Source organism: Neodiprion fabricii, chromosome 3, assembly GCF_021155785.1.
Source record: "Neodiprion fabricii isolate iyNeoFabr1 chromosome 3, iyNeoFabr1.1, whole genome shotgun sequence".
Classification (NCBI taxonomy): domain Eukaryota; kingdom Metazoa; phylum Arthropoda; class Insecta; order Hymenoptera; family Diprionidae; genus Neodiprion; species Neodiprion fabricii.
In genome coordinates this window covers 30,794,178-30,866,266 of record NC_060241.1, presented here as the reverse complement: position 1 = coordinate 30,866,266, position 72,089 = coordinate 30,794,178, and the positions used below count along the sequence as shown (strand labels likewise).

At 42.1% G+C, this 72,089-nt stretch overlaps 1 protein-coding gene and 1 non-coding gene across 2 annotated transcripts; one reads left to right on the top strand and one right to left on the bottom strand.

Annotated features, from left to right (window-relative positions):
* Positions 1 to 32,018: 32,018 nt before the first annotated feature.
* Positions 32,019 to 32,102, bottom strand: Trnal-cag. The gene has a single exon. It is a non-coding gene; the product is annotated as a tRNA-Leu (tRNA).
* An 11,540-nt stretch (positions 32,103 to 43,642) lies between these two features.
* On the top strand, positions 43,643 to 69,605 carry LOC124178306 (nose resistant to fluoxetine protein 6-like). The gene is made up of 12 exons (XM_046561542.1): positions 43,643 to 44,108; positions 47,827 to 48,029; positions 48,779 to 48,987; positions 64,813 to 65,075; positions 65,555 to 65,725; positions 66,409 to 66,502; positions 66,607 to 66,726; positions 66,794 to 66,959; positions 67,933 to 68,108; positions 68,197 to 68,326; positions 68,405 to 68,722; positions 69,350 to 69,605. Exons 1-12 carry the CDS (start codon positions 43,643 to 43,645, stop codon positions 69,473 to 69,475), a joined length of 2,442 nt encoding a protein of 813 aa, XP_046417498.1. The 3' UTR covers positions 69,476 to 69,605.
* The last annotated feature ends 2,484 nt before the right edge of the window (positions 69,606 to 72,089 follow it).

Here is a 72,089-nt window from a genome sequence, read left to right as displayed (position 1 = left end):
CTCTTGATGAACCGAATTCGAGACTGTTGCGGTGAAACGGGCGCTGCCTTCGTTAACGCGACGTACAGTCCACTCGACTGTCAACGGTTTTTCTTCACACCGCGCTTGGTCAGTCACCGAAGATCCTCGGACGACGTGCAAGAATTGATTGCACGTGCATTACACGCACGTCTCCCAATGTCACGTACCTACTGCCGGGACTTGCGGACAAGGAAACGTTGCGTCCCTCGACCGACGGAAGTGGTGAGAATTAGAATCAATTCTTTGAGATCGTACGGAATTCCTTTATCACTCCGCAACTTGCGATTTTAATCTTCTCGCCAATTGTAAGGCCCTTAGGATCGCGGCAGCTCGTTACTAAAGGGAATTCCATTATTTTTATGGTCAACGAGTTCGAGCATTCTCCCACGGCGATTGGATCGTCTCTTTGCAGGAGGAAACCCTGTTTAAAGAACAATTACAGCACCCCTCGTGCGATGAATCCGGAAACAATTACACCTTGCTTACTTGTGTAACCCAGAAACTTCTTCCAGCAATTCAAATCCTCCGGTATTTCGTTTCACTCTGCATCGTATGATATTTCTCAAGATCTCCGTACTAACAATCAGGCTTTCTAACTGTGGTCTTCGGTCGGGTCCGAGCCAAGAAATATTGGGCAATGATTATGCGCAGAATTTTTGAAACAGACTATGATAGGGAGCAAATGTCATTGTTTCCAATTTCTTTCAAAGCATTGTCGAGTCTTTCTTTCGCCTGACGAGGATTCCACCGCGTTCGCAATGCTATTCCTGCACCTAGGCGCAGCGTGGAAACTACGATACTATAATTCAGTCTTGGTGTTATTGCGTACCTGCAGAGTTCCCTGCTCCTCCCGCTGGATCTCGTCCTTCTGCGCTTCTTCCACCCAGCGTATAATCACTATATTTTAGTTCGTCAGTTAGGTCTTCGCGGCAGTACAGCGTAGCTCTCGGCTAAGCTCCAAGATGCATTGCCATCTCCTTCGAGGTTCACGGTCGGTCAAGGACTCGTTCCTCGAGGTTCTCCCCGCGCTTCCTCCGCGTCCTATGAAAGCTCGATTCAACATTCATTCCATTTCCCGCTCATATTCTCGTTCCTCGTTCCACGTCTTCGCTTCTTTTCTTCTCGCCGATTATCCCGAATATGATCTAAAATAACATCGTCTCACAACGAAAACCAATCGATTTTTCACCCCGTGAAATTGTGTGGCCATGGATGGCGGATAAGTGTAGGGTCCATGGAACAGGGTATCAACTTTAGATTCACCGAAGGGAAATACGGATGTCCACGTGTCCATGCATATCAGAAGTAATGGCATGCCACGTTTCGTTGTGACCATTGGAAGCATTCAGTGGTGTTTCAGCAATTATAAAGTAGAAATGCTACGGCCTTATTCGATTGACGCGAAAATTATCAGCCAACATAAATTTACACGCATCACTGCGGCGATAAATGGTTTACTGTTATTATTTTGTATCAACTATAAGAAAATGAGATTTTTCGCAGTAACGTAAGTAAATAACTGAGGTAATACGGGTACAATGGCATAAAGCAGAAGAATAACGGGAACTTAATGATAAAGAGCAGAAGTAGCAAAGTACATGATACGAAATACGAGATATAAGCCGGGTCTGAGAGAACACATGTACCTACTCAATCCAATGGGCAGGGATAAAAAAAAAAACATGTATCACTTTTTGTACGAAGATCCGACCGCCCGCAGCCATAATTTACTAATACATAATAAATCCACCCTTGAATAGGTACATAACTTCTGAAAATTTGATATCGAAACGAATCTTCCCTGCAGGAGGGTTCGTTAAATCTGCAGTAATTACAGAGCGATTAGTTGTTGAAGTATAAATCACGTTACCGAAACACAAACCGAGATTATCAGTTTGTATACAGTGTTTATGAGATATGCGGTATTTTCGTTATTTGAATTTTTGCTTCTTTCGCAATGCTCTTTCTTCCTATCCCTCTTCGTCGGAATGTTCAACGACTGCGTTTAGATTCGCGAAATTCGATGCGAACATGTGAACATACCGATGCATCCACCTCGAATCGTACGGATCCGTAATTTTACGGCTAACCCCGTGGACCGGCCTGCGTCATTCTAGAAGCGGAGGCGCCTGTCGTCCATTCCTAGGAAAACCATTAAGCTTCGTTTTATGTACATCGTAGCCCAGAACACCGGGTGAAAATCGCTCGACATAGACACGCGATTACAGGTATTCGTCGTTGCATGGAGGTCGGTTGTTGGATTTTACGATCGAAAACGTACACGCCTCACGGTACGCACCGAGAGAGAATTGCACAGCAGATGTTTTACCTCAATTGTGGCACTAGTTTTTCCATTTTTTTTTTTTTTTTTTCCTATCAGCTCCAATAGCCAATGTTACACAGGAATTCCAATCGATTCGTACAGGTCACCGTTTTCTAAGGTACCAAGTGCACCGTCGTGACTAACGGGAATCCCCGATAACTTTTAAAAAAGAATTGATCGGAGCGGATTCGTCAGATCAGGAAGAAAATAAAATGGTTGTTGTGTAAAATGGGAGAACAATAAGAACCCTCGGACGTGTTTGCGGAATGTTTCTTTTTTTTTCTTCTTCTTGTTCGTCTTCACTGCAACCGGGAAGAGAATTCTTGCCGCGGTGGTATTGGTATAAATCCCGGTGAAAAACGTTGATCTTGTAATAGTTTTTGCGCGTAGCTGAGTCTCCGCGGAGAGAAATCTAAGCAGAAAGAAAAATAACAAATAAAAAATAAATGACGATGATCTCACCCGGATAAAGCGTTCCTTCCTAAATTTTACAAAATTCCTCATAACGCGCCGACTTGTCGTTACACGTACGTGCCGGCGTGTTTGCGGAAGAGTTGATTTCACGCACGCAGCTGGCTGGGACGAGGATAATTGGCTAACGTCCTACGCACCACGAGATGCAAAGTATCTCTACCCACCGTCCGTGTAATCAGGTACACGGTACGTCGAAGATGTCGAAGGAGTGAAGCCTCGCCCTGACCGTGAGAGCGGACGACGAGTCAACTTCGCGGCGTCTGCGAGTCTTCCGGGCTCGAGGACGTATCCGATCCAACGAGCTTCGGTTTGCTCCGGGAATGAATTACTCTCACTAACGCGTGTATAATCTCTACGGAGCGTCGGTCGCCCCGAGTTATCTTCTGAAATCCATTTCCGGTGCCAACATGGAGCCGGGATATTATACGCACCGGGGTACGGTTGCGAATTTGCATCGTCAGTATGAACGATGAGGGTTTCATAGAGTGTTTTCTCTTCATTGGGAACACACGCCGAACGGTTGTCCGCAATGCGGGCGCTTTGGCACACTCCGATATTCATGCTCAGGTCAACATTGTAGGTACGCGGATAACGTTTCTCGTCTAGTGAGTCACGGCGATACTTCCGTGGATCGGACCCCGTTTTCGTCATTCTCATCGGCTGAATTGCGAGGTTCGGATGCCTTGGGATGTAAAAAATATAGAGAGAAAAGAGAGAAAACGAAGCACGGACAAGTGGTATGCTCGCCGAAGCTTGCTAAAAGAAAGGATTGAGAAAAAAAAAAGAAAAATGTAACGGTTCCGGAGGATCAGGGCCGTCGATCAATGCGGTTCGACAAATAACTGGCTCTCCCGGGATAAATCCAGGCTCAAGAAACGGCGGGATAATCCTAGCTTGTCACGCAGTTCTCTTGTACGTTGACTAAGTTGCACGGTGTCAAAGGTCGGCTTCGGCTCTTCGCCTCGTGCGGACGTACTGCCGATAGATAAAACGTAAAACCAAAAAGATAATGATAGCTGAATAATATCCGGTGGTTGTTGCGAGCGGCGATGGAATAGCTGCCTGCACGTTTCTTACTGTCGGCGGACGATCGTTTGATTAGCTATCATTATCACGGTGCGACGGAAAAATAGAGAACCGGTTAATTGCGACGATTCTACGAGGTGTCGAGACCATTTGACGGCTGAATTTACACTTCACGAGATGCGAGACTTCGAGTCACTTCGAGTCACTTCGTGGGCCGAAAGAATCCTCGGGGTATTCCAATGAATTCGCACGGCTTCGAGTGAATTCAAATGGACTCGCGTAATTTCAACTGACTTTCCACCAAGCGCAGATCTTATATCCGACTTCAAGCATGGTTGACTCCTCTCGGTTGCATCGTCCGTAATTGTATCTGTCATTCTTACCTCAATCCGACAGTGAGTAATTGAAAAATATTAGAGACTGTAGCACTATCCGACCAATGGCCGATTGTCGTTTCCAATTAGGCTCGATGAATTTGCGGATCGAGTCTTATATTACAGCCCTCGTGTACAGACACTCTGCTGCGTATAATGTATCCTTGACAAATTGTTACGCTGAGTTGTCGGTCTATCATTTGAAACCTCTAGTCTCGGTATGATGGAGCCCAGACTTCTCGCCACGTTCATTGTCATCTGCTCCGAACCATGCTGCGATTCAAGTATGACCGTAATAAGCCTCCCCCCACAGGAATGCGGAAGTCCCAGCACCCAGAGTGGAAGTAGAGCCTTGAAATCGTCCCTCCAGATTGCGCAAGCAACCGATGGTCCACGTGTTCTGAAAAGGGTGACTTGGTCAACGTAAGGAGTCGAATTCGAATGCGAATTCCACCGAGGTTGTGCGATTGCAGTTGATTTCTGAAGGCCGGAACGACATCATAACCGGTTCGCGTAATACGCCGAGCATTTTCTCAGATTGGATGACATAACTGTAACCCAAGGGGACGACGACTTCTAGTTTCTGGTTTGCGTCACGCCTTCGTGCAGCTACCTAGGCGCGCATCCTTTATTCCCCTCTTCCTTCGGCGCAGGCCTCTGCATCTTCTCTTCTCCCGCAGTCCACTCTCCACTCTGTTGCAGTCTCTTTTTGCCTTTTAACCTCCATCGATTACTTCGTACAAATTAGTGGAGGTAGGTTTTGAGTCAGGTTCTCTATCCAATCATGCTCCGCAGGGCGAATAATTCATTCGCTTTGATGAGATTCCGCGAGACTTCGGGGGAGAAAATTCGCGAGTAACTCGTAATTCTTTCATGTCTAATCTCGGAGCTACTTCTTGTAAAGAAACTCTCAAGGCTTATTTGGCTTGACAATTCGTTCCACGGTCATACCCGGTTAGCATCCCAGCAAATAACTGCAGGCATAAAGATGCAAGATTCTCACCGGGAATTACGAAAGACAGGTGAAGGTGACGCAAGTACCGAACAAGATTCCAGTTCACATAAAATGGACGTAAATATATTGAATTAGTTAAGAGCAAAAGCTTTTGCGCAATCCAACTTTACAGCGGCAGTTTTACCGTAAAGCACTTTTCTTTTACGCTTCGTATATAGGAACCGGAGAACCGAGTATCGGAGTACATAAACATTTTTACGGCATAATTTTTTCAGTACGTTATTCTTGATAGTCGATTGGGAACGATGAAAAAAGTTAAAGAGTAAATTTTTCTGCTTAAAGTAACTGGATCGAAAAAAAACTTTCAAGAGTTCACATCTGTATAATTTTTCATATCCTCTCCGCGAAATATTAGTTATTTTTATTAAACTGTATAATTGAGACGCGGAACGGTAAAAAATTATACCTCTGCGAATACTGAATATTTGTCAATAATTTTTATGCTGTAAAACCGAATAAAGAACTCTCAGCCTTATAATTCGACAAGTTTGTTTTGCGATGGTCGATCGTAAAAAGATTCGCGATATCTTTATGGAAGTTGACTGCATCCAGCACCTTCTTGAATTATCTCGGCCGCAATCTGCTCCCTTTCACAAACACAGCTGCAACCTTCCAGGGTGTAACATCCGTGCAACTATGCTTGTCTACGGACCAATCAAGCGCAGCTAGTAAAGAGATGGATTCGTAAGGGTCTACGACCTCTTTCTTGGAAGTTGTAGGTTTTCCGGCACTGCAGGAGTGCCTCGAGCTGGTCGCGTCCTGAGTAAAGGTATCGTTTCAGTTTTTTCCATACGAAGGATGTTGACTCTGTAAAATTGCATGATGTATCCATGTACACAAACGAGGCGCTGTCCATGTATATGCAACATTCGCAGGCGTGCCGGCAGTGGTGAGCCTTTATTGCAGACATAAATCGCGCCCAAGATAAGCCTCAACATAGCAGGTATTATTGCCTACCATTTCTCCTGTCGATGACACGCGCCTTTCTAATTACTTCAAGCACATCCATATCGTCGTATTTTCGAGTCAATCTTTCATTTGTTTATTTATTTATTCATTGATCAGAGAAAACCTAACAGGTGAACCCAAAGAGGGCAACAGTATCTAATTGTAAGGCTTCGCACCAAGGCAAAATTAGACCTAGGCTTATAGGTACTTGAAGGGTGGCGCAGTCGACGGGACCGCGGATAACGCAGAAGTTCTTCGTTGCAGTTGCAGTTGCAGGCAATCATCTGACTTTCGCAGAATTATGGCATTTAATGTATACACTCCGCGGGGTTCTGCTCAACGATACATCAACCGTGACGAAAGAACAATCTTCATCACGTGATGAAGGTAATGAACTGTGCAGGTCTAGAAGCTTCGTGAGGCGATGGCTCTCTAGGGTGTGTACCCTTTCTATATAGATATAGATATACATGTATATGTATATATACCGTATGTATATATTGTATACCACTCGCAGGAAGGTATCCGAGTATAAACCCACTTTTTACGAGACTCCCGACACTCCGTTTGTTCCCTGGATTGTTCTTCTAACCTGTGGGTGCAGCTGCTAATCACCCGTGGAATTTACAGGATCAATTCTTTGTTCTCGTTGGGTTGCGACGCTTGGTCTTGAAGCACGTCCAACGTTACGTGATAAAATCAGAGTTATTTTTTCTTGATCTTTGATCCGTGGATGAAAACCGTAGTGCTTATGGTCACGTACAGCGGCTAGATGCTGAAAGAACTATATTCGATCCCCGATGCAACAGATGAAAATTAACGAAATGTTTTTCAGAAACAAGAAATTCAGAAATCCGTCAGTCAAGTTACGCTTCGCTCGTGGAACCGTGCCAAGGTCATCGCTTCAACTTCCGAAGATTCATCCGGTGATCTAGAAGAATTATTCTTTAATTCGTCTCGCGAAACGGACAACCCATACAATGGAAAACAAGATAAAGAAAAACCATGTGCGTAACCTAAATATTCCTCGTATCGTAGAATCGTGTGTAATATGTAATTAGTAAAGTACAGCAAAAAACGGTACTGTAATTGCAATTAAAGCGACGCGGAAGCAGAAGCAGAAGCAGAATCAGCGAGTGGACACCGGTCACGCTTCATGCCAATTTAACTCGTGTCCGCCTGCAGTCCGTGCGTCGGTTTGTCCATCGCGGTTACATTTCCACCCAGGGCCTCGCTCATTCCCGCAGGATCACGACGCGTGGGTCGTCAACGTGGACTAAGTACACGCGAAAGCTTTTTCAGCATAACGGCGAAGGGTGTGCTGTGTCAGCTACAATGCGTGGACGGCGTTAGTGCAGCATGCATCATGCGGCAGGCGCACGCGAAACGGAAGGGTGGCATTATAAAAACACTGGGAACCATCGAGTGGATCGAAGTGCGAGCGAACCGGAAGGAGAAACGTCCAGTGCAAGTTGAACTTGGCGGAATTGCTACTTCGAGTAACGACATAATTCTCAATTGTCATTTCATTGCCATGTGGCAGAACGAGTTGTGTTGCAAGAAAAGTTTCACCTCGCTTGGCAGAACGTCCCTGGCGCTCTTTTTGTATGTATATCGGTACATCGTAAAAGATTTCATGAAAATCGAGATAGACGGGAAAATAATTGGAAAATACGAAAAAATTTATTGGATCGTGTCTGGAAACAAGGTCATAGACGCGGTAATAAAGGTCACGTGAAACATCTGAAGCTGGCACTTGTGGATTTATCGTCATACATTATTTATTTTTCAGGAATTTTATCCAGTAATGAAACTCCGTATATGCGCTTCGGTTATATTTTGCTATTATTCGCTCGTGCTATAAAATTTCTATTCATACGGACCGCTGTAAGCTCTGGTATTGAGACAAAATTTCGTGTTCACGTAATAGTACGTAGCAACGAGCACGATGTGGTGGGCAATGGTATAAAGTAACAATAATCGAACAAGCCAAATATAATTTTACGCATAGTAAATTCGTTCCGTAATTTTTATCGTCATCTTCAAAATGATCGGTTATGCATAACCGTCTTACGCGTGATTAAAATCAGTTTCTGTTCACCCTAATTGGTTACAATAAAATTTCGATCAGGATGACGAAAGTAAAAACTGTCTATCAACGAACGCACGTTTACCGTTTCACGTCTTCATCAAAGCTAACTATTAAGATGGCTTGTGGCAATCGCGATGGGCTCGCGAAGGTCCGTCCGATGTAATAATCTACAACGTCTTCATTTGTCCCGGTCCATGACCGGAGTCAAGGTCCGACTAATCTCGCCGTCATCGGAGTGCTTGGATCGTCCGATTATACTCAAAGATCGATCCTAAAATAACAGCTCGATGATTCGACCGGTCGATTTACCGTGTGAAACGATCCATGCGATCAAGGGTATGGGCGTTCGTTTATTACCCGGTAAGACACGGCCGATCCCTTTTACCGCGAAGCATCATCGACCCTCCTCTGCACACGGTATAAACTTGTTACAATCTGTTTACATCGTTCGCCGCGTATGTACGGAGACTACGTAATACGCCAGAATCGAAGGATCGTTTTATTTGCTGTTTAGGCACTTACCCAAGTTTCCGCCCCCGGTTAGGACTCGGGGGAACTCGAGAGACCGGCTTTGACGAAGTACGTGCGCCAGTTTGTCCAGGATTATATACGCCAGGTAGACGTCGCTTTATGGTTAGTTAGTTTCGTTCAAGCTCAATACCGTTGAATGGATAACGAAGAGTAGCTACCCACACACGCGAGGGGATCGAAACAAAAGAGCCCCGGCATATCGGGGAGTCTGAGCTAATCAACTTCGCATTATTAGATGTTAATTGCCTCGCCGTTCCTCCAAGGATAATAGATACGTAAGGTAGATGCACCGCGGTTGTTTCAGCGCTTTGTATCCAACTGCATCACTCGAGGCTTTACTCTTGAGAACATTCTACCCTTCTTTTGTGAGACTTGGTGCCACGCATGCGTGGGCGCGGGTAGCTATTGTCCGTACAATTGTACCGGTAACGTTGATAATTTGAATTTCGCGCCAATAGTTTTCCGCGTCGTTACCTCGTGCATTGCTCGAAGAAGCGATACAGAATTTTCACACACTCGTGCGAGTACGAAAGAGAATACAAGGCTTCCGCATAAATTACACGATGATCAACCGGCGGTGCAGGTAATTTATTAATAATGAATTAGATTAACCGTGCGAGAGCGCAAACCGCTCGCCGGCTGCAAAATGCATGGCTGATGAATCGACTTAGTCAAAGTTACACGCCATACGTTTTACCTCGGCAATATGGAATACAAGTTACGTGCCGAGGTGCAGCTTTAACCTCATGACGGGGGTTCTGTTCACGACGCAACTTCTTCCTTCGTATCCAGATAAGTTTCTAGCGCTCGTTCTAGTCTATAAGAGGCTGGCTCGAACCGGTCGGATATTCTTGCGGCGATCTTCCTCCAATTGCCCTAGCTGATACTTGGAAGCCCCCTCAAGTTTATTATACGCAATAACATATCGCAAGGGAGTCCGTATACCTACACGCGGAAACTACTCGCGTAAATTTATATACCAACCAACGTTCTCGCCGCTGCGCAGAGATGCCGATACTCGATTATTATTCTTCACGCTCTAACGGTTCGCGGCTGTCGAGTCGCCGCGATCTAAGCGAGATTTTCGAAATTACCTATTCCGTACTCGTTTATCGAAACAACGGCGAAAGTATTCAGACGCGGTTGACGAGACGACGGAAGCCGCGGTAAAAAGAAAATATTCAACATTTTTTACAGGCTCCTCAACGTTGTTTGCTTCGCTAAATCGTACACTTAGTTTGTTCACATGGTGTTGAAAAAAAACAATCCGGTTTTACAAATAATTGTTTTGGGTTGCGTAAAGAGTCGTAGAAAAATTTTCAGCCTTATTATAAAAGCATTCGATGTGTACTTACGTTGCTATGCAAGAACAGTTGTAAACGGTCTACCTTCGGAATTTCATATTGTATAACCGTACCCTGTTTGCGCAGCTATTTCAGTGGCTGTTTCATATTCGAAATCGGTGAACACCGACTTTGAATGCTTCGCTTCGGCAAGATCATGCCAAGAACTCTTGGCTAATCAACATTCCAATTGGTCTCTATGACTTTCGATTTCAGGTCAGAGTTCGAAACGAAAGCCTACAGGCAAGGTTGCCTGGGTTCATTAGCATCCACCGTTGTTGACTTGGATGCTCTGTAAATACCGCAGCCGGTGTTATATTTCGATCAAACATCACTGGCGGTATCGAAATGTACCAGTAAACACGATTATCCGTGATTTGGTATTACGCAAATACGGTAATTCATTGATTTTGTAAAATGCAACGATTTTCAGTGATTTATGCGAAGAAAGATGATCTTTCCAGCATCGTGCCCACTCACAAGTACAGTTTTTTGGTACCAAGATCTGTTGCATCAATTCACCGCAATGGACAACGGTAAATGAGGAAAGCGCAGCTTATTCCCTGGCAATGACACAGTTGTCAAGTTTCGCAGGTTCACCCAGTCCATGCACGCTTGCCAGTGTCTAAGCGACGGTCGTAAAACAGCGTTCTTACGGAATAAGAGCAGACTAGCGAGCAATGTTACGAGAGTAGACGCGTGCGTAGAGGGATACACTTCCATGCATGGTTTTTAACTGTATTTTTCACATTATCCGACCGGGTTTCTGCAGTGTAATACACGCCCCGGAAGAGTGAATAAAAAGATTAGAAAATGAAAAGGTTGACGACCACGCATCTAGCGGAAGATGTCTGCACTTAACGATATCATACGGGATAAAAGTAGTTCCCACGGGATTAAAGAATGCTTGAAACATTCCGATACCTTGGTAGGCACATACAGCGTGTATTTATGCGGGGTTCAGAAGCTAACGAGAGAGCCACGCGGTGTTATGCTTGTAATTTGAATCATTATGCAACACTGAAGTAATGAGCTTACCGAGCCGTTTCTCGAAAACCTGCACCGTGCGAGGGCCATTCGACCAATACGCAAATATATTTCTCTCGATTTTCGTTTTTTCAACAATATTACCCGACGAGTTTCATTGAGACGTTTGCAAAAGTCCTCCCTAAAATCACGCCGTCAAATTTTTGCTCGTTAAGGGAAACGAGATGACGGTAACCCTCGCCTCGTGAACCCGCACGTAACAAGACCTCAGGGTATACGATGCCTCGGCATCAAGCGAGAGCGCCGTGCGAGCTACTCGTCACACGGAAAATGTGGCCACCTCTTGCGGTGGTAAACTTAACCGAAAGAGGAAGCTTACAATTAGTTGGAAGTTCACGGGAGTTGAAAATCGCGGTTGGAGTGTCGAGATCCACGTGGTCCACGCCCACCTGCACACAGACACAGCAACAAACACTCTCTCTCTCTCGCCCTCTCTCTCTCTGTCTCTATCACCCGCATAGGAATGAACGAAAAAGGGATTCGAAACGTTTTGCACGACTGCATGGGGGCAATTTGCGAAAACGATTTACCACAGAATAACCCGGGAACCGGTATACGACCGATAAAAAGACAATACCGCATTGCGAATCGTAAACTCCTCGGCTCCATTAGTCACAATCACGCGATCTCCACTGCAGGTTTACCATTATGCTATGAATAGGGTGAAATACTAGACGCTGCTGTGCCGAGAAATATTATCCCAAAGAATCTTGTGCGCAGCTATCTCGCAGCTAACTATTCGCATACCGAGTCCTCTTTTCGCATACTTGGTGAGCGGGTGTGGCAGGTAAGTGGACGCAACGGCCTTCGCTGCTCTTGTAACACACATGTTTCCACGAACGTTTTCTTCTTCCTCAAAATAACCGTCAGCGATGTCAAAAGAAGACGTGGATTTTAAATTTTGTATTTGCCTAAAGCTTTACGACTCCATCGGTACGCCTACACCCTACTCTAGTGAGGAAGCGTTGAGGAGTCCAAAAGCTGGTCGAGGATTTTCAATCCGACCCTCACCTTGCCCGTTCGAAACATTAATTATTCACAGGGAATTTCCCGCCACGGGGATGATGATTAATATTCAACTGCACCGTTGCTCGTTGGAGCAGAATCATAAATACTGAGACTATAAAGCTCGCTGTGTGCCTTGATACAAGGATCGACATTTTTGATGTCCGCAGGCCGGGTTACATATTACCTCCTTATATATGAATAAGCGCGGAGTTAGCATCCGAGTTGAATTATGCAACCTCAGAGCCTAGAGCGCATACTGCACGCTTCGGGTCTACCACTGCTGGTATTTACTACTGACTCTCAAGAATCTAGATACGGACCCAGGCCACTGTTATGTTCACGCGCGGCTCGGGTGTACAGTTATGGATAAGTTATTGTATAAGGTGGATCATTAGCGGATACATAAACAAGGTGCGTTACCTTATAAAGCGGTTAATCGTGCGCGGATCGTGTGCCGGCTCCGGCGGCATCCGCACTCCAAACGGGCTGCAATAAGCATCCGCGCTGGCAAAGTCGCATCAGCCTGCATCTTTCGGCCTTCGTCTTTGTGCATGCTTGAATTGGTCCGATTCCTCGTACCTTAAAATTGTGAAAAAAATGAAAGGCGGTCAAGTCGAGCGGTAGGTAATATTTAAAACCACGAATGACAAAATGGTCAAATTTGGCGTAGCTACAAGAGGTATTCGTTCAACCGCAAATCACTTTTTGCGATCAGTCACGAATCGCGATGGCGTGAGCAGTGTCACGGTTTGCAATTCGGGCTGATCTGGTACAGAGACCGGCGTAGTAAATCTGGAACAACGCCAAGTAAATGAGATGCAATAACAGAGTAATCATGAATAAAATCGAACGGCAAGAAACGAATATACCGTGTATACATCTAAATGCTTATGTAGATCACTCGATTGCTGTACAGTTAGATTGATACGACCGCAGCCTTGCTTAGCGGGGTGCGTCTTATGCCTGCGTAACAAGGTCGCGTCTAGGGATATTTACGAGACGTGATTATAATTGCGTGCGAGAAAAAGTGCAAAGCAATAAATAATAATTAGCTTGTTTATGCAGGGGTAATAATTTCTGATAACGATCAAAATCTATGTCACCCAAGTGTTTATACACGAAATATACATACCTGTAGATACACTGTTTACTTTTTATTAATTCTTCGTAGTTGAGCAGCGTATCGGTACCGTTAAAGATCCAGGAGAAGAGTTTCATTACCAATGACAATTAGGCGCATTAAATTACCGTATGAATGTTCGTCATGCAGCTGTATAAATCGCTGTAGGCATGCGGCTCCTTATTGCCAGCGTATAGTGTAATATAAGAGCCGGCCGAAAACGGTATTTAAAATGCGCTCACACGTGTACACGAATGCGCGTACGTACGCGAGAACACAACGCAACGACTCCATAATACGTTCCGCTTCCCTATTTCCATCCTTGCGAGTTGTATCCACGCCGTTGTGCCACTGTGTAATTACGAGATTCTTAATCGCGGGTTACGTCCGTTAAAATCACATGCAACGCCGGGATGACCCGGTCTCCTTTTTCCCGCTTTGGCGAGGACAACTTCTCTGCCCACGTATGCCACGGTATACGGACATCCAAACGCCACACGCGTGCATCATTCCGCACATTTACATACCGCGTGACACCGGCACGAGGAAACGCCGCTTCGCGCCGACTTGTACGCGACTGTAACGTCATCAGGCCGGAGCATCGAAGCGTCGGTACCCTGACCTGTGCCTTCCAAAGCCACTTCGTTACCAGTCCCGTAACCCAAAGGCCTACAAGCGACGCTTGGGCACCTTATTCAGAAATGGTCAAAGGGGTCGAGCATGCTGGAACACGTCCTATCGATTGGACCAACGCTTTTAGCAATAATTTATCGATAGCGGTGCCGTGCAGGGCCGGGATAAAAATAGACGAAGAAGCGAGGGACTCCGTAGTAACGAAGTATTCTACATCCGAAAGTGCAGAACTCGACGACCGTCTCCTTCTTATTTTTCTCCTTTTTTCTTTCTCCGTTGACAAATCGTGCACGCGTCCCGATTCATTACAGCGGAAGCTGAATTATAGAACCTCGGCATCGAAACGGTTTCCGTATCGATTTGCAGATTATTAATCGGGGAGTACGTAATTCGAATTTGCCTATTTGTTCCGGGGCTCTGCAAGCCGGCGTGTGCTCGTGCTCTCCGGTCAAGTTGAATCGAAGAGGCTTGAGCGCGTTATTGGAACCTTGTATCGCGTTAAAATATCGTCCGTTCTACGCTGCTGTCAATTATTGAGATTTACGGCGTACTCCGTCCTATTTGCGAATCTATCTTCACCGTTCGGGTTCATCCACCCGCGATAATAACTGCACGATCGCATGAAGGACCTAAACTACGATCAAGCGTCGACGGAACTGCACACTCTTGCCCGAGGGTCAAAGGTGCGGAATTCGTTCACCATTACAGGCGCGCCGATCTTTCTTGGTGAACAACATTAGCCTAACCGGAGTCGTGGGTTGAACGAAGTCCCAGCTGACTAGGGAGGCGAGAAATTAGCGCTTTTCGTTCGAGGAGAATAATTTCAGTCCCAATATAACTGCACGCGTTAATGTTTTCCACGCTGTACCTAAACGTAGAATCCTCCGCGATAGCGGGCACCGTAGCTTATCCTAGTCGTTTAATGAGTTTGCGTGCAACGGTCGGGTAATTACCAGTTTGTAGACATCGCGATGGCGTAACCATCAAGCCACTTATAAACAAGACACCGGCTTTTTTCCGCGCCGTACGAAAAAGGAAGTCGGAGAAAATTGAGCAGCCGTCGATGTACGTATACGTACATACATACGTATAAATACAGGCCGACATTTTGCGATGCGCGTGTACGTGATTCAAAACGCTCGGTACAGATCGTGTTGATTTTTCTGTGAAAACTGTTGGCGCGTTTTAATGGCGCTAGTCGTACTCTAAGTACCTACGCGTTGTTCGGTATGTACCTAAAACCTTGGCCGCTGCAGATTTCTTACGTACAATACCGAACTTCCGCCCCATTAGCACTCACCGCTATCGGCCTGAACGTTATACCCGCAGCCTATGAATGTAACTACGGACATAATCATTACCTCGAACGCGAATACTTAGGTAGGTACTGCAACGAGTGCTGCTGGTGCTGTTGCTGCAGCATCTGCAGGGATGCTGCGCGAATGCGAAACCCTCGATATCGTCGCTTATCCTATACGCTGCAGAAACTCGTACAACAAGTAAAATACCATAGAAAACTACACGGTCCCGCTTCCCAGGTGTTTCTACAATACCTACGCTCTTTGTCCCTTCTCTCTGGTTACATTGTAGCCGACGAAGAGAACGGGAATTGCTCTTGCGGAGGAATAATATCCGCGTATATCTCTTCTTCGAGACTCGTGAAGGTGAGCCAACGGGGATGCCGAATTTTTATCCCTTTTCCAATCGCAGCCTGAATACACACATCGTCGAGTAATGGCACCGCGCTCCTGCAGAAGCTGCGTGCAGTCGAGAGACATTTATCGTTTGACGTAAAACGTAGGCGACGGGTTTCGTCCATCCGGCTGACTCTCAACCTCGACGTACGTAAATCAAGCGGCGACCGTCTCCTCTGGGATTGAGTCGCTCGAGGTGTACTGCTTACCGAAACGTACATTATCGTATACCAGGTGTACCTTCGTGGTTTGTACTTTGTACCAAGGTACGCTTTATCGCGGCTCAAGGTCGGGCTCCTTGACGGCCCTTCGGTCGCACATGCGAGTGACCATAGTTCTCTCTTTAATTACCGGTTTCGTTTATTCCAACCTGGTGACGGCGTATTTTTTTCGTTGCAGAGGATGTTTGCCGCGGCTGTCATAGACCGACGGACGCGCCAAAGCTTGAAGGCTCTGTTCGCGGGTTCCGTGATCCGCAACGCGGATAACGTGGAGGTGGCCTGGTAACACGTCGGTGAAAATTCCGCGGACTCATCGACCGTGTACGACTTTGATGGCATGTATTACACGGTGTCGCTGATACGTTGTGGATAAACGACTTGGAAATCTAATCCGGCTATCGATCGGCGCGGATCATTCATCGGTTCGACTCTAATTTCGTGCAGCCTTCTTCCGGGTGAAAATTGTTCCCCGGCCAATTTGCCTCAATTTTAATCCTGCGTATTCTCAAGAACATTTAACGGGACCGTTTCTGGGCCCCAATTGACCAATCTCAGCTACTTATACGAGTGCTTTAGGCTGGTAATTTGGATCCGAGTTCATTGTCTAGTTGCGCGCTCAGAAGTGCAGGTCATTTCACGGAAATCGAGGTAAAACTCTGCATGACTCTGCAACTTCAGGTACAGTCTTTAAACACAAGCATTTCTCAAGTATGAAAATGAATTTCAACAGGAGATGAAAATTGTGTTTGTATAACACACGTTGAATCAGGTTAACTCCCTTTGTTTTTCGCTAGAACTGGCATTGATAAACCGTGTAAGGTGAATTCCTGGAGTGATTTGCAGGGTCGAGAAAACTCTTCAGGGAATTCGGGATTCGAGGCTGTGGGATTTCGCTCTCATGACTCATTCTGTTGGATGTAAAAACAAATGTTTTAAAAGTTTCCGTCGCAAGTACATACGCGGAACTAGAGACAAAGATATGTGCGGGCATTACGAATCCGAGGCCTCTGCAGTGCTCTAATCGCGGTATATAAAATAAATTTTGTCGGACATTTGTTAAAGTCTGAGAAAATTGCCTTGCAAAGATCATCGCGGATCGCTGGGCTCCGTTAGAAAATGGAGACTTGCACACCGGCAGTAAGTCCTTGTAGGGGAGCGCGGAGGCTGGAGGAGCTGGTTTGTCCGTATCCCGAGATGAAAAAATAGAAAAAATAAATAGGCAGGAACAAGGATGAAAATAGGAAGGAAAGCACGGTGCAAGGGTTATGGACGTATTGTGCCATTTCACTTGTACGCTTCGGTTGCGCGTAATGGGGTAGGTTATACGAGTATATGCTTCGCGATGAATTTTATTGGGATAATATCTGCTGCCGGGTCAGTGGTTCGATTACAGCGTGAAAGGGGCTTGCGGAGCTGGAAGCGGTGCCAAGGGTTAATGACGTTTCATTTATACCCATGCCGATAAAAATTAATTTCCATAACAATTGCGCCATAGTTAAAATGCTACATAGATTATACAGTAATACTGCAGGCGTGAGTTAATAATATGTTAAAGTTGATTTATTCTTTCGCGGAGAGAGTAAAAACGCAGAAAACGAACACGCCAATTAAATTCAAACATATACGCTACTTTCCGACCGAAGGGCTCTCTCGACGTTAATGGCTTATTTGCATGTTTATTACAGTAAGTATGTGTGCACGTGTGCTGCATGCATACGCGCATGAAAATGTCCTGTATCTCATTTATTCCTACATGTATTTGTATAACCAACCGACACTCTCAGTGGCTGATGAGCTCACCGTTATATTTCTGTAAAAATTCCTCTCCGAACTTCGCTTACAGCCTGCGAGCGCCACGTGATCACTTTTCAGGGTAAAAATGCGAGTTTCAAATTAATCATATCTGTTCAATTCTTCTTGTCTGGGGCGGAGCGAGGCCGCAGAAATTGCGATAATGGAATATTGGATAACGCGGAATGAGAATGCGAGGGGAAAAAATTTTCGCTAGAGAAAATTCAATATCAATATGAACGATAAAGTCGCGCGCGCAAGAGCGAATGACGCGCGAAGCAATTAACCGCGATGATTGATGTCGGTCAACTTGAGTTGGACTATTAAATTGGACGCTGCGCATCTTTGGACTACATAAAGCTACATGCTCGTAGCGCCGAAGTGCACCGGCTACTTCCTAGATAAATACTTGGAAATTACGAACCCGAATTATAGGTACATGATTGCACCTTCCATCTATTCTCAGGATAAAAAGAAAAGAATTAAAAAAAAATATGCTCGGGTCAAGAGACTCGATAAATACCGGCGTGATTCGATTCCATCTCTCTCTCTTTTTCTCTCATTACCGGTAACATAATATCCGATCAGCGATGAAAACTGCTGCGCAGACCGCGTTCGACCGAACCGATAATGAGCGTCTGTTTGTGCATCCTTTGCCCATATAGAGACGAAGCAATTCTCTTTACGGTGGGATGAAAGTTAATAATGAAGACATATCCATATTTTGTCACTGTCAGAAGTAAGACGTCGTATTTCACACACATCACACTTTCAAACCTATAAAACGCGATGTGACCCATTACTTACTCCATTTTCGCAGCTTGCAGATCCACGTGGCAGGCCGTTCGGCCAAATCGAAACAAACGGCCAAAGTTTGGTTTATATATTTGATTATCTACAGCACGCCTGAGAGGATATCCTTTATAGCTGTGAGCACAGGTGCCCCACTCGGCAGTGTAGTTCACTTGGAAATAACGGTAATGTCAGAAAAATATTCCCACTATAACCAATTTCATATGCGTTTTTTATATCATTGCTCTGAGGTAGCTTAAATTAAAGTTAATCGAAGCAGCTGTAGAATTCTGTCCACAGATGATTCTCTGTTACCGACGACAGATCGAAGACGAGTACGTACGATCCAGTCCAACTTGTTCCTCTAGACTCGCGATCCCGAAGGGCGGTCTTCTCGTGAGATACTCTATCTTCAAGGGACATCATGGTGAAATATAGGGATAAGAAAAACCATCGGTTATACAGTTCTTTTACGGTCCCTGGTGCATGGGACGATCGGCCGAGACATGCCTCCTGCACCCTCATCGGTTGTCAGTGTGCCCTACTTTTCTACTTTCGTACCGGAAGCGCTCTTAAAACGAACTGTTATTCGGCACCGAAACTTCGAGGGCAGGATATTTGTACCAGCGTATTTTGGAGGGCGAACGGCTCCTAAGCTGTCGGAGGAGTAGGCGCGGAGCGATGGGAGCGGCGTCTGGATAAGAGTACGGTAATTCGATGCACATTGTGCGGGAGCAGCGAACCGTTCAACCAAGGACCACACGGTACGAGACGTGGTCTGTCTCTGATCTCGAATTCCGGGTCATTGTAATTCCGCTCGTCGTCAGCGCAGACGAGGTTCGGACGCAAGAGTCACACGAGCCAAACGGAAGAAACGAAAAGATCTCACCGGACTCTGGAAGCATTGATCGGCGTCCAGCGAGGTTCCTAAACGCCCGTCCTTGACAAAGCTGCACAATTACTGCCCGTGGGGATTTCCAGCTTCTGGTCCCCGGGCCATTCGTACCCGGAGGATACTTCGCCAAGGTCGAAACCGAGCTGAAAAGAGACGAAGAAAGTGGACGGTGGACGTTCTAACAAACTCATAGATGACGCGAACGTGCCAATTGACTGGCCGACAGAGACTCGATTACATTTGCCTATCCGAGCTTGCATCTGGGTGGATGACTGCAGGTTACTTCCCTTCAGGGCGTACCGACTGAGGCCACTCACCGCTGCGTGGAGTCGAGAACGTCCGAAGTGACGAGTCGGCCTTCTCTTCCTCAACGTCCTCCACTAGCTGCGCCATACCAAGGAGGGAATTTATACCGACTCCCGGTGTTAAAAATAACTTTAATTGGTAAAAACACTACTCGACTAACGGTCTACCTCGTCAGCCGTAAAGACTGACAACTCAAGCGATCTGTATCAAGCGACGTTCAACGGATACAGCCCGAGGACTTGCGGACTAGCTGCGTAATTTTCGTAACATGGCCCAATTCGGTGGATATTCGTGTGAATATATACGGCATGGCGAATATTTCTCATAAGGCGATGTTTCGCAAGGATAATCTGCTCCGAAGCTACGATAGTGTAAAGAATAAAATGCAGCTACGAAATACCCGGAAGATTTGCCAAATCATTTGGCAAACGGCTCAGGCACGCGATGTATGATCATTGAAGCAAAAAATATTCCCGGTTCACCTACGGTAGCAATCGGAGGTTAATTCCTGGCGCATATTAGCCACTGAAATCTTCTACTGTTTAATTCGGCTGTATAACAGTTCCACTGTGTATGCATGACCGTGATTCGAATGGGATGACTGCGGCTCCTTAATTTAACCGCATAATACCCTGTGCAGACTTGACAACCGCTGGGGGCATGACTGCAGGAAGGAAAGAGGATGGAACGACGCCTTTCAACGTGATTCACGATCGTGCCGCAGAGTGCCGCGGATGGGGGATCGATAGACGAATAGATAAGAAGTGGCACGCTCCTAGATTGTGCGGCCGTATTACTTTTTGCCTCAACAAACGGGTTTCGCTATGGGAAGAAGGTGTCATCTGCTCGGTCGCGGTCTTCTTTCGGGTTAACGGGAGGCACATTTTCTTCCTTCCTCATCCGTAAAATAAATTATCGATACCTCGCGTCGCGTCGCCTCCTTTCGAGGCTCAGGACATACCATAGTTATCGTCGACAGACGTAGTTTGCCGCAAAGGCGATCGTTACTTTAATAACAGTACAACATACTGTTCGGTACCTACATGAGATTTTAATTACGCTATGACGGCAGACGTGACATCTGGAAAACATCGCGCTGCAGTTTAGTCTGAAGATTGGTCGGCGGTCTTGACGCGGAATCAAATTCCACGGATGTCGCGAGAACCTATCTTTTGAAAAAATGAATCTACCGATGAGACGTATTTTTTTTCTTTTTTATTTTTCTTGTCTCCTTTACCAAATTGTTCGCTGGCAACGCTCCTGGAGCAGCAGCTGTAGCAGCAGCAGCAGCTTTGAAAGATGGAATGAAAGTTGAGAGACCCGAGCGTCTCCTGCTGAGATAACAGTATTAGATGTTCCACCGTATACACGCACAATTTCTTCGGTCTCGTTCGCGACGGTACGCTGGATATCAGCACGCACGTACCCGTATCACGTGACACACGTGCAAATTCCGTTCCCCGTGAGGGATTCATTTCGAGTTACATGCGTGTATTTCGACCGGGTGAAAATTACCCCGAAGGAACAGTTGTTCAGCTTACGAGGATGTCCGAGTCGAGAGAAATATTTCTATGATAACTTTTACGAGTACGATGATCACAACGATTCTCCAAACGTGTGTCGGTGTGAAACGCGTGGATCGTATATAAGACGTACCTTCGTGCGATCCGTCAGTTCGAGGCAATTTCTTCCGCGTATCTTCAATTTATGATTGATCGTCTTCTTCGTTTAATGCCAAACGGTAAATCCCGTCGCATTGAAGTTATAACGTTGCACCTACGCTAAACCATCACACGGAAAGGTATCCGCAAGCTTCCTTTGCGATCAAGTCAGCTCTTACAATCATTAATAACCACCATTAGAAGCCCCTGTCTTTGTTCACAGACATTTTTGCCTCGTGAGAAGATTTATATTTTATATGGAACGGATCCTCCACCACGCGTAAAAGCTCAAGGGTCTTATCCCGTAGATTGATATTTCATTTAATTGTTCTTCTTATTACTGCGACTTTTCTCTTTCGTCTATTTTTCACACAAACAACCAGGGCTTAGGAGTAATTTGAAGACGAAATGGTTTCAGGTGGATTCTGCGAGAAGATGAGTAATTCTGTCCAAGGATTCATTCGGCTATATCAGCACTCGCAATCAGTGTAGCGTTTCACATTGATATAAATGCTTTAGATAAATGAGCGCCGTAAGATATCGCCAATTATGCACCGCGGTGGTTTGTCAATTAAGGAGATTAATCACCCGTAAAATACGTTTGCTTTTATAATTTGTCGGCTCAAAAGGAAAACTCGATCTAAGCACGTCAGAAGGTGTCTTCGATCAAGGAGACAACGTTTCTTGGTCGACAAAAACAGTTCAACTAACGAACTAATGATAAAAAAATCAATCACTACAAAATGGTAATAAAATTCGAAAAAAATCACAGCAAGTGTAATAAATATTGTAAAATAACTGCGAGAATTTTAAAAATGTAGGGAATTTATTCTAAAGTTCCGAAACTTTTAAAACACCTCGTGTATTCTTTGAGGGGCGGGGGCGCTTTTTCGACTCCGACGCAACCGTGAGTTTTGAATTGGATTTACTTCCAAACAAACTCCCCAAGTTTCATGAAAGTTTACGAACAATCAATTCTTTTTAAAAATAATCAACGGGACTTCTTGTTTAATAATTTCGGCAATATATTTTCAGCGACGTATAGGAAACTCTTCAACATTTGGAGAGAGAGTTTTGGATTTTCTGTCGAGATTTTTAAAATTATTTTTGGTATTACGATACCTATAGTATATTTTTAGGTGAATTTTATTTCAGTGCAGCATTGAATCGTGACGTTAGGTAGGTATTAGATACCGTTTTATGTTGATTCCACGTAGATTTATGTATCACTTTATCACGCTTGTTTGGCCCTGTGGCTGTTGACTCGTGACCTTTGCTCTGTTTCTACCCTTCTTCTCGATTTTTCTCTTTCAATAGCATCACTAACACACCTTAGGTATTTGTTACTCTGTAACTGTTCACCCTTAAAACGAATTCCGACGCAGAAGAAAAGGGGCTGTGAAATTTCATTTACAACCATGTGACTCAAATAACTCGAATATATATTGACTAGACAAATACATGCGGGGTCACAAAAAATGGGGGAGAACTTGAAAAACGACAAACCTTTTTTCAATCAGAAATAATTACTTGCACTAAATAAGTAAGATTGAACGCTGCTAATCAACTGGGCTATCAACAAAAAAATACTCCGTCCTGTACGTATCTAAATAATATTAGAAAATTTAGGCATTACCTTTTAATATCGATTCCTGTTTTACATGGACTGGAGCAGACTTTCAAAACACAACGATTCATCGATAAAAAGTGATAAAACCCGAAAAAGTATGGCTGAAAGTGCGCTCGCAGAAAGAAGAGTCACTGGGAATGGATTTAGCAACTAATTGGTGGAAATTCGTGAGCTTTATCATATTTTCATCAAGTTGAGAGGTTTTAGAGGTAACGAGTATAAAGCGTAACATTTGGCGTTATAATCAATTCATGAACTCTTTATTCGTTGATAGAATTTGAATAACATGAGTTTATGAGGTTCAATATCGGTAATTACTTCCGACGATCAATAGATCAGAATACGCGTCATCAGGAAGTTGACTTCATCAGTGTAAAGAATCGACTTCACCAAAAAATAGTTACCACGCGACTAAGCTCAAGACTATGGCTATTTCGTTGATGATAATTGACTCACACTATAAGTTCCCCTAATTAACATCACTAAAAAGCAAAGTCGGGTGATTACATAATATTTGAACCTTTTGCCAAGAGCAAGTTTCGAGAAGGTGCCAAGTCATTAGTACGTATTTCCGTCTGGCTTGAAAGCCGCATACTTTTGCATGCGCGTAAACGTGTCACAACTAGGCACGCGTGTTTATTAGTGGTGGACCATCTGATTCAACGGGCGTAACTGTTACCTATTCACACAACCCCAAAGTTGTCGATTTTTAGAACCAACAGAATAGAATGAAAAGACGGCGACGCGTCAACGTCACCAAGACGTCTCTACGTCTCTCTTTCCGCACCAGACGATTTCTGTCTCCGGAGGTTTATTTTTACAGTTGAAGAAGCAAATGTTCACTGCACAATTAGCGAATCAGACGAGTGAATTTGAATGGTCCATGCTTCGCGTTACGCGCTGCAAGGAATGCCAGACGTTCTATCTGTACTCGTGACGTGAGTTAACCAGGTACAATTATATCACCGACTAATTGGCCAAGCATTCTCTGGATTTCGTCATAATTCTATTTCTACGCGACAAAGTGCGGCGCGTGACGTTGTTGACGGTTAATTGTACTTTTTAATTACATATAAGTAAAACTAGTCTGCAGAAATAATTGCCGTGCGTATGAACGTTCGTTTGCAATCTAAATAATTGCAACCACTTGGTAAAACTAAAGAGTACGGTCAATTTTGTTATTTTACTTTTTACATTTGCCGCGGGGCTTCAGGTGAGTTTATTCCGAGTGCAATGCCGGCGCGACTCGATTAAGAATAACACATCAACAACGAAGTCATAAGTATTGTCTTCAGATCAGAACACTCACTCTGAATTTAGTTGCCCCATTTTACCACCTTGACACAACTCTAAAAGAGCCGAAAACTTATCTCGCAAAACTTAGCCAAGGCAACGCGCGCGACGCTTCTAAGTATTTCCGCAAATTCTTCCGGCTCATTTATTTCACTTTAACGAAGTTTCGCGGTTTGCAATTCTCTCCTCCTTCTGCTGCAATGCTGCTGCTGCTGCTACTGCAGGAACTACGGTTATCTATAATTACACTCGTTGCAATCCCCGCTAACAAAAGACACCGCCCTATATCGTTAGAGACGACCGTAGTTTACGATGTGAAATAATTAAGGCGGCTGTATTGGTAAATTCTGAAAAGTGGATAAGTGGAGACACTTCTTTTGTTTTACCTGATTTTTCTCACTTCGTGAAAAGAGGAATGTCACCATGGACCGTGAATAAGTTTAATTCTCAACCGTAATTCGCATACCATCATTGATGCTTCTCATTAGTCAAATTATCCGTTGAAGTTGGTTCTCAAGTACGTGCACGATGCAAATTTGGTGCTACTTTTTGATAATGTACGAAACGGATACCCGGTTTCGTAAATAAAATTAGCAATTGAATAGGTACCTCACAGGCTAGGTGCTCGAATGAGTATAATTGCGGAGAAATGGTTTACATCGAAACAAAGACGACAAATATATTACGAGCGGTGATGTTATAGCCGAATAATATCACGGCGAAACGAGCCATTCGAATTCGTTTTGCGCGAACTATCTTTTTTATTTTAAACGTCTTCTCCGTATATAATAGAATCTTACGTCATTGACTTTTTCCCGTTGGACTGATCGAGGCGCGTGGCCCACTTGAATACCCTCTCTCTTTCTTCCTCTTATTTCCCTTTTTATGAATCTTCTTTCAGTCCCCATCCACTAGCCTTCTACTAGCACCAGCGAAAAGAGGCACCGCAAAAAATACCTCGGCTACGTGAGTACGATACATGAATTGTCTAGGTGTAAAAACCAAGCTTTTATAATTCCTTGACTCCTCGCTTCCTCATTATTACACAAACGCGAGTAATCAAAGGATCTTCGCGTCACGGATGAATTCGAGTAAGAACGCCAGAGGACAATGGGGAAAAGAAGCGAAAAAGAAAGCGACGAAAGGTGCCGACGGAAATAGGGAAAAGACGGGTGAGTGCCGGTGAAATATTAACCGCAAATTCATATATTTTGCAACAGCGTTTCACGACGTCAAACGAGACTACGAAAATACCTTAAATCTTGCTGAATAAACGAAAAGCCCTAGCCTATATCTCGCTCTCCACTCTTTTTCGGAGCTAGAGGAATGTCTGAGCGTTTGTCTACTTACCCTCTGGCAGAGAATTGGGGGTAAGGTGGGTGTTACATGTACATAGGTAACCTCATGGCGCTCGAGAGATGAGACGAGAGTCGGAGAACACGGTTTCACTTCCATTCCCCAAGACTTTCGGGGCCAATTTCACGAGATTACTTCTCCAGGGTTGAAGGAGTTGAAAAGTCGAGAACAAGGGTGGCTACATCGAGCCGACCGAAAGTTGAGGGCGCTTTTCGATGCCTGGTTGCAGCCCTTCAAATTCGTTAATGTCGAGGCCGTCGCTCGGATGCTCGAATCCATTCGTAATTACATGCCTGCATAACGTAATTGGTGTAATAAATTGAATTTAATACAAGGCTGGTGCTGCAGCTTCACGGACGGAAGAAATTGCCGTAAAGAGAAAGAAATGACTCCCGGCAAAGATTTCCCGACATTATTTCGCTATTACGAGACGTCCGAGAACGTTAAATCGCAGAGTTTAATCGGAGAGCTGCAAGTCCGTTAATAGAGAGAAAAATAGGAACAATCGTACAGCCGCTTGTGCAGAGCGACGTACCGTTTGCGATTCAGAGACAGGAGCGATGGTCCAATTAGGTTAAGAACGGTAAAATTTCCATTGATTCTTATACCGAGCTTAATTTATCGTCAGAGTGAAATCTTGCAGCAAATCGATCGCTCGGGTAACCTTTGCTATTCGAGGAAGCGTCTGCGAAGCAAAACGCCGAGGAGAGCGTAACTGTTCATTTTAGGTACATCCAAAGGTTTCGGTATACCGATTTAATACTGCACCCGAATGCGGTGCTCGTCGATTAGTCGTTAATTGCAATCAAATCATTAGTCGAGCCGCGATCGCAATTATAACAGTAAGCGCCACTGACCCGTATTCAATCTCTGCGTCACTCCGTCAAACTCCAATTTTAGGAGGGCATTGAATTCCTGTTTAACTTCCGGATTACGTGCTAAACTGTGAATGGTTTCGCCCCCATCTTTCAAGCTTAGCCCCGTTCCATTCTCCGAGTGTATTTACGCTTATAATTAATCTCGGGTTAGTTCGAGTGTTCCCATGAAACCGGCAACCTTACCTAAATAAACGGTTCAACACTCTTTGCAGAACATTTGCCAGAATTTAATTCCATCATTTTTATTTTTAAACAAGTTCCAATCACGCCCGGAAATCGTTACGTCGGGTTGATCGATCGTTCGTATTTCAGTGACGTAGCCTCGATTACCAAAGTCGCCTGTACTTCCTCTGCACGAATATCTCAACGCATATAATCATGCTCCAAATCGGGTTTGTCATATATTAAAAAAGTGAACCGACACCGTTACGTCGATGCTGAATAGTTGATTATGGCTTTTGCATTGTAAGTAACGTCTGTTATCGTATACATACGTAAGCGGTACGTAGAGTTCCCGGCTTCTAGATGTTGAATGTTTAATTTTCAATTTTCAGACTTCCGTAAATACTTCACGTCTTTACTACCGTCAATTTCCATCCTCCACAGCTTTTCATCCGACTGTTTATGTACCCTGCGATACCGAAAAAGGTCTCGCGCATTCACGTATTTCATATTTTTATGCAGCACAAGAGAAGGAAAACGGTTGAAAATCCCATCATGTGCAAAGTGAGAATTGTTCCGCAGGCAAAGTATTCCAAGGCTTTTAACGTCGGTTTGAAATTCTCACCTCTGAACTCAACCATTATACTAAATTGATATGTTCTTAAAGCCCGCCAACTTTTTCATTTATAACTGGTTTCATTTACATTTTTTGCTCGTGGCTTACAAGTTTTGCACGTTTCTTGTAATTCCCTAACTTGCCAGCTCTCGTGAGATCATAGTATGATCGTGCAGTCGGCGACTTATTATTATTATTATTGTTTTTTATTTGTCAAGCCAAATGAGCGTCACTCGACCTCTTTCGCGAAGATTTAATGTATATTTTACTAAATTACGTTTCTCTCTCTCCCTCTCACACACTTGATTGCAATTAGCTAACGACCTCTGATGCAGGAAGTCAATCTGTCAATCGCTGCATCTCTGAGTTACGTATTTTCCAATCGGTGTATGCATGCAGGTCAATTACACTGTAGACACCTTAGACTAGAGACACACAAGGTATTATCGCGCATGTGTAGGACCACGATTTAACCCTTCCATCGCTGTCCGCAAAACCATATGTATTTTCTCTCTGAAGTGCATCGTCATTTGACGAGGGTTCAAAACTTCGCCTTTGCGGTACGAACAAATTCAAACCTGTAGTACAAAATTTCCAGCAAAGCGTATGAACCGTGTTCATTTGAAGTTTAGGATCCGAGCTTGAAATTGAACCGAAACTTTTCCTCCCCTCGTGGTACGAAATAGTACGAAACTAGGGATACTGGGTCAATACTATCGCTCAGCGCCATTTCGTTATCCGCATATGTATGTGTAAATATGTAGGTATGTACGACGCCACGTGAATTTGAAAGGTCATTGGGAACTGACGAGCGGGAGTAAAGTCTAGGACAGTTGGCGGTGTCGTCTATAGTCCAGACCACTTTTATACTCGCGGAGGTATAAAATTCTAAGATATTCGAGTCAGCGTTTGCAGCACTTTCCGGGCCGCCTTGCTTCATTCGCCGTACGAAAATAAAAGGGCTCCCAGTTAAGTGTGCTCAGCCAAAACGAATTCCCGTGTTATTTCGATTGGATCGTTACTATAAAAGAGATCGTTCGATAGTAATCGAGTATGCAAAGTACCCCCAAAGTAACTTGACCGAAAAATACAAAAAAAAAAAAAAACCGTTTGATTTCACATTCGCCCATTGAAGAAGATCGCACGTAAAAGAATGAGTGCCAAATTCTCATGTGCATCTAGAGTTTCTAGAGTATAAGATGCACCATTCAAAAGTTTTCGCTACACATGATCGCTCCGAGAATTCTGACCCGATTAATTTCAAATGTACGTCTCTACTCGGGGCACATCCTTTTACCGCAAATCGCTCCTGAAACCCGGGACGAATATGGAATAATGGCCGAAAGTACGCCGACCCGCGTTTCCCAGGGCGCGGATCCGCGGACACGAAGCCATTGGATATCACTCGGATCTCGGATTCTGCAGCCCATCGCGTAACGGGACCATGGAACGCTGGAGGCAAGGCTGCAGCCATCGCGGTATCCAAGTTCAAGATCTCCGCGAGAGAGAGGAATTAGGAAGGCCGTTTAACGGGGCGAGGAGAATGGGAGGGACTGTGTAGGCGAGTGATTCTTACTCGGCTCATGACGTAATGCGATTTCGCGACGACGTTCATCGCCCAGAGACACGATTCCATCCTTGGATCATACATGTACGTAGGTACGCGAATCTGGAACGACTTGATGGTTCGCGTGCCTGGCGCCACGGAGATTCACCGTCAATGCATGAACGGGATCGGGCGGTACATACATTGAATTTTGATGGAGTTCCCGGTGTGGATCGGGTCAAGGTATGCTCTTTCAGAAGAAACGGCGACAGAGCCGTTCCAGTGAAATCCGACCGGGATTCGCAGCCAACGAATATATCGGTACGAAGGCTGAAATCATCCGTTTTGCCCCCATTTCTCATCCAGCAGTCGTCACAGATAAAGGACAAGTAAGAGCTTTCATATGTCACAAAATGAACAAGGCTGCTATGTCAACCTGTGTTATTGAAAAAATAATCTTGTTTCGGACTTTAAACTAATAACACGCATTTACCAGTAAAAGCATTTTTCCCATTTTTTTTATTTCGCTGCCTGTTAATTGGTTCGATAAGCTCACGACCCTGTTTGTTTAATTTTGTAACGCCTATTTCGTTACGATACTTTTTTCTTGGACAGCGATTGGGGAGGGGGGGGGGGGGGGGAGGTCAGTCTGCAGAGCCGAAGGCGACGATTGGTGCATTATAGCCTCACGGTGGGTCCAGCCGATATAGCACTTCCTGTTCGTCATTACTCGTGAAGTGGTGCCATTTTGCCTCAGGGGGTAATTCTTGCCCACGTTCCAACAGCACGAATTGTTTATCGCTGGGAAAACCATGTCACGTATTGCCAAAGCGGGAGGTATAATGATAATCCAACGCCTTGGAAAATTGCACGGTCAGCTTCATTAAACCGAGAATTGAGATGCGTAATTATGCGTCAAATGAATGGTCAACCAAGCGAACCGTGACCAGCATCGTTGGGCTTATCAAAATTTCTCGACAAATGTGTTTTCGACGATCGTGATAAAAGGTTTAAATTGTACGAAGATTACACCAAACTTTACCGCCAAAATTAGGAGCTTGAATGAACCACGAATGGCGCAATTAAAATTTCTCCGCGATAAGAACGACTTTCAATTACAACTCGGCCTGATTCGGAACGTCTCAGAAGATCTTGATAAGTTCTCAATACTCTTTTGTCCGTAGTCCTTATCTAACAATATGTACCTTCGGGTACACGATTGTTAGAATTTTGTAGCCACCAGTTACGGCTTTCAACCTTCCATCAAACCGAGCCTGTAGGATAACTGTAGATTCTTCGATCTTTATACGCCAGGGTCATGATATAGAGGATATCGAAATTTATATCGGAAAAAAACATTGAGACTGATTGTGAGTAACGGGCAACGTTTCACACTTAAACCCTGAATGCGACTCTCGCACCGTACCGCCTTTCGATAATGGATCAATTACAGGTAATAATTGAATCGATCCGGTTCTTGCTACTATTCCATCAACCACATAAATTAAATTCATTGTGTTCCGGGCGACACTCGACTCTGTTATGCAGAAAAGTTATTCGCTCACCTTCGTCCCGGTTTCACATTATTCGCACAAATAAACAAAAATTCGTGTAAGCGTTGCAGAGATGGCGCAGAAAAATGGAGTAAATAAATAAAAAAAAAAAAAAACATCATCGCGAGATTGCCACCAAATTTTTGTACCTGTACAATGCATCATAGATGAAAGAAGAAAAATATACTGTTAAGTGAACGCAAGGATCTAAGCGTGTTTTTGCCACGTAGCTGTACAATCGAGCCAGAGTTTAGTAGATGCGGGTAATTAATGACCGCTGCAAAGCTCAAAGTGCTAAAAAAATATGAGTTTTTTAACCAACCCACCTATAAACTTCGCGAGGTCAGTATAAGAAGGTTGATAATGATCCACTTTGAAGCAGAGCCATTTCCGTCTGAGTTAAAGAATCCATAAACCGAGTTCTGAGGAACTCGAAAGGTGAAAACTGCGCGAAGCCAGGTAGGCTCAACAACTTTCCGAAACTGTATAAAAAATCTTATATACTTTACACGTGAATGTGGGAAAGCTCAAGAAACCGAGAGTAAGGAAAACAGATGAATCGCTGATTTTTATTCGTTCACAAGGCACTCTTGTTTCTCGGTGATATTGCCTACTTCAAATTGTACACGAAGAAAATGAGCAGAAAACTCCGGGTGAAAGGTACTCCCATTGTCAAGGTACGAATGCAGGAACAGATGGAACTCGGCTATTCACTGTATTGATAATTAATCGTGCGGGATGATAATTCATCAGGATTCAGGACCGATCGGAGTGGCAGCTGAACGTCGGGCACGAGGTTGAAAACGCTTGAAATAAGCACAATGTTCGGAAAATCGAACCACGATCAATCAAATCTCACGTGTTTTGGACTTCTATACGTAACACCGCCCTAAATCATCCTGCAGTATATCAATGAAACCTGAATAAGTATCGATATTGTTTCACGAAGTTATGATTAATGATCTTTGAAATATCGCGCGATGTGAACCGTAAGATATTACTCAGGCTATACAGTCAGCTCGGGGATCCTGAAAGTGCCGTAGCCCCAACGCCAACGCTAATGCTCGTCCATAAAAGCAAATGGTGTGTTTCCAATTGGGTCAAATGTTGGCAAGTGTAATGTGAGGAAGAAGCGAGTCGGTGGGTAGCGCAAAAAGTGTAAGACGAGCTCAAGTGTGGATTCCACTTGGAGCTAACAGGATTTGCGAGTACGAGCCGCCAGGCAATGAGACAAGTGGATGGCGGATCGCGAATTTGCATAAGACAAAGGCGAATTCGAATCCCATAACGCGGACCTGAACCGTCTGAAGACGACGTTTTTTCGCTATTCACCGTTAAGAATAGCCACGATCAGTTGGTAAGGCATGAATTCCACAGTAGTGTGTAATCAGGTGTAGCACACGAGTACCGGTAACCTGAGCAATCGATGAATAATACAGGATCACGTTGCTTCAAGATTGAGTCACGACGAATCGACTTAGGTAAGTACATGCATAGAAGAGCTTCTCAAGATCGTTTTTATCTTCAAGCTTATCACGACATAAAGCTCTGGTTAGTCAAGTCTGGGTTGATCGATATTTCGAAAACTTTTCATACGCTTAATTACCCGACAGCGGGACGAATCGACTGGCGAGAAGAAAAAGTGTTGGAAAACGAAAAAGCAAAAGGTTGTCAGAAGTGGGATTCGAACCCACGCCCACAGAAGTGGACTGCGACCTGAACGCAGCGCCTTAGACCGCTCGGCCATCCTGACTTGCAAATACATTCAGAAATAGAGGTTTCAAAATAACACCAAATCTCAGTACACCTCTGTTAATAACAAAAAATAAATAAATAATAAGATAAAAAAGCTAGATCGTCAGAAGATCGCATTCAGAGAGATAAATATCGCGATTAACCGTGTTAAAAAAAATTAAAGCAACCAGTCTTGACCAGCAGAAAAATGGTGAAATATTTTTAATCGATTGATGCATCATCTACATGCATATATTGCATATATCAATATACGCATTTTTCAACATATTAAGTGATTTGAATTTCTATTAACAATAAATTTCGTCTCGAACGCGACGCGTCGCGGCGTCGGTTTGTGCGTGTATAGTAGATATCTCATATCAGTGGTTTGTGATGCACGCAGTGATCTGTTGGCAAACCGAGGTACTAGTCTAATTGTAAAGCTCAACTCGCGATAGATAGAGCCACCACGTTCTTGGCTTTCGAACGCGGCGGTTCCCCCGCCAGGAAACGAGTAGCGTCATATATCTTTACGAAGACGCTCGTTGTTATTGCGTTTTAATTTCATTCAACAGACCGGAAAATATGTGTGGTGACAAATTGCGAGATTCAATTTAGTTCGGAGTATTTTTTGTTTTTTTTTTTCGATTGTGTTACGGAAATCGAATGAGTTAAATTTAATTTGCGTTCCACGTAAAGAGGTTTCAGTGATAAGTTCAAAACTTGGATGATTTTTAGAGCAACGGTAATTTTCTGTGAAATTCGTTCAGACTTTCTTTGATCATTTTACGATTTTGCGATTGTTTCGAATAATTTTGTTGACGAATTCTTATTTCTATTGAGTTTGCAATTCTATAAATTCTGTCGGAATATCTTTGCAAATCTCTAATTCGTGGATTTAACAGAAAATGTCCACCGACATCGTATACATTTACAATTTTTCAAAATTGAAAAACTTAAATCAGACCAATGGACTTAAATTATATTGAAATATCAAAAATTGTAACAAACGTACTCACACCATTGTTCTTAACCAGGGCTCTCGACGTCCATTATTGATCGAAATAGAGCACCGGCATCAAACTTTGTTCGTATAATATTGGCCGGACATGCATTGATTCCCGAAGGAATGTAAATCCGCGATTTCACTGGTACAAACAGGGAATAACACCAATTTACCTCTGACCTGAAGCAAAGCCTCCAGGGGGGGGGGGGTCAAGGGGCTAAAAAATTGAAAAACATATTCCTATATACTGAATATAACACGCTTACACAATATTGGTAAATCAATATTCCCTGCAAATTTAATTAAAAGCTTCTGCACCGCGGAACGTGGATGGGAATCGGCGAATACCATTTGCCTGTTATGAAACTCGTGTTTTAGAAATTAGTGCAAAGTGGATAATTAGGTAAAAACTTCACGGCATAATAAAGCAGGGCGCGTGCCTGTGTTCGTTACAGCTTGTTCGCAATTGTAAATTCATGAGCCGGTGGCAAAGAAATAAAAGTTATAAAAGTACAGTCGTTTAATTTCTGACATCATTTATTGGGTGAGATTCAATTACCTTTAGGCTGTACACCGGGGTCAAAACAACCCCACGACATGTTCACCGTGAATTCTATATGAAAAACACCCAAAACAATCTGATTCGATCCAAGATAAATAATGAAACATAAAAGACGTCCTCGTGTTAATATCAATGTAAACGAAGCTAAATGTCTGGGATTAATACTTCACGTATTAATACTTGAATAGTTTCTATGCAATGATTTTCGTTTGGGGTCTTCAGCGACTCCGGTGTAAGACCACTGTTACCACCACAGGAGGTGTGCAGCGTAAAGATTAAATTTTTTTATGCACCTACATTTCGTCGGCTTCGCGTTGGTACATATTCAGTCAATAATTCAACGATGTTAGTTAGTAAAACGTGAGTGATTCTAGATCTTTGCCTCAATGATGACCTTTGATACAAATTTAACAAACTCAAATCCCGTCGAAAACAATTTTTTTTTAATGTAACACACGTACGATTTCAGTGTTAAAATATTTGTGCACTGTTCTTGGATAAATTTCCTAACACGTTCTTACTTATCCACAAGGTAAGGGACCTGGACAGCCAAAACCATGGAGCGCTTGTCCTGGAAGTCGAGTTTCTCCAGGTAGCGGGCCTGGAGTGCAGAAACTACGCAGCGCTTGGTCAAAAGTCACCAGGTTGAGAACCCGGACAGCCAGAACTACAGAGCGCTTTTCCTGGATGTCAAGATCCACCAGGTGGAGGATCTGGACACTCAGAACTACGGAAAATTAGTCCTGAAGGTCAAAAGTCACCTGGTCAAGGATCTGGACAGCCAAAACTACGGAGCGCTTGTCCTGGAAGTCGAGTTTCACCAGGTAGCGGACCTGGAGCGCAGGAACCACGGAGCGCTCCTCCTGGAAGTAGAGTTTCGTCAGGTAGCGTACCTGGAGGGCAGAAACTACGCAGCGCTTGTCCTGGAGGTCAAGTTTCACCAGGTAGCGGACCCAGAGCGCAGGATCCAAGAGATAGAGAACCCGGTACTCGAAATCTGCGGAGCGCGATTCTCATCCGTCCGCTCAACTGCGCGGTTATTTCCAGACTGAGGAATTTCCGTCGTCGACGATTACTATAGATCGCTAACGTCAAGAAAAAAAAAAATTTTGAGTGACGTCACTCTCTGAATATCCGAACATCCAAACTTTGGTTTCGAACGTCAATACTATGTATGTATGTATGATGTATGATGTATGATGTATGATGTATGATGTGTGATGTATGATGTATGATGTATGATGATTTTGAAATTTTTGCCGTCATAGTTTCCAGATTATTTTTACTTAGCTTACATCATTACTTCGATAAAAAAAGGAACAACATTATTCTTCCTGTATATTTAGGGTAATTTTAAATTCTGAGCTTGTCAACTCTAAATTAGAACAGAATTCATATTTTCAACAGCTGCTCTGTATCCGCGTGCTGTCGCTAATTCTTCGTTCGGCCAAGTCCGTTCATCCTTCGTCAATTTTAATCTGCACTTCCCAGTTAATTACCGTGAAACCGTATAACGATATGAGGCGGACAAAGTCAGCTGGGCAGCATTCTACGTGGTTTCTCAAGCGGGAATAGAGAGAGAGACAGGTTCAAAAAGGACTCGTGTGCATACGCGATGTACAGATACGAGTTAGTATCTGTCTGCTCAGCCGCCATGCAAGCAATTTATTCAACACATTTCTGTACAACAAACATGAGTGACATCCTGGCAGGAGAATTCGACGCTGTCTTGATAACCGCGAAATCTAAGGGTAAAATGCAGTGGAGAGTTTACGGTAGGTGCAACTCGATACTCTCGTGAACTTTTATCTTCGAGAGCGCGGAAATTCGTCGAGCACCATTGAACCGGCAGAAAACGCGATAGCGGAACAGTTTTGCACATTGATCGAGTGTCTAGCTGCTTTCGATTTCGAACAAAGTTCACATCCTGCATATGCATATATACCTCTATATAAATGGCGAGTACTCAATGGATTCCACTTAGCAAATAGAAACGACATCTTTCCAAATAAACAAAGCCAAACCGCCGTTTATGGAAGGGATTGATTATCCTTGATTCCGCAATCATGACGGTGGCCTGATTAAGCCTGATCCTTCGTCGCTAGATTACTCATGAGTATCATACCCGTAACACGTATTTATGGGTTCGACGTACGGCAGTGCAGCGAAGTGCTCGCGTAGGAAGCAGCATACGTGCGTCCAAGCTAATAACCGAGTAACGAATGGGCGCTGGATCTAGGAGACGTAACGAGGATGCAGGATTTCGCGATTTGCGCCGTGATCCAACGCGTCTGCAAGACAGCGCACCGCATGAAATGACGTATGCTTAATCGGCTCCACGGAAATGTAAGTACGAAAGATCATTTACAGAGGAATGGTTTTCAACGCACTTCTTGCGAGGTGCGTTGAACACCGGGTATCGAATCAGTTGGTACAGAGAACACAGCGATCAATAAACGAGAATATAATTCAGAATGCAGTTGTTTATGGTCGTGGTTACGGGGAATGGTTCTCACGGTTTTGAGTAAATGCCTGTAAATCTAGATGCAGTCAGCGGTCACTGTCAAATCGGTTCAATTTTGCATCGGCATTGGTGTAACTATCAGAAATTCAGATATCTGGACTCGAAATCAACCTCCATCATGAGCAATAGACGACAGAGATAAGTGGCTGTAAGACAGACACTCGAAAGGGTTTCGAACGAGGAGCGCAGTGAACCTCGCCACTTGATGGTACCGATGAACCGATATCGACCCTTTCTCGCGAACATATTGGACCCATTTTCCGCACGAAGAGGTTCAACACGGCGGACTCGCACGGCGGTTTCGAGTCTTGAAATATTTCGGGATTGAACCGACGGCGGCGATGCTGTTCACGTATCAATCACTGTCTTGGGCGATTCGTTTTTTGTTTCATTTTTATTTTTGTTGAAAAAAAAAAGTTGCCGATAACCCTCAACGTGCGATATCGTTTTCGAATCTATTACCAGAATTGACAGACGGGGTAATATTGTATCCACCTCGAAGGCAATTTCTCGCGCTGTTGGTCTTCTCGTTTTATATCGTAGCTAAGCGTTAACCGCGTATATCACTTTGCCTGAATGTGTTCCAGAACAATGGACTCGGACTATAAGTCAGGGTTCTTACTTCTAACTAATTGCAAGCCGGAGTTTCCCGATTCCTTAATCACTTTCTTGGGCTATTCAAGGTGGAAATGTATATTCTTTGTACCAAGCTTTTGTCGCAAAATACGTCAGATGTTACAGGCTTTGATGAAAATCTACTGCATTTTTTTTCTGTACTTAAATAAGCTTTACGGAGTAAAAATATCGAACTTGTCTTCAACGAAAATCACACAGGTTATGGAACACCAAGAGCAATGTGCGAGACGTACTTTTTTACGACAAAAAGGTGATGCCTGTACAATGGTTTACTAGGTATATTCCAATCCACCGCACGGATTCATCTTCTAAAAATCATAATTCTCTACAAAAAGATAATAACGCTTTGTCAAAGCGATGTATTCCTAACAGATAAAGGACAGCGTGACATTCATATTTGCATGAATCGATTTTCAAGCAGTTTCAAGCAGGTAGCCAACAGTTTTTACAAGCTTTACAACCTACTGACTAATATTCGTTATTTTTTGTATTAGTAGGTCTTACCTCATGGACTAACGCATTTCATAAATACCATCGTTACAGGCTTCAATGTTAAGTAAAGACGTGATGTTTCTTACACAGTATTGACGGAGCACGATGATAAGACCAGTAATCACTTTTCGAACAAAGTAACTTTTTACTCAGCACCACTTGTTCATCGAAGTACAAAAACGCTATTAGTCACCAGTAATAGCTGAGAATTTGCTTCGGTAACAATTTACGTAGGTAACCCATTGTGCGGATTACCGATTACCCGAGTCACGCTGGCTGCGACTTGATCGTTCGAGTAAGAAGGAGCGTGAATAATCAAATAACGCGCAGATGCCTTGGACGCTTACACACTTCTTTTTGTGACTTACTTATTTTCACATCACTTGATCACTGATGATCATGTGAAAGTGATAGAAAAATTAGCGTCTCTCAACTTTTCTGGTTCGAGATTACAACGGTTCTTGTCACATCTCAAGGGTCGCACATAGGCTGCTCAAACTTCGCACTGGTTTTCTGTAACTTCGGGCGTACCTCAGTAATCTGTGCGCGTTGTCCACCCTCTCGTACAGATGAATGTGTAGCAAGAATAAACGAGAATGTATTCTGCTCGGACTATCGATACGTTGAATACACGACTCGGATACTCGAAATCGTAGCACTTGGTATCCCTACCTCTTACATAAGTCTGGCGAAAAATCTTGCCCTTCATGTTAGGCTGACTCTTAATTGGCGCAAACAGGTTAGGAGTATAAGAAATCGAGTCTACGTAACGCTTCGTTAGCTTAGGGCGAGTAAGCAAGCTTTCACGACTAACCTTCATCATCTGCTGGGCTCTTTTCTTGTTTTCTGGATTTTCGACTACTGCTCAATCGTATTGCCTGATATCACCGTAGTCGAGGATACTCGGTTGCAACAAGCGGTCAACGCGCGTGTGCGATTTGTCTGTAATGTCAGGAAATTATATCATATTAAGGTGTATTATGCAAGGCTAAAGTGGCTCAAAGTACAACAAAGGCCCAACTTTGTTATACTCTATCCTAATCTTACGCAGTTTTCCTCGATCAATAAGCACAGAATGTTGGTGAAACTTTGAATCATTATCTGTTACAAATTGCTCTGATTGCAAGTATAAACGATGTACACATGCTAAACGAAGTTATAAAAGCACAAAATACGTATACACAGGCACAAGAATGGCACTAAATATGGTTGGTTAATGACATTATTTCCAATTGCTGTAAAAATGTGTTTACTATGTTTCTATATCACGTGTTACAAATAAAACTGTCGGATGACCCCTGTAACCCCACCTTATTTGCTACGCTGGCTTCTGAAACTTAATATGTTCTGGTCGACCTCCTTGGCCTCCACAACTTCCTCGGTTTCTGCCTTGGTCGGCGAAACTTTGCTAAACTCGTCTACCTAGGTTTCCGAGGCGGAAGATACGTCGGACATGCTCCTAGTCTGTATATCGTGGTCACCAGAAACAGTCAGTCTGATGTGACGGGATTTCTTTGACTTTGGTGAAACCACCCTGGCCTCCATATCTTTCTCGGTTACCAGGGTCACCTAGAGGTTCCAAATATCTTCTCCTATATGTTTATAGTTGATATTGTTACTGTATGCCAGCTTGATATTGGTGTAATTTGTAAAGATAAATTGGGCTTGTACTCCGATCAAAGTCTGCTAACGTCAAGTAAATTTGTACGTCGAACACTTTCATCTATTTACTACTATTAAATCTACTATTGAATGTATCATCAAATAGATTTTCTCCCAGTTGTGCTTATCTATTTTCATGGTCGTGAAGGGTAATTTCTTGTGCTTATAGGCAGTCAAATTTGTAAAACAAACATTATCTGATGCTGCATAAATTTGGAAATGAAAAAAAAAATACAATCTAGGTGAAAACGTAATGAGAAAAATCTTACACAAGTTTCGTGGGCATGCTCCTTTGCGCCCTGCGTATTAGTAATAATCAGCAGCGACAGCATAGTTTATGCAGACTAATGTGCTTTTGGCGGGGACAAAGGAGAGAACAATTATCTCTGGATCAGATAAATATTTGCAAGTGACGATATACTGTCTGTTCTTGGAAGCGATGGCAACTTGACTGGCTTTGATCACGAGAGCGGGATTCACGTCCGGGAAGTCATAGCACGATTGAAACGTGATCAGTGATCTTTGATACTGTAAACTTTCCTGAACTCGTCACGGGGAATCGCAAGCAAATAATCCTCAAGTACCTAATTCCAATATTTTCGGTACAAACGCTTGAAATTTTCTGTCATGAAATTCGTTATCAATGCGTGACAATCGTGCTGCGGAAGTTTTTATTCATAGGCCTGAGAATCAGTTACGGTGAGAAGCAGATCCGAATTTATTTGAGCTTCTTACATCGCATCCAATGCCCGACTGACGGTGGTATCGATGAATTTCAAAATATATTCCTGGGACCACACTATCTTTTACGCACAAGCACATTTAACGACACTTTTTACATTCGAGGATTAGTTTTTCGACCGAACCACGATTTTTGTTATTGCGAAGGTCAAACCACGAGTCGAGTTGGCGGTTGATTCTGCGACGTATCGAATTTATTTTTGTAACGTTAGGTACGTAACGAGAATAGGGATCATATTCTCGAGCTCGAGATAAAAAGTTACTGTTCACCTCTGACCTCTAGCTATAATGGAAGCTCTCTTTCAGCCCTGTGAAATCAGATCCAGCAAACCCATTGGACTGATTAACCTTTACCCTGTCACATGGGTTTTTTCGTGCTCGAGTGATTTCTTGTTATGTGTATGTTTTGTAAACTAGAAGGTGCTCCCAAATAAATAATTAAGTGAACTACAACTGGACGCCTCGGAGGACATGTATGAACTATTTCAGAATTTTCAGAGCACTTAAAATAGCCAAAATACGGGTAAGAAGCGAAAGACTTCATGTGACAGCCAACGTATACTAGAAATCATATAACAAGGGTTAGTTGAGAAGAGTACATTCGACTTGCATTCCTTCAAATTTAACAAGCTGCTATCGATTCAACGCCTCTGAAGTGAAGTTCTTGATAATTTTATCGACCTTTAGCCGATAGATAGTTTACGTTGAACTAACGAGGGTTGGGATTCGGAAACTTCAGGGTCAGGCTAGAAAACGAGCAGGCTTGGGTTGATCATAGATGAGCCAACCATGAGCAAAATGCCCACGCCCTTTAGGGTGCGTATTATACGATCGTGCCGGCACATCTTAAGCCCCCTGCACAAAAGGAGGTTTAAAGGGAGTTACTCTTGCGCTGGAAAGATTAGTCGTGGCTTAATCCGATGTCACAGCACGTTCACGGGTGAAGGTGAAACACCGATTAATATGGACCCTCGTGAGATTGATCATTCTCGAAATCCTGAACTTTTTGCGCAAGCGTCACAGTTTTAGTCAGAGACTAAGAAAGCAGAAAGCAGGCGTGGATGTACGTGACAAAAGTAGTAAATCGCTGATTCGTAAAGTGAAAAGGTTAACATCCGTTTTGTTAATTTTAGAATAACCGTATGACGACTCAATTTTGTGAGTTACCACAGGGGAGAAAATTGTATGCTTTAGTGAGCCAGAAAATTCTCCTATCCCGTCTTTCCTCACTCTTCGACTTTCACAAAATACGAGGGTAAAGTGTAGGATGGTAAAAAGTAAACGACTCCATGAAAAGAGAAAAACCATCGGTGAAACGAAAGAGTAACAAGCGAAACTGTTGCTTGGGAAGGAGATGATTTGCGATATCGATAACCCATTCAACCGACGTTTGCCCGTCTCGATGCCCTGTATGGGTCGTTGTTCTCCTTCCATCAAGAAACAATGTAATCTCGTGTTAAAGCCCGAGCGTCTCTGCAGGGTCGCGTGTAGACGATACAGAGCGATAAAGAGACGGTCTCCCTGACTAGCCAAGAGCAGTATCGATCATCGTGATTTGTACCCAACAATCGTCCAGAGTCTAGACACTCTTTCGAGGAATATTGAACACACTCGCAGCTTTTCCCCCGCAGACGTTACACCGCCCGTTTACTTGCAGTACTCAAACGGGATGCAAGCACATCACTAGTTCGGGAGACTCTGATTTACCGTCGGCCTGGCCGTGGGTCGATACTAAAGGGTGCGATATGTCAGATCCCTTAGGGTGGCGAAGCCGTGAAGCGATAGTACGATAAATTTAATACCGTCCTCGAGGCTCGAGAAGATAAGAGAAAAGTAATCTCCCCAGTTAACGATGTCGCATGTCGTGGCGAAAGATTCTTTGCCACATCCCTGGACACGGCTCCTTAGACACCAGCGAGTACGTCTAACGATACGAGGATAAGATAACGAGGATTATAACACCTTGCCACTGCTTCAATTGCGCGATCATCTGTTGACTGGGATTCCAATTTTTTACTTCAGTTTGGAAGCCACGACGATATGGACGTGGCATGACACCCACAATTATAGGGTTTGGAAGTGAAACTGAAACTGCCGTAACGCAGAGAACTGTGGCAAATTTATATCATTCGTACAATGAAATGTACACCTTGAATAGTTGAAATCCACTGTTGCTGTCAGGAGGTAAGACGATGTTACGCCATGGTGGAACGACTTCCCCCGTCTCAAGAAGAAGCGGGCAGGCAGCTGATCGTGAGCTTGGAACAGGAATACGAGGGACCGACTGACGTGGAATGTAGCTTATATATATATCTGCCTCCCTTGAATCGCTGGTTTACTTTGTTAGCCCCGGCACGTTTAATCAACGGCGAATCATTTGTTTTTCAACACCGTCGAGACTGCCACTCCGGTTTGGGGTCGTGAGCTTGCGGATTATACAACAAACCGTGTAACTCCTGGTTAACGTTGTTCTTATCGCAAACGCTTAAATTTGATAGACGGGTTATGCAGACGAGTTTTCACGCACGGCTAAACGTCGTTTCCATTTACTTATGATTCGTAAGCTTACAACACGAGTTTTAACTGGTATAATTCCTCTTATCTGTCGGTCGTTCATTCCCACCGTTGTACTAGAAAATTTAATTGATATACCAAACTGCACCAATATTTTTTTCTACTTGTCGAATCTATCAAACCATTGCGCAACATATTCTACGCTGATATTCTCATAAGGTAAATGTACCAGTTATTGACCCTGTCCCAATTATTGATCATTTTTGGTTGTATCTGTTTGATCCTTAGTTCTTATTAAGTAAAATTACCAAAAAATAAATTTGTAGTGTCTAACCCTATAGCAATTGGCTTTCGTCACCGAGAAATTCACAATTTTTGCCGTCAGTTTCTATTTTTGAAAAATAAAAGGGTCAATAATTAGGTCTAAGCGTGTCAATAACTGGTACACTTACCTTAACTGGTTCGGCCAAGGGTGATTTCATAATATTGCGCTAGATTTCCTCACTCGACTACTGCGGTATAATAAATAACATCTTTTGACGTTAGAGAAACGGAGCGTCCGTATTACTTGGTTTGCTGGACGTAGCGCCGCATCTACGTCATGCCTGCAAGCGGTGTACATTTCGCTTCTAGAGCATAGACTTGCGGAGGAAGAAGGTGGCGGAAAAGTCTTAATGCTCACAGAAGGCGAGTTCTTAAGGAAACTGTGCTGCAGACTTGAGAGAGAGAAATGCATCTATGCAGGGGAAGGGGAACGGCTTGGACCGATGCAACTGCATGTCAGTGCGTTCGATGCAGTGCGTATGCTATAACCTGCACATGCAGTTCAAGTAAGACTTTCACCAAATCATTGGCACTGTGTCGTTTTTCGCGTTAACTTACAATTAGTTAGAAGCGAAACAATAATCTCACCGCGAAGCAAGAACCGATTGTTTGTAAAGTGAGTTCATTGAGAAGAGATGACATCGAGCCTGAAGCAGTTCGTCGTGGAATTACCCACGTCAATGAACCAAAGACAATAAAATACTGGTTACAAGAAAAGTAATTCAGTGGTGAAGAAAATAAAACTTGAATTAAATTGGATTTAAAAAATTAATTACAGCGTGGAGTGTTCAAGAGGAACGCGTTAAGTAGATCTCGGACGTACACCGAGTAACTCTGAGTAATTTAGATGCGCGGGTGAGAATAATTGCGGTAACGGTAGAGGGAATATAAAAACACCTGCGTACAAGGGACAAATACTAATAACAAGTTTTTTTTGTTATTTTTACGCGAACATTGCAGCACTTGATGCGCGAATGAGAAAATTGCATGACGACAATGAATTCAGTGAAAATTTAAAAAGGGGAAATTGATCACGTGCTTGGGAATCGTGGAAAACTGTAGATTCGATCGGCAGAAGATCTGCGGCTGGAAAGCAAAATGATGGCTCTGTTGAAAAACGCCGTGTTGCTGTTTGTAGGGTTTCAATGCGTCGCGATAATTTTGACGGAAAATGAATCGAACATATTACGACTCAGTAAGCCTGGTCTGACACGCTCAATTTCATCGGAAACTCCAAGCTACAATTCATCGAAAGACTTTACGGAAACAGCTGACGTGGTTGTCGATAGGAAACCGTTGGTGGGATTTGCTAAAAACAACCCGGAACTAGACTGGAAAAAATACCTCACGATAGCCGAGAAAGACGTGAAGATAGACAGGGATTTGGATCTGGATTTCATGGAGGAGAAATTGGCTAAAACGGCGAACAGCATTCAGTGGCTGTCAGATCTTTACGATCCTTTGAAATGGAAAAAGATCCCCGGGAAATTGAGTGAAAATTGCAGAAGCGACATGGATATGTTTTTACACTCCCTAAGGAACGGCAGCCTCTGGGCTGCCAAAAGTAAGTGAAGAAAGTTTAACCGTTCACACGTTTTTTTCTCATCTCTTTGTTCTTTGAGTCAGTGAGAATCGACATTCAAGCAAATTTAATCAATTGATTGCCACAGGTATTGTAACGAAGTTTCTTGTCGCTCATGTTTCATCGGTACAATGATTATCCGAACTAATAAGCTACCATTACCTGTTCGGTCAGACGTGAAACGGACATTGAGACACTGCAATGCAATGTGATGAAACATCAGGGTGATTTCAAGAAGCATTACTGCCTCACACCAAGGTGTAATCGGTCCATTAACGTTTCATCAATGTCTTTTTGTGTCATCCTATTCGATAGTTTCGATTGCATCAAAAGACGAGGGCAATAATCTCTGAACGACGCTTTGCGTTCCGCTTTGAATCGCTTTCAACGGTTACACAATTCATTCTTTACTTAGGAACGTCAGAAGATCACCACTTGACCAGTCACTTGACGGTTACACGTAATCGAAATTACAGGTTGGTTGAACGGTTGTTAAAAATGACGTGAGTGATTATATGTTATTATTCCTGTCCGCAGGTTTGTGCAATAGGAACTTTTGAGTTGGAGGAAATCTTCGTCAATCTCATTAAATTTCCGCAAGCCTGGCTTCTCTTCTTGTTCGTAGGGAAAGAACCGCCATTGCCGAGTTCCTCACTGATTCGAGTAATTATTTTTATGGTCCAGTTATTCGTTCGGATGATGAAAGAAAAACGGCGCGGAAAGGAAACGGAAGAAAGCAAGAGGGGAATTTGTTTTCTTTCTTTTTTTCCAAAATGTATAACACGCGAGGGAAAGGAGGACCGTTTCGGGGGTGGAATGTAATATTGGTATTCCGAAGGCCTGGAACTTGGAACACGTTGCGATAGGGTCGAGTTATGCATAGTATAACAGAGAAAGTTTCGTTGCACTTTTAGCCGATCAGGCTGTGCAATTTAACCCAGTTAGATCCGCGGCTCGATGCACGTCCTGCAATTTGACGGACGTTTCAATTCAGTACGGCGAGTGAATATCAAAGTTATAACGAATTCAAACGGGTGGAGGGACTTGGTTTTATGAGTTCGAGAGTGCTCGGGCTAAATTTAATCAGAACTCGAGTAGTCAACGATCGCCGCTTCATTCGATCGATTTTCCTTCTGTCAGTACACACAACCAATTTCCCGATCACGGGGAAAATTCCCGAATGAATTCACCGCGGTTACTCTAACGGAGGCAACGCAACGAAGGGAGAGCGACGAACCTTTTGTCTTGCGTCATGCGAAAAATCGTTGGGGCGGTTTCGGAATCAGTCCGTAATAAGAGATGTCGACGAAATTCAGCAACGTGTGGTTTGCTTGGCAAGAAAAATACGTATATACATATATTCAAAGCCATTCACGTCGCTTCGTTTAATTTCACTTGCAGCTAAGTCGAAGGTTCACACTTTCTACACTCTGTGCACTTTTCAAATCAAGCGGAATTGCTAACCGGTAATTTTACGTAACTGGCAATGAACTCTTGGCAAGAGAGGCCTGCCAACTTCCCAGCCGAGCTTCACGCGGATACCTGGTATCGAATTTCTACGTCAACTCTACGCGGTTACTCGCATGCATCTGTAGCTGTTTACTGATTCCGCAAAATAAATGTCGTCCAGATAAAGTATTGATCGCCGATTGTGTTATGCGAGTTTCTGAGGTACTAATTAATCGGAAAATTAGCTGGTTAAGAATCGGTTGTGAGGCAAAAATTATTCGGAGACCAAAAAATGTAAGAATTGAATGAAAAAAAAAAAAAAAATTGAAGACAATCCTTTTCGACTTGTGTCATCTCACAGCAATTATTTGATTGATTTTGGTATTTCCATCGAAACATAGTGTCACCTAGAAAAAATGTTCTACTAAATGCGTTTGCAAATAGATTTTGATAAAAAAAAAAAAACACAAATTTGTCTCCGAGTGTTTATACCTACGGTGGCCTTTTGCTGGATAAAAAAGTTTCAAGTCATTTAGCAGTTGCAACTTTTTATATATTTGCCCGCGAACCAGCTGGCAGCTGGTCAACTCGATATCTTAGTTCGATAGTTTTTAATAAACGAGAAAACTTTTCAGATAACTGAAAAGATTCCCTTCTAGAATATTTCGAGTCGGGCAAAACGCTCGGCTATGTATTGGCACACAGCCGGAGATTATTGGAGAAAATAAGGGTGGAAAAAGGCGCGTATAGAAGAGTCAGATGTTGCATGAGTATCGACGGAAATCTCGATATAGGCCAATGTATACATGCGCTAAAGGATGAAATTCGCGAGTCTCTTCGCACTCACTCACTTCTGAAACAATCGTCACGTATCTGCACGAAGAAAGTGTCATTGTTATTTTCACCTCGTACCAAAGACACCTACTTCGAAGCGTCGATATGGCGCAAGCTTGCGCCATTTATCGTATGCTGTAACAATTCTGATTGTGAGTCGTGCAAACATGATAGCAACAACTTGAAAACAAGGTTTATGAATTTCGTCAATTTGTTTTAGCGTGTCTAAGGTTTTGGTGTGAAAAATGCGAGAACGGCTAGACAGCTGCATCCCAGAAAAAAATTAATGTCGATTTCTTTTCTTATTTTTACATTCGCGGTGGGAATAGCTGGTGCTGTATCTACGTTAATTTCCATATCAGAGACGGTAGGATAGTGAAATTTATTCGCGCGTATATCCCATTTGATATAAAAAGGTAGCCTCATCATACACGTGTGTTTATGCAGCCCCCGAGAGGGATATAGCATGAAAAACGGGACTGCAAAGTTTTCGGAGTGATATTAAACGGCGCATAATCAAAGTTCTGAAGGAAAGGCGAGCCTTGAAATTCTTTTATTAAAAACGGAGTGATAGATCAGTGTGAATCGCTTTAAAATGGTGATTTTTACCACTTCGTGTTGTCACGTATAATAATTATTATTATTAATTTCTCTATGAGAATTTTGTTTCGTTATAATATGTCTATTTTTTTTTTAAATAAAACTGAGACCGTCGATAACGTTAATTAGAAATCACAGAAACGAAATTTGATTCGGAAATTTTTTTATTCTACAGTATTTTGCTCTGAACTATGACGCGTTACTTTTGGAAACGAAAATTCAGACGCCAGTCTAGTAAAAGCCCATTTCGCTTATCCAAAAGTGCTTCGTACGTCTTGGCAAAGCTCGTATGAATGATGATATGAGTGGTCGTACGTCGCGGTACGTTTTTGAGGTTTCAGGGCTGAAGGCTTAACGGCGCGTTACATTTATCGAGACTTTTTCTTTTTATTATGCCGTGAAGCAGCCCTAGAGAAATGTTATCACCTTTATCAGATGGTGAGAAAAAAGTAGTCTTTCTATTTTGTAAAAATAACGTGAACAGTTGAGAACTCGTTAGAATCTACGGGAGTAATTACCAGAAATGAAAGGGGTGAAACTTTGACCGAGTGAATTAATTTTATGGTGTGAAAGCGCGGTGAAACTTGAAGCGAAGGGTAAATATACCTATGTACATGCATATATATATACACATTGTTTGGACAAACTCAAATCAAGACGGTAAAATTAGCAAAGTAAATTATTCTTAAAACGAGGTGCGGAGCTGAAGTTGGTGCCGGGAATGTATTCGTTCATTATGGAAATTCTCAGGATTTTTGCTTGCTTTTCATTCTCTTATTTCCTACCTGTATTTTTTGTTTTTCTCTTGCTCTCACAGTGTCTGACGCCAGTGGTCGTTACTCCTCCCAGTTCCACTTTGGAAATGATTTTTGGCTCGGCTCGAGCACTCTCTGCAGAGAACTGGACAACGCGGACCGAGAAATGAAGTCTCCCGGTCAGCCCGAGGATTCCCCTCCGTATCCCGTGCAATTTCACGTCGCCCGAATGTACTTGACCTTGCCCACCGATCTCGCATCCTCGGTAAGGAAAAAAATCTTCTTTGCAGCAACTCGTAACATCGATATGATACTACACGAATACCATAAGTTATCCCGTTTGGTTTTATGCTCTGCAATAAAATACAATCTCCCAAAATTTCTAGCTCCGCGTAACTACGAACAAAATGGAGATTAAATTTCAGCAGTGTAATAATAATCTCAAATGACTTTGAGCCCTGAAATTTTCCCGTTGATACTCATTCCTAATCGGCAGGTTTACGAAGGAAATAAAAATTGCATGAAACTTTAAGAACCTACGAAAGATTAACGTGGATCCATGATTCACCTCTAGCAGAAAAAAAGGTCGGCGGAGCCCTGACCTCATTTTACAGGGCTTGTAGATTGTTAAATAAAATAAAAGCGAATTAAAGAAGAACATGAAAAGTAAAGGTAGAAAAAAAGTTGCTTGAGCAGAACCATGGTTGTGAAATATTTTGTTGGTCAAATAAAATCACATGGTTGATACGCTGAGATTTTTCAAAATTTACTGATATACTCTGTTTATCGGTATCCCCATCGTCCAAAAGCATTATACTCGAAGAAGGCAAGGAGTTTGAAATTTACGAAAGAGCTCTCAGGGAGGCTTGGGAGAGACTAAACTGAACGTTGAAGAAGGCTAAAATAGAGCATTACAATTTCTTACCACGTCAAATATTTCGGGTGAACCGTAAAATTTCAGACTCATACGACCATTCCGTCTCTGCAATCAAAATCTCTAATCTCTTTCCGCAGACCCGTCAGATTTTCCTTGGTCTTTGTCTACCTGGATCCTGCAAACGCGTCTCTGTAACCTCGATGCTGAGGGCGACTGCCGACAGAGTCGAGAGGGAGGGAAACCTGACGCACAGCTCAGCAGGTCCGAAAATTCACATCGCCAAGGTGAAGTCTGTTCCGGCGAACGATTACTCTCCCTGGCTGGATCCGAAGGTGCACATCTTGTCGTAAGTAGAAGGACCAATCGCGGCCACTCCCATTTCCGGTAAGCCTCGAGGCTGCTGAGATTCATTTCACGTCGCAAGACACGCTCCGTTCTGCCACACCATCTTTACTTTCACGGGAGTTCCGGCCCACTGATCACTTGCTCGATTCAAACCCGCCTGAGCTTTAAAAAAAAAAAATTTATTCCTCCCATTCCTGTAAATTCTCAGTGCAAGTCACCGAACCACCTTCCCATAAATTTTTGGCAATATAAAAATGTAGTTTTGCAAATCGTGGTTGGGATGATCGCGAATGCTCGACGATTTGCGTGGAGGTTCGTTTGATGTATTTTTTTTTTTTTATGTACTCTGTTTCGCAAAATAATAACATTATATTCGAGCTACGGGAATAAATTGGCACAGCTGGGTATAACAGAAGTCGGAGCAGTAGTTCGTAACTGCGACTAACCGCGAATATACCAGTAATGGTAGTTTAAAACCGAGGCGTTCTATTAATTGTGAATAAACTTTTACCCTGAAAACACTGCGGCGTTGTGCATTTTCATCCCCGCAATATACCCCCTTTGTAATAATTTACGGATCTGGAGAGTGTATTATACCTATATTGCGGTGGTGGAATGTCCGAGGGAGTTTTTACGGGGTAGAGATTTTTTTCCCGGATATAAAAGGGGCAGTGAATATCGAGGCTACTCGAATCCCGCGCTGATGCGGTAACGCTGATCGCAATAAAGCTGGGGTTACTGTTCCCACTGCCCCTTTATACGGATACAAAATTTACGAAGATCGCATTTTCATGACGGCTATCTGAGTTGGAGTTGTAACATTCGGTTTGTAGTTGCTCACTCGATTTTTTATACGTTCCTGATTGTTTGCTTGTGTATAGAACAAGCGCGTGGCTGCGCTAAATGGATACAAGTCGTAAATTTCCTCTCCCCAGGATTACACAGGAAGCTGTTCTAATGCCCGTTTCAGGTTGTAGAGACGACCGTGAGTACTCGGGTCTTATCGACGCTGTGCTTGCAAGCTTCCTCAAGATCTAAATTAATTTACCTAGGGATTCAGAGACGAAACGTAGTGGCTGTCTGGTACGAGGACGAGGTACCTTGTACCTGGTCGGTGGATACGTGAGGCGCGATGTGATTGTGACAGCGTATAGAGATACTCTTCGAAAATCTGCTCCCTTCAGGCCAGCGAAGTCTGTTCAGCTATCTTTATTACGAGCTTCCGTTACTTGAGAAGTACATTAATTTTTAACGCGCTGCTTTACCGCGAGTGAACAAACCGCGTAAAATTACTCCGCGTCTCGGTGCCTGGTTTTTGGGTAAAAAGAAACCAAAAACACACGATAAGATGGATTACGCTAAGCTCCGGCACCTCAAGGACTTTCGATTATCTCGTGTTACCACCGCTAGTGCGAAGACCCGTTTGTTCGCAACAACTTGTTAACCGAACACTCGGAGGAGCCCACTGACCCAGTTTAAGTGGGAAAGCCAAAGACTTCTCGACGTCGTCTCTTTTCGCGGAAAGTGAGAGAGACTGGCGATGCTTTCGCTTTGAAATATTACGCGTTAAATAACAATCGGTGTTGTAATATGTGGAAGAAAAATGAGGGTGATAGCTAAACGTAGAAAAAGCTAGCTAAACGCAGGAAGTATTCAGAGTGAAAAGAAGGAAGCGGTTGGAATTAATTTCCACCATTCCGTTACGTTAATCGTCGGAAAAACGCGAGAGAGTGAAATTTCTCTGTGATACTCGTTACAAGTCTGACCATGGATTCGGTATAAGATGCACTCAGGCATGTGCCGCAGGTATGAAACGTCTTTCAACTTTCTTTCCTCGCGGATTTGCAAGCTTCAACTTGCCCAAGGTACCGCAGCACGGTTACTTTAGTCTTTGCCGGGTGACGTGATCGCCTGTAGTACTTTCGGGGAATACGGAATTACTTTGGCTGCAGGTTTATCCGGGATCGTCTGGCATCCAGACGGATCGACCAAAGCCCCGGATGCATATTTTCATAGACGGTGACTTGGGTATGATCGGTAGGTAGTATAATCCATACTAGATGTACGCTGTGTATGGAATTTCCATGCCTGGGGAAAGTAGCGAAACGCATCTACAGATTGGACATTGTTCGCAGGCGAAGACTCGAATGAAATCAACTTAGAAAACTTTCGAAAATCACAACCAAAAAACTGGACATTTTTGACATTATCATAGAGTCTGTAACTCGATTACTTCGAATTCTCTGCCTATTTATGTCTATAAAATACTTTACTCATTGATTTGTATTGAGAATTCTACAATGAACTCTGTAGCTGAAAAAATTGCGAGTCACTGGTGCTCCATATTTTAAACTTTATTCAATATAATCCCGAGACACAAACTCTTGCAAGTAAACTTAAAGGACTCTCTTGCCGCCGTAAAAAAGCCGATAGAATCCTAGTTACTTTCGAAGATTAATGGCATATATAATGGCAATATTCACGTTCGACGTGGTGTGAATATTTGGGAATTTAGGGATGACATTTTTTTACAGAAATTATAGGTAGATATATTAGATTTGAATTCTATGGGTGCAAAGAGGAGATCTAAATACAGCATACCTATACAAATAATCAATGGGAAGATGGATGAAGCCGGGACGGAGAGCATTGCGAACGGCTAATTTCCGTATCAGCGAAATTCTACAGTAAGCATTCCTCGCGAGATGAAACCAGACCTCGAATATTAGATACAGCCACGTATCTCACACTTGGTATCAAATTTCAACCGGATCCAAATTACACTCGATGCCAACAAGCCTTGGTGCGGTTCCATCCATGGAAGCCTCAGGCTTACACGGATTGCAAATGCAGATATTGGGGGGCGTGAGGAATTTTTAAGAAAAGTTTCGGGGGTAAAAAACTGAAGACGTTGAGCACAGCGCGAGTAAGTTTAAAATGCAATCGATCCGACGAGCAGCTGTATTCCATCGTTAGGAAATTTGCAAGTATAAGTCAAGTTGAAAACCATACGATTGTGGAAAGTTCTCAGGTCGATATGAAGGTACACGATATTCTTGCTACACGTTTGCTTTCGATGCAACGAAAAATAATACTTGCTACTTCAGCTCGCAAAATCTCTGTTTGTAGTAAAGTTTAGTCGTAGACGTTTCATGAAACTGAGACAATTTAAACGATCTCAAAGTGTATTATCTACATTTTGCTGAAAATTGAACGAGGATTATAAACAGTTGTTAAAAAGGAATTTAAACTTTGAATTTACGCAAACCTATAAATATGGTGAAGGTTACTCGGTCGTACAGTTTGCCAGTATAATATATAGGTATAAAAGTGAATGATATGTTGTTAAATAATTCAACTTCATAGCTAATAGAGTTAAGACAAAGCAGTGCAAGCACAAAGACAAACAAGCCGATGAGTTAACGAGAAACTTTCGGCAGCTCGGGACTCTTAAGCCCCCGTATAATGTTGAGCCAACTTGATATACCATGACAGATGAAAAAATTTTGCGCGAATTGCCTCTGAGTGACGACGCGGTGTAAATTGTCAAATGAACGAACCGAAATGAAGAGTTTAAACGAGCGAAAAGCCACCGCGCTTTGAGGAATCGCGACAAAAGCTCCCAGTTGTAATTACACTTCGCGTTTGTGTTCCGCTTTACTCTTTCGTAGGTCGGAAATAAATAACGCGATTACTTTGTGCCCGGTTTAAGCTTGCTTACTGGATAGACGGTAAAGCTTTGCTGTGTAAGAATCGAGTCCTAATTATGCGACGACGCAACTTCGTACTTTGCAGTTGTATTAAGTTTTACATAACAACGACGGGTACTTTGAAAATATACCTCGAAAAATTTGGTGAAAAACAAATCACTGCAATAGGTACTTTTTACCTATCGAATACACCAATTTGTAATTCTGTAACGTGTAACTACACGCTGAGATTACATGTGCTGAATGATTTATGTCTGAAAGTAGGGTTCGCATAAATATCCAACGTATTAACTCCGTCAGTAAAAACAAAAGCATTGTACCTGCCGAGGGGTGAAGAAAATGAAAAATACAAAATGATGTGCTCTCCTCTCAGCTCTCTCTTTCACTTTCTTTTTCTCGGTTCATTTACAGACAATTAAACAATCCCACACTTTCGTAAAGCGGCAACATTGTGTGTTTCCATCATTTACTTTTTTATTTTCAACTCCTGTACCTCCCGTCGTATAATTATTCATTTATGACGACTCACTGAAAAATAAACTGCTCCCGTTATAATTTTTCCATGATATTGCAAAGTTCTCGGTAAAATATCTCGGTCAATGTAAAGCAGCTCTCTAAAAAGTCGTTTATCATTCATTTATCGAAGGTAAATATATCAATCAGAGAAAATTGTGTTTCAATTTGCGGCGTATGATCGAATTCTTAACGCGTTATCAAACACGTTAAAACTATGACCGGTAGGTGAATGTGATTCACCGGATATGAAAGTTGAGTAATTAGATGCATTTACTCGAGCCGTGAACTCATCTGCATCGGGAAAACAGTTATAATACCGAGTGCAACGTACACGGAATCAGCAACCATTCGCAATCTAGTTATCGAATTGCGGAGCGCGGGTTATTAACGATGGCATAACAGTTGCCTCGGTTCAAGGCAGGCTACAATCTATGTTCCAGATTCAAGACGAATGTCCGTTTCACTCAGGCAATGCAGTGTGTGTGTGTGTGGGTGTGTCACGAGGGAGTTTCAGGCTTAACGTGAATGCATTTAATCACTGCGGTTATAACTGTTCGAAATTGGCGCGAACCGATTACGTTTATCGATCGCAAAGTTTGAAGCGAATGCCAAATGACGGGCTCTCGTATTTCGCTAATTTCTCCGTGTCAAATTCCTGCAATAAAATGTAACGGTTTTTTTTTTTTTTGAGGTTCAACCGATACGTTTTGATTTTATGTTATATTAGAAATCTAGATATCTTCAATAAACAAAATACATTAAATCAGGAGGAAACAATGTAGAACACAGATTTATTGAGTTTTGGTATAACCTTTTAAAAGAACAGGCAATCATAGAAAGCCTCATTCACTCTTTCATTCACACGTTAAAATTACTCAATGCGATTACCGACGTTTTGTATATAATTATTCTGGTAAAATTTTTGTACTATATTAACGAAAGACTGGCTCTCTTTTCCTTTATGCTTCAAATTTAAAAATGATTCTAGTGAAAGAATGAATCTACTGACAAAGGACTCTAAATTATGGTGAGATTACAATAAAGTTAACAGACGAAGATATAAAATACTGACTTAAGAAGGCTATTACAGATTTGTGGCACAATCCACCTACAAATCAATAATGAAAAGATGACTTAGCTCGGAATATCTCTGATGAAGAGAGGTGGCCTAACGGCTCCGTAGATGATCATGGATGTTGAAGTTCTTTGATATTCCTTTTATAGAATCGGTCTTCACCGATTATACTGCGTGGTCGTTCGTCGATCAGATATTTGGATTTGTTCTTTAGGCTCACAGGCTCCGAAAGATTGGGATTCCGTTGGGTTACACTTCTTGTATGAATCGTCGTCTCAATTTTTTTTTTTTCTTTTTTTTTTTTTTTACTTGTTCTGTTTTCCCAAATGTTAACGAAATTATAAGAATGTGAATATGACAGGACTAGACTTTATATCGACCGTTCGCTTCGACCCCGGCTCGCAGAGAGAGAGAGTTACACTTATTTCACCGGATAGGTGATCTTGACCGACGTGACACCTAGAGTTAAGCGTTTGCCCTTTATTTTGAAACGTTGTATGTGCTTAAGGCGCGTACATACGAATTACTTTATATTCTATGTGACTCGCATGTAATATCGTTACATCACCCCCCCCATTTTCGAGATTGTTGTGAGAACGAAAATATCGAAAATTACTCGTTATCCTATATTTGCAGTAAAATCTAAAAACCTCTCTTTAAATTACTTCTTACTTATCAATCATTCAATCCATTCATCCTTCATCATTCATCATTAAAATTATCATTTTAAAATCTAATCACATTTTCTTTTAGCAAACATTTTGTTTAACTGGACTTACATCTAAAAAATTCTATAATCTATGCATGTTGGACTTATTAGAACATTTGAAGGATTCATGACGAGTTTTTCGTGAATTTTCATTACAAAAAATTATCTGTTATTTAGCACTTGGATTTGTGGGCTGATAATATTTGCGTAAACTCACACGATTGAAAGTTCCCAAGTTTTTGTTTTTATTTTTTGTATCTATTAAATTATATGCATTTTCATTAACTTTTTTGTTTATTTTGTACGGACCTTTAAACAAATGGAAGAATTTGTGTGTTAATTTATCGATAGCGGAGGATGGATATGGTACACGTAGTAAAACTAGATCTCCTTCATTTAAAATTACAGTTGAAATTGATTTTTGATTCCGGCTTCTATATTCAAAATTTTTCTTCAAGTTTTCTTTGGCTAACAATATTTTAATATCGTGACTATTTTCAATTCTGTCTGGAAATTTTACAATTTTTGTTAATTCATCATGCGCTGTTTTATTAAAATGAAGTTCGTATGGAATAAAACCGGTGCTATGGTGTGTTGTTAAATTTAATAATTTTTCGATTTCTTTGACATATTTTGCCCATCTAGTATGCTTATCATTGCAGAAGGTACGGAAAAATCTCCCCAGTTCTCTCATCACTCGTTCAGTAGGATTGGATTGTGGGTGTCTAATTGATGAATAGCAAACTTCTACTCCTTGTTTTTCTAATTCGACTTTCCATCTAGCAGCTGTGAATTGAGTTCCATTGTCGGATAGCAATCTTTTTGGTTTTCCTACGTTTTTAAAGTACTCGTTGATTATTTTATTTAATGCTATTGTTGTAGTAGCTCGTTTTATGGGGTATAACGTAACTAGTTTTGAAAATGCATCTATTGCAACTAACAAATATTGGACTCCCCCAATAGATCTCGGCAGAGGGCCATAGAAGTCAATTGTAGTCAATTCGTTCGGGTGATCAGCTGTTACCTGCTTGTACTTTCCTTGCATGCTGTAGGATAATGCCTTTGTTCTTTGACATGTGTCACATGCTTGAATACGTTTTTTGATACCTTCTCTCATTTTTCGCCAGTAATAATATCTGTTAATATATTGGTATGTTTTATATACACCCATATGACCTATTTTTTCATGTACAGAAATTACGAGTAAATCTACTATACTTTGTGGGATTACTACTCGCCAATTTTGATCGAATTTACTTTTATAAAACAACAAGTCTTCATGTACTTTGTAACAACCATCAGATGAATCTGTATTGCATTTATTTATGATATTTTTCAATTCCTCATCTTTTATTTGCAATTGTTTTAAATTTTTCAGGTTTCTTATCAACGTTGGATTCATTTTAATAGTTTGAGATGCGATTTTGTTTAGCTCGAGTTCTACATTATCTACTAGCAGTTGGTTTATTTTTGCTATTAGTAACTTGTTACGTTCGTTTGTACTTTGTTTCCCGTTGATATTTCGGCTGAAAAAATCTGCCACCACATTATCTTTTCCTTTGCAATGCTTGACTGTGAATGTGTACTGTTGTAAGATTACAACCCATCGTGATAATCGTGGACTTAAAAACGGTGCTGTATTTATAAAAGTTAATGCTTTATGATCTGTTATTATTTCAAATGGACTTCCAATTAACCAAATTCTAAATTTATCTAATGCATACATTATTGCCAGTAATTCCTTTTCCGTAGTTGTGTAATTTAATTCTGCTTTCGACAAACATTTACTTATAAGTGAAATAATTTTATGGTTATCTTCCTCATCAATTTGGTACAAAATCGCACTTATTCCAAGATCGCTTGCGTCTGTTTGTACTCTACATATGACGCCAGGTAAATAGTGATTAAGGGTTACACAGTTTATAAAACTTTCCTTTATCTCTTTAAATGCTTTCGTATGTTTCTCTGTCCATCTAAACGGTGTATTGTCTGTTAATAAATCTCTCAAGGGCGTGACATAGTTCGAATATTTTATGCTAAACTGCCGGTAAAAGTTACACGCTCCTAAAAATCGTTGTAAAATCACTTTACTTGTTGGTACTGGAAATTCTCTAATCACCTTGATTTTGTCTGGGTTGGGACTAACTCCCTCAGGTGTTATAACGTATCCGAGAAATGCGATTGACTTCTTACAAAAAAGTGACTTATTTAGACGAAGTGTAAAATTGTGTTTCATTAAACGATCAAATATTAGGCTTAGGTGTTTCATATGAGAATCAAAATCAGTTGAGGTTATTAAAAGATCATCTATATAACAAGTCAGAAAGGAGGTAAATTCATTACCTAATGCCATATTTAGGGCACGTATGAATCCACTTCCTGCCGTCTTGAGACCAAATGGAATTCTGCAAAAATGGTATAAAGTGCCACCGTGTAAAAAAGCTGTATATTGACGTGAATTTCTCTCTAGCGGGATTTGCCAATATCCATGTGTTAGATCAGTAGATGTCATGTATTTTACACCATGATATTTTCTTAATAATTCATTTATTGGTGGTGGACATTCGTTATCAGACTCAATTATGTCATTTATATATCTGGCATCTAAACATAACCTCACTCCATTCTCCCTCTTTTGTACTATTCGCAATGGATTGCAGTATTGACTATTTGATCTTTCTATAATTCCTGCTTGAAGCATTTTCTTTATCTCTGCATCTACTGCTTCTCTAAGTTTAAATGGTACCGGGTATGATTTTTTAACGATTGGCTTGTCTTTTAGTAATTTGATAGAGTGTTCATAAATGTTTGTACATCCGGCTTTCTCTGAAAATAGTTTTTCATATTTAATTAGCAATTTTTCCAGCTCAACTTTTTGCTCTTCACTTGTACCCATAAGATTATTCGCGATCGACCGGACAGATTCGAAAAAGTTTTGATCATTTGTTTGAGATCTTGTTACTTGAATTTGTTCTATTAAAATTGATTCGATATTTTCATCCAATTTATCTTTAAAAAAATTGTGATCTTCCGATTCTACTGTTTTCTGGCAAACTAAATTCTTTTTGTAAAAATTATGGTCTTGTGATTCTATTGTTTCTGCGTTATTTTGTTCATGTTCGTTTACATTTTGAAATACAGATTCATTACATTTTATATTATTTTTTACACACATCAAATTTAGATTTTCTAATTCATTATTTCTCGGATTATCTCTTTGATCTACCGATGCAATTTTATCAAATTCACTTATTGCTACACATATATTTTCCTTATCTACTAAAATATTTTTATCAATTTCATCATTTTCTACAAAGATATATTTTAAATTTATTTCTGTTTCTTCATCAATTTTATTCTCTTCTACACAATCAGATTCATTGTCAATTTGCATCACATTTTCATGTGTTTCTGACATTTTATCATCATTATCACATTCAGGATCTTTAGTTGTGATATTTTCAAAAACTGTTTTTATATCTTCATCATCATTTTTATTTTCTTCATTATTATTCTCTTTCTTTGAATTCTTTTTAAATATTTCTTTACCTATTTTTTCATGTTCTTTTTCTGAATCTTCAGTTCTTAAAATTTTGATATATATTTTCGCGTTTTGTGCAAATGAGCTCAACCTTTCCGCAGGTTCCCGGTCGTATGAGAAAAGTGGTGGAGCTATTACTTTACCTTTAATACTAATTGTTTTCTGACCGTAATCTAAAACTACTTTATTAATATCAAGCCAATCGTTACCAAAAATCACACTACTAGACAGATGCGGTATAATTAAAAAAGCTGTTGTGATTTTCTGCGATCCTATATGAACATCAACCAAAATTTGTCGCTTAACCGCTGTGGGCTTTTTCCCAATTGCTGGTAAAACTACTACATTTGTAACTGGTAGTTCATTTAAACTATGATTACCTTTGAGAGATTTATATACTTTTTCAGACATACATGTTACTTGGCTTCCTGAATCAAATAAAGCTACCATTCGATAATTTAACACATTTATTACTACATTTGGACCATTCGATAAGTTTTGTTTTACTCTTTCAATTTTTTCTTCAGCATTACCAATTTCGTGCATTAAGTCCTCAACTAAATTTGCATAATCCCAACTCGATGTCGGACTTATACACATCGAGCTGTTTATTAGTTTAAATTTCTATTTGGACTGGTTTGTAAATTATTGGTGTTAGTTTGCATTTGAGTTTGTAATGACTGTATCTGATTATTGGTTCCTGAGAAATAAGGTGGTGGATAATTGACGTTTGGTAAATTCATTTGGTTGCTTGTTGATGCTTGAACTTGCGGTTGATATTGCCATGGTGATAAGTTTGTACCAAATTGAGGATTTTGATAAAAGTTGTTTGCAGCATTTGGATAATTTTGTTGCCTACTTGTATTATTTATCTGTTGCTGTTGTTTATGTTGAATTTGCATGTTGTTTACATTATTCACTTGATTGTTGTTACTTTGATTTTGATATTTGTGTTTATTATTGTTTCTTTCTTCATAATTTACATCTAATTGCGATAAAGCTTGTTCTATTATTTTTGTATCCGCCATATTCACAGTTGCTAGAGTATCACGAATTTTATATGGTAATTGTTGGATAATGGTATAGTTTATTTCGAACTGGTCTAGTTTCGGTAATAGGTATTTTGCTTCCTTAAGCTGTTTAAAAAAATATGTTTGAAGTGAACCATCCTGTTGATTATACCTTCTTGAACTCCACTTTGTTTTGACTTTAACTTGGATTGGAATGGAATAAAATTTATTTTTAAAGGCTTCTTTAAAATCATTATACGTGTTGATAGTTTCTTTACTCGCTTCCCACCATATTTTTGCTCTACCTGATAATTTACTTTCGACTATCGACAATTTACACTCTTCCTTCACACATTTTAACCTGAAATAATTTTCCAAATTTTCCAAATATTCAATAGGATTTATAACTTCTTCATCTGTAAACTCGGGAGCTTTGGCATCAATGTGACTTCGTTGCAAACTTACTATTAACTCACTCACCGATATTTGATCGTTATTGGTAACTGGTTGTTGAACTGGATTCTGTATCTGTTGAAGAGCCTGTCTTTGTTGTTCGTTCTGGAGCTTCAACAATGCGACTTCGTTTGCCAGCTGTGCGTTAGTTGCTTGTTGTGCCTGTAGCTGTTCAATCGTATTTCGTAAACCCGCGAAACTCGCCATTTCCTCCTTCAAACGCTCCAGTTCTCCCTCCATCTCGCCTGTATTATTTCGTATTTGACTATTGCCTGCTTTTGATATGTCAGGTTCTGACCTCCTTGGTTTATTTGTGATCCTTGACCTAGTTTTAACAGGTGTTCTTTTAATCGTTGGTGCCATGTACTTTTGAAATTCTTATATTTCTATTTATCGCGTAATATATGTTTCTTACAATTACTACCTAAGGTCAATCATACAAACATTCAACGACGAAGTTTCAAATTTAATCCTATGTTTACTTTCTTTATGTCTAAACTTTATGTTCGGGCGCCATTTTGTAACGGTTTTTTTTTTTTTTGAGGTTCAACCGATACGTTTTGATTTTATGTTATATTAGAAATCTAGATATCTTCAATAAACAAAATACATTAAATCAGGAGGAAACAATGTAGAACACAGATTTATTGAGTTTTGGTATAACCTTTTAAAAGAACAGGCAATCATAGAAAGCCTCATTCACTCTTTCATTCACACGTTAAAATTACTCAATGCGATTACCGACGTTTTGTATATAATTATTCTGGTAAAATTTTTGTACTATATTAACGAAAGACTGGCTCTCTTTTCCTTTATGCTTCAAATTTAAAAATGATTCTAGTGAAAGAATGAATCTACTGACAAAGGACTCTAAATTATGGTGAGATTACAATAAAGTTAACAGACGAAGATATAAAATACTGACTTAAGAAGGCTATTACAGATTTGTGGCACAATCCACCTACAAATCAATAATGAAAAGATGACTTAGCTCGGAATATCTCTGATGAAGAGAGGTGGCCTAACGGCTCCGTAGATGATCATGGATGTTGAAGTTCTTTGATATTCCTTTTATAGAATCGGTCTTCACCGATTATACTGCGTGGTCGTTCGTCGATCAGATATTTGGATTTGTTCTTTAGGCTCACAGGCTCCGAAAGATTGGGATTCCGTTGGGTTACACTTCTTGTATGAATCGTCGTCTCAATTTTTTTTTTTTCTTTTTTTTTTTTTTTACTTGTTCTGTTTTCCCAAATGTTAACGAAATTATAAGAATGTGAATATGACAGGACTAGACTTTATATCGACCGTTCGCTTCGACCCCGGCTCGCAGAGAGAGAGAGTTACACTTATTTCACCGGATAGGTGATCTTGACCGACGTGACACCTAGAGTTAAGCGTTTGCCCTTTATTTTGAAACGTTGTATGTGCTTAAGGCGCGTACATACGAATTACTTTATATTCTATGTGACTCGCATGTAATATCGTTACAAAAACGACAAGTTCGAAGAATAGACGGAAAGAACAGAATTTATTTTGTCCGAAAATGGCAAAGGGACAACTCGTGCTTTCATGTATAGGCAGTTCACAGCGAAGGGTAAAAATTGCGGCTGTGAATCCGAAACGATCCCACGGAACATCGATGAGACAATCAGCGGTAAATGGAGTTAGCAAACATAACGCAGGCTGTCGTGTCGACGTTGAAACACAGAGATTATCCTTTATCCTTGCAACTCGATGACTTAACAACAAGCGTTTACTTCAGGCTGCACTTATTGCTTACACCTAGCTTACGTAAACGCGTAATAGAAAGCCTATACTGCAGATCGTATGCACTCGTGAAAGTCCAGTGCTGTCCAGGATAGCGCGATATAGCTCTCAAGTGCATTCCACGCAATCATTCGCACAGACAGCGATTTAATTCCAAACGAAGAGCCAAACGTGGTGAAATTCTTTCATCATGGATGAAAAAGTCGTGCACGCTGTGACTGTGAAACGTTTGAGAGAATATTCAGATTTTATGTAACACTAGCGTAGCTAGGTCAGTATGATTTGAAATTCTTTAACTGTACACATACTGCATATATATGCCCTAAAGGGTGTTGCGTCTTCTATTTTTCAAATATAGTATGCATATTATGTACGTTGTACATGTGATCGCAAGAGCTTTTGGAAAAAGATTTTCTCGGTGTTGATGCGAGAGAGAAAGCGCGGCAGAAAATTTCTCCCCTATAAAACAGACACGATTCGTCTTCTTTTATTTTACATAGTAATACACTTTTAGTACCAATATACAAGTAATCTCTTACTGGTATATTGCCTACATTTTGCAGCCAGCCCCTCGGTCATCTGATTCGTTATTCTCTGTACACTTGCTTTGGCAGAAATTCATCAACTTATTTTTCGCTCGTCGCTCGAGAAGGAAAGAAAATTACTCGTGCAACATCCCCGAAATGAATTTCAAATTTTTACTGTATCTTGGGTCGATGACTTGGTAGATGTCTGCAGTACCTGTGTATTTGTGTGAAAAGTCTCTAGTTCTATAAGATTTGCATGGACTTTGGTAGCTGATTTGAATTCCTTAGACTTAGAGTTTGTTAGATTTTGCGCAAAATCGGTAGAATCATTTCTCAGTTATTTCATACTCTTATATATCTACCAGTAAATTTTTCCTGCTTGTCATAAAATTCACCGTGATCAAATATCGTTGACGACATTCGTGCAAAGTGTGGTCGGTTATGGGCTTGTCGACGTCTCCGTTTTATAAGTTTCTTATTTCAGAATTCGCGTGAATATTTCTATCCTGGAAGTCCTCGTAGTTTACGTATACGTGCGGTAGACGATAGCGAACCTCTCATATATTTCACGCATCGTTACACAACTTTTATTCAACTTTACGTTGAAAATTCTCTGCGGGAATATCGCGTTTTAAAACTGTTACGACAACGTGGAGCTGAACTTTCGTATATTTGGCAAAACGTTTCACGTCTCATGCCTTTGTACATTTACTCTGCACGTATATTACAACTTGACAATATTTATCCGCTGATCGGTTTTGGATAAAAATTTTCACCCTTGTTGCGTGCATATCTCTGACTCTAGATAAGAGTAATCTTCAGAATATTTACAAGTTCATACTCGATTCCTACGGAGAATGAAAACTTTACGAAAACACCACGAGAGGAATATTTTTGCCCGAACATTTATCACTGGACTTAGTACATGGGGTGCGAAAAGTACGGATGTCTAAAATGGCACGGCAAGGGATGGGAACCGTTAAAACTTGGCCCTAAAATACTATAATTAACGGAGAGCCCGGTGTTCCATTGTCTCGCGAGGCTACCGCAGACTCACCGGCAGTCCGACCTGGGACTGAATTTTCCCTATCACGGTAGAATCCCGCGGCCAAAATTGTACGCTACAATATTTTTTACGCTACTTTAACAACGAAATAATTCATCGAACAACTGCGCCATCGCCAGCCTGAGCCAAGGCCCGAGCTAAGAATGTAATAAGGTTGGTACTCTGTAGGCGGGACGCGAACGAGGTGTCGTAAAGTCGGAGCCTGCACGAGCACTCTGGGACCTCGGAAAATTACAGTTTGAATCACAAGAATGCAAAAAGCCACCGGCAAGGGTGAAACACGTGGAGATACACGGCGGCGAAGAAGAACGGATGACGGTTGACTCGACGCCAATCTATTCCTATTTTTAATACATGCATATATATATATATATATATTGTTACAAAGGGTGAAATCACCCGTTTTGCTCCCTTTTTAATGATCTAGTAGTCATCATAGATAAAAGGCGTTTATAAACCTCTTATGTCTTTCAAAAGAATAAGGTTGCTGCATCAACCAACATTATTGTAAAAACAGTCTATCTCGAGACTTTAAAAGGAGAGCTTCGTCACAAAATAAATCCTTTTCCTTTCTTAATTTTCCGCTTTGTAACAATATGTATAGATTATACTGATTATTCTATAACAGATATATAAGAGATATCTACGGATTGGAATTTCGAATCGTTCGTAAATAAAAAATGTCGCTTCTTTGACACATTTAAAGAAATCTACGTTTCAGAATTGTTCTCGACAAATTTTTGTACGAATAGTTTAGATTACTTTGTCATTTCCGTCAGACAGAAATGTGAAAGAAATCGACGGATTTGCATGATTTTTCTGTTAAAACTTTGAACTTTGACAAGGTTGGCCAGTAATTAATTGAACCGAGTTGAACTTTTAGTCACTGTCTAGAATAAAGGTTGAACGGCTGCAGAAATTTTTTCCTACTGACGTCTTGAAGTACGAGTCTGTTCAAATCCGTCAAAGTATGAGGCAGTTTATTTCCAAATGGTATGGAATTTGGACCCGTTGAATCTGCGTGATTTCATACGGACCCATCCACATCTATATATTAATCGCGTATTGAGGCTGGAGAATGGCAGAAATTAGAGGTAGAGGACGCGACTACTCCGAGAATTGTAACTCGGGGAGCTTTCACGGCGTAACACCGCCGTAATGTGATACCACCCGAATTGGCGCGGTCTGTCCAATCACGCGCCCTATGATCAATTTGGATTTAGTAATTTGAACGTGAAATTATCCGTCCAGTATGTGATCGCGGGTGAATCTGAAACTATAAATTGAAATTGCTTTCTTGGCGGGGTGTGACTTGGGTTTGTACGGATGGGAATACCAGAGCTAAATTCAATATCGAATTGTACCAGATATCATGCCCAGGTAGAAAGTACCAGGTGCTTCACGCATGCGGCACGGCTTATGGATACGTTAGGAATTTTTTATTTTTAGCGGCGTCGCGGGAGTCATACTGCTTTTGATGATACTGGCTACGGCATACGAATACAACGATACCCGAGGCCGTGAATCGGACGTGGAAAGTTCAGCCAGCGGGAATAACAACGAAAACATCAGCACGTATCCGGATAAAAATTTTCTGGACGAACGGCGAATATCTATCATTCAAGATACCGGCAAGGAGCTAATTGAGAAGACCGAGATGGAAAGAGAAGGGGCCGGCGAGCAGGGGAAGAAGGAAACTAAGCTTGAAAAAGGTACTCCAATCCCTTTTTCTTCAATCGCTATCATCGGGTCCGATTTTCTATCGACATTAGCAAGTCATCGGCAGGGTTCATGGTCGGACAACCTTGGCTTCTTCAAAGCAATTTAGCTGCGACCTCGGATAACCGATGGTAATGTTTGGCCAACCACTGCATCATCTTCCGCGAGCGATGCCGACTTAAAGTTGGATGGATTGCTGCGGCACTCGGTTGGAATTCGTGGGTTTTTGTTTTTCGTAAACATCGGATAAGCCTCGCCCTAAAACCCTACTCATCTTAATTGAATCTCAAGTAAATTCGGTTCGTAATTAGAAGTTTGAATGATCCCGGGCGAGTTCGTGATGAGCGATTCATAAGCCGCTGAATTAAAGTGGCGACCCAACGGTCTAAAATCAGAGTGAATCCGTTCGAAATTCATTACGACTGTAACAAAAATAGTGGATCGTGATACAGCTTTGTATATACTGTTACAGGTTTCTGGGTAAAATGCTTGATGGCTTTCAACCCGATCGCAAATGGTGGTAAAATAATTAGCACAGAACCAGCAGCGAGCGACAGTCTGACCTGCCTTCATGGATTGAGAGTATTTTCCTTGGGCTGGGTTGTGATGGTCCACACCTACTTACAAGTGTTCTCCATCGCCGGTAAGTGGGGGTCAGTAAGGGATCCGGGACTTCTGAGCCGCTATTAAGTAGTTTTTTCGCGACGCCTACTGATTGCGAATCTGATTAATGGCTAGCGTAAAAAAGAACCCCATGTCTGCCTCCGGCATCGCCTTCCTTTCACGTTCTTTCGCAATGTCATGCAATTACACGAACCGTGACGGTATGGCGACCGTGGCGGAAATTTGAGGCTTAGGTATTGCCCAAATTCAGAGTCTTTTTAGGATGGGGTCAGATCCAGGTGCAAAGGTCGTTCGACGACCATGAAATTGATTCTAAAAGCGACCCTACGAGTATTCAACATTTCAACATTTCGAGGAAAGTCGAGCTGAACTTGCTGGAGTTCAAGAGTCGGAAAGTTTTCAAATCTCCTGCCTTCGACGGCGATGAGTGCGGAACGAGTTTAGCAGATATGTCGCGCGATGCAGCTTAAGATGTCCGTTATCACTTTCTCGCTTCCTGTCGCTTTTCCGTTCTTTTTTTTCGCTGGTTCTCTTGAGCTGGGCACCCCGTCCTTACTTAAGAGACGACGGATTTAAATTGAAATGGACGTCGGCTCGGATGTATAGTAGGCAAAGATGCTACATCATTTTTTCAGGAAGTCGTAGGATAATTAGGGTCTTTCTTCTTACTTGAAATTTATGTGCGACTTTCTTAAATTCCAGAGAATAAAATGCTGCGTACGGTCACAGAGAGGAACTTTATGTTCCAAACCATAAGCAACGCCACGTTCTCGGTAGACACGTTCTTCTTCATTAGGTGAGTGAAAATTAGAACTAGCAGACGGTGTAACAGTCTTAATGGCCCACCGGCACTACCCGACCTTTTTACCCGGGCGTAATTTCACGTTCCAACTATTTCAGCGGCCTCCTGGTAACAGTGCTGTACTACCGATCACTGGGCAGCGTGAAAACGGACAAGAATCACTTTTTCAAATCCAGTTCCCTCAAGTTCCTAGTCATGATTCTGTACAGATTCATCAGGCGAGTTTGAAAATTCATTTCAACCCAACGAATGATCGAAATAAGCGAACAAACACTCTTTTTTCAGGTTGACACCAGCCTACTTGTTCGCACTGGGAGTAAACGAAGTTGTGATCAGACACGTTCAAGCTAGGACAGTGTTTTTCCCAGCCATCATGGATCACTTAACTTGCGAGAAGTATTGGTGGAGGAATGCTCTTTACCTAAATTCGCTTTACCCTCGGACGGAAATGGTTGGTTGACAGAAATATCTTAACCAAAGGCGCCCTGATCGGTTCAGCTTAACTTTGTCCCTCTGACGTTTGCAGCATATTTTGTCAATTCTATGCCCCAAGACAATGTCTCCGGGTCGGTGCGCTGAGAATTGGATTTAATTATTGAGGAACGATCCGGGGAAACTCTTATATCCGGGGTGGTTAGTCAGTGTGCTTCTTGGTTTTCGTCGGTGCTTATTCGATTCAAGACTAAAGCCTCGGTGAAAACAAAAGGTCCCGTAGTATTTTCTGGTATAAAAGAAGCCAGGCTCGTTAAAATTTTCCTTTCCGAGGCCTTTGAAATTAAATCCCTACGGCGCTCAACTAAATGTTCCGTAATTTGGCCACAGTTGATCAGCTAAATTCATGGAAAATTATTCAAAATCGAACTCCACAGTGGCACCGGGGTTCCGAGAATTGCAAATACTTAGTCGGTACTGCAATGTCGCTGACGGTTCATTCGTTAATATTCAGGACAGGGTGGAGTAATCAATCTTTCATTAGATATCGCTAATATTACATTATCACCTCTACGTGTATTAACCTTGCGGTCATCAAAATAGTCGGGTAACGCGCAGAGCGACGTCGGTGCAATTCGTGCGATTTTAACGTTCATCCGGAGTGTTGCGTCAAGTCGGGTAACAAGCTAACGACGTTTATAATACCCGCGGTAAAGCGACGTGTTTTATTTTGGTGTACACGTAACTCCACGTAACCTGACAAAGCCCCGACAAAAAGCAGAGATTTTACTCACCGTGCATACGCTTCATCCACATTTCCCATTCGAGAATGTCAAACGTTGACATTGCGCGGCGTCAATTTATTCAAGCGTTGCATTACTTTTTCTTCATCCCCTAATTAATCACCTGGGTCACTTCTGACCCAGATTTGGCGGTTGAAAGGTTAATTGCCAACGTGAAAGATTCACGTGAATATCGTTTGAAATTTCCAGTGCATGCTCTGGAGTTGGTACATGGCCAACGACACCCAGTTCTACGTATTGGGAATATTCCTGCTCCTGCTTTCGGTGAAGTATTTCAAGTTCGTGGCAGTTTCCGTAATTTTCCTTATCGTCTCGTCGTGGTTCACTACCTTCTCCGTCGCCTACCAGAACGACTACGTGGCCAGGCAAGTGAATAGCGCGGGCAGACACCACTCTTAGTCTATCGGCTCCAAGTGCCCCATTAAACTAATTTTATTCGATTTCCCTAATCAGAATTCAGGAACCGTTCGCCCTATTTGATGAGCTCTACGACAAACCATGGCTCAGGGCTGGGCCATACTTGATCGGCACCATCACTGGCTACATCTTGTTCAAAACCGACTGTGGCTTGCGAACACCTCTTGTGAGTCGAGTCGTTCGATATCCGGACATCCTGCAAACCGTCCGTCACTAGCTAATTCGTACCCTCTTTATCCGGCAGTACGCCAAAGTGATCGGATGGCTCCTTTCCGCCTCGGTCATGTTCGCCGTCGTCTACGGCCTTTACCCGGGCAGCATCACGGTGACTTTGAGCTCGGTTTACGCTTCCTTAGGCCACACTGCGTGGGCTGTAGCAGTGGCATTCATCGTTGTACAATGTTGCACCGGATCTGCGCCCGTCGTAGACAGTCTGCTGTCGTTGAGACTGATGTATCCCCTCTCGAGACTCACTTACTGTGCTTACCTAGTCCACCCTGTCATCATGGTGATCACCACGGCCCAGATGGACGGACCGATACATCTGCATAATGGGATAGTGGTAAGAAGAACGGACTCAGTGTCTCGGAGCTTTTTTTTTAACATCGAAATTCCTTAATGACGCAAGAAATCCTTCAAGTATGTTGCCTTTTTCAGTCTAGATTTTTTACTGCAAAAGTCAAAGACAGACGGGGTAATTTATAGCTGGGTGGTGCGTTACAGGCAATCTGCCAAGTAGTAGAAACGACTTGTTACAGGTTTCGGTTGTACTTTATCTCCTCACAGACTTTCGGAGCTCTAATCCAGGTTTTGTAAAATTTACCAAATAACTTTATAATTATATTCAAGTTGGCTGGACTACTCTTCTTACCGCGCCATTTCGGGAATAACGCGATTTTCATAACCAGTTTTTCGGAGGAATCACATTCTGAAGTTATCGGGGGTAATTTCGTCCGATATTATACCCTCGCTACAAGAACGCAAAAACCCCTGCATGCCGTAAGCACCGCCCGTCCCTTCGATATACGTTATACCTGTAATATATGGGTTCATTTGTCCCCCTTCACTTCACCCATACCTGAGCACGAACTTGTATGCAGAGCCATTGGATGCCCTCGCCTTTAAATATCCTGTAGATATGCGCGGAAATTTATGGATCCATCTAATTCAAAGTTCTTCGTCATTTCAGTTGATTGTCTATTTCGGAAATCTCGTGGCTTCATACCTGCTGTCTTTCTGCATCTCGATCGCCCTGGAGGCTCCGGTGGTCAATTTACTGAAAATAGCGTTTATACCTAAAAAGCGATCGAGGTAAAACATCTGTTAACTATGAAGAGAAAAAAAAGGTGTGTTAGAAAATAGTTAAGATCCAAGTTTATACCTTGTATCCTGTAATAAGTAATTGTGCACGTAAGTCATTTATAATATTACGCAAACCTAGTAAACCCTGTTATACCGATGTGTGTAAATATTATACGTATATGACATCCTGAATAGAATCAATAAATATATGTGAAAAGTTAGAAAAAATGTAAGCATTTACTTTGTTTCCAAGTTTTGGTGGACGAAGTGTTAATTTAGTGTAAAAATTTTTATTTATTTGTGCTTTTTCTAATTTCTTTGGCGTCCTGTTTCCTTAGTTTTTCAGCAGCAAAGGTACGTTGACAGAAGGAGAAATCAATTTCACGCGGGTTAATTCACTCTTCTCGGCGATTGAAAATCGACCGACAAACGTAGTATAGCCTGCAGGCTGCTCTCACGTTAACCGAAATAATCTGGATTCATCGATGCGAAATGAAAATAATTTACGCTCCGGTGAAAAAACTAACGTTTGCCGGCGCTCTTTCGCGTTAATGGGGGTTGAAAAAATTCCGGTCATTAATATTTTCCCGCCGTAACGACTGTAGATGTAATTACTGCTCCATCAAGCGTATAATTTCTACTTATCTGCATGCGCATCAACAGCCAAGGTGTTGAAAACTAAACACTCATATAGCGTTGGTAGGAAGCTCGGCACTTTGCCAGTATGATAATTCCCTTTGACGTGGGTTTCAGTAAAGCTAAATAGATACAGGCTCTCCTTTTAGCCGCCTTACAGCCACACACGGGATGAATTGTGCCCACGTTTATGTCTCGACGATAAGCCCGACGACGCTTATCGCGCCATCTGAGCCTGAGTAATGATTTATGCTGGATATTAGACCTCCCTGTAAATATGCGCTTTGAATTTGTCGCTGAATGAATATGCGAATATTGCTTCCCGAGTCTCCGCACGAGTCTCAGAGCTTCCGAGATCTTAAGAAGCAGCTTTTCTCATGTATCCAAAGCTGCATACTTTCCTCGATTTATATTAGATATGTCATAAGGTTTGTTCATTAAACGCACACCGAGCGATTTGTTCAAGCGAAGGAGACAGACGAACGATCAAACGTCTCACTTCCGTAAGTACCATAATTCACTGTGACTGGTCGTCTGTAATGAATTCGGATATGAAGAATGACAGAAGGAACAAATTAAATATATAAACATTTATCTCATAATATTGAAAATATGAAATATAATTGTAATATCCAGCGTGCAGCGTCGCTATATTATTTGCCCTGGGTAAGCGGATGATTCAAGAAACATTGAAATCACCTAGGGAAGGCGATCTTACTCAAGGTCGGAAATAAAACATCTGTCAAAGCAGACTTATTTAGCGACCCGGCAATGCCGTCCAAATGGTTCATTCCCTCCAGGCTTCCAGGGTAGATTTAACGTACGTACAATTACTCGCAGGCGTAGAATGCTTCCGACGGCTAGCTGCAACTCAGGCATTTTGTCTCGCGTTTCCGCCAAATTTCGCAAGAACAACTCTCAGCCCTTCCTTTCCCCCGGCGATTATGAAGCTACAGGGACGACGAGTTCAACTTCCGGTAAAACTCAAATCGGGTTTCTGGTGTTTCCTGATCTCGTGTCTTGACAACAAGCTAATTTAAATAGTCTGGTAAGCTGAGGACCTTCGAGTCCTCGAGTATTCATACGATATCCACTAAATCCCATGATCCTACACGTGACCGGGTCAGAGAACTTTATTCCTACCTCACGAGAACATAATCTCAAGGAAAAAGGCGTTTACCTGGTTCGCAGACACGAGTTGAACGTCGTGTCCTTTGTGATACCTCGATCATAACTTTTCACTATTCTGGAAGCCTTTCCCTCATCGAACTAAGCCCTCTGAATTTCCTCCTCTTGAACTTTACCTTTCCTCGAATTTCGAATAGATAGAAAATCTCACCGCCTCATACACCATGCTTTGCATTAGTTAGATCTATCTTCGCCGTCTATCGGCGTCCTCTAACCTGCCCACATTTATCGATTGACTAATCTTTTCTCAACACAGCCTATCCAACTGCAGCTAATCTGCAGCTTATATAGCGCGATATACTCTCAGGGTTATAATCGTAGTCAATGGTGCATGCGCAGTTCCATAAGCGTCGGCAATACTAGCGATTGAAAATTTATAACGACTAGTATACTTTGAGTACTCGAATATCTTGAGCAATTGAAAAGTGACGGGAAATTTTGGCGTCATTTATTAACAACCAGAAAGCGAAACTGTGATTTGGTTAGCTGAAACACCGTTTGACCTTCTTCTTTTTCAGGTCAAGTCATTTTTCACCCACCGACGGAGTTCCCCGAGACTGCAGTGGTCCCTTCAGTCATTATTACATATGCTCTCATCGCGTATCGCGTAATTGCAACGTAATCGTAGCGAAATTTTACTCCCATGGGAACATGTTGCCGCAGAAGCTTTTAACACCTTTTACACAAGCCAGTTCTGCGGGAGGTGATGAGCACTTTGGCAGTGGCTGCTGCATGGGTTTGAATGATCGAGGAAAAGTTGAGACATTGAAGAGAGTGGCCTCATCTCATCTTGGCGTGTAAAG

Bases quoted from the DNA above. Each gene is read 5' to 3' on its own strand.
- LOC124178306 (XM_046561542.1), top strand. From the start codon at position 43,643: ATGATGGCTCTGTTGAAAAACGCCGTGTTGCTGTTTGTAGGGTTTCAA. The intron at 66,503-66,606 runs GTGAGTGAAAAT...CAACTATTTCAG, and splicing joins GACACGTTCTTCTTCATTAG to CGGCCTCCTGGTAACAGTGC. The intron at 68,327-68,404 runs GTGAGTCGAGTC...TTTATCCGGCAG, and splicing joins GTGGCTTGCGAACACCTCTT to TACGCCAAAGTGATCGGATG.